Here is a 60,948-nt window from a genome sequence, read left to right on the forward strand (position 1 = left end):
GCCAAAAATCACAAACAAAATTTCCCATCAGGAGGTTCTGTGGCCGCATAATTCCATGTGCGGACAGCAGATTTCTTCAGCTGGCAGGAGAAGGAGTTCTGCGGACACACATTTATGAACCATGGCCACGAGGCAATCTATCACGACCCAAACTGATGGGTCGCGACCAGTGCCCGAGTCCTACCTGTAAAATACCCTTAAGCATGCGTCTAAGATATAAACATGAATAATATCTGCTGAATTATGAGAGTAACAATCACGATGAAAACATGTCCAAAAGACATATACATACATATACATACATATATATACATATATATATATATATATATATATATATATATATATATATATATACACACGTGTGTGTGTGTAGACAACTATACATCCAAAATTGAAAGCCGACAAGGCCACATACAACCCAATTAGACATACTATCTACAGACCTCTAATAGAAATATAACTGTATAAAGACGGGACTGAGCCACGTCATACCCATATATATATATACACACATATATATATATATATACAAGCATATCGTACCAAAATCAAAAGCAGATCCGGATTAAGTGTAGCACGCTAACTCTTGCTGATCAAGGATCCTAAGAAGGGGGACCGCCGACTTGCCTACCTACACCTGCGGGCATGAAACGTAGGCCTCGGGAAATAGGGCGTCAGTACAAATACTGTACTGAATATGTAAGGCATGAAAATCAATACATAAGAGACATAGATGAACTATGAAAAACGAAATTCATCTGTACATCTGAATAACTTTATAAATACTGAAACATTTATAATGTCATGTATGTGCATATAAATGTCGTATCATGCATAGGTATAGGTGTACGTAATATCGTCAAGCTTCTGAGAGTATCCCACCATATCATCTCGGCCACTGTGGGCAACATCATCAACATACCAACTAATTAGGTGGTGGTGCGTATATAACGCCATCACCGTTCTCATATCCCATATACATATATATATATATATATATATATATATATATATATATATATGCGTATATAACGTCATCTGGTCATGGGTGAATGTGTACGTATAAATGCATAAAATGCATATGAAATACGTTAATAAAATCTCTCTAAACGTCACAAGACCATTATATCTCTGATTAATATCGCGAAACAAACTTTATCAACTTACGTATTTTCTAAGACCCATGAACAAATGATAGAACAATAAGACATATGGGAATTCAAGAACATAGGCATCTCTAATACTTCTATGAATAGAGTCATTTATGAAAATTGTGTGTTTGCTCGTTTCATCTGTATAATTTGGATCATGCCAAAAAAGAAAGAAGGGATAGCCTTAACATACCTGGAGTAGGGAAAACTCCATATAATATTCTTGGAGGAGATTGCACCCCACCCCTTTAGAACCACAAAATTTTACGTTGCTACAATTCTAACAATTCTCGTTGGAATTGTGTTATTGCAAGAATTTTGTTGGAGCCTTTGTGAATTAAACTTAGGTTCGGTTCTTGAAGCACTTTGAACTTAGAAAGAGTGATATCTAGTTCTTACTTAAGAATTAAGGACGTTATGATTCTGATTTGTTTTCAAGATATGAGAAAGCTTTGTTGAAAGCTTTGAAATGGCTAAAGAAAGCTAACATTTTCAAGATGTGAGAAAGGGAGCTAACGTTTATTTGGATTTTCCAAACTCTAATGTCTTTGAATTGTAGAGTTTTTAAGGTTCTGATATTAAGAATTGTGTAATGATTCACAAGACATGTAGTCCCTTCCTTCTCTATTTAATTGCCATCTATCAAAATGACTAATGAGTCATTTTCCTTAGGTTGTGGCCAATTGCCACGTTTTTTGGAGGGGTGGGATGGAAATTATTAATCTTTATCTACTTATTAGGTAATTAAATAATGTCCCGTTATCCGGTAATTAATCAATTACCCGCGTAATTGAGAATTATCTGAAAATAATACTCATTTTTAATGTACTTTATACATCATAATATCACGGTCATATGGTACCTTGTATGGTACTAGTCCATAAATATTGGATATTATCGCTCGACCCGTACTCTATCCCAAATCGATAACCTTCAACGAAACTCGTTTTCTTTAATTTGTGTACCCTTTATCCTTCATAACAATTACTTATCGCTTGTTATAAATAGCATAAATATGTTAACCTCAAGATAATCTCATCCCCGAGTCTACGTCGATTAACTAAAGAGGAAACTTTAACATATAAAAATGCGAGATGTAACACAATCTTCTACGGCCGCACATTTGTGGACTGCGGCCGCAAGGCAATCTTCAGTGGCCGCACAATTCTTGTGTGGTCCGCACTTCACAAAGGCTCAAGGACTAGGTTTTTTAGCATACTCTCTGAACTTTGTATCTTTGTTAGTAAAATCTAGTTCTACGGCCGCACAATTCATGTGCGGTCCGTACATTTCTATAAGTCCTGTTGGGATTTCCTTCTTGGTTTGCAGCCACAGATGGAATTTTGTGATCCGCAATTTCTTCTGCCGAGCGCACATTTGTGTTTCTACGCCCTGTATTGCCTTGTGCTTCGGAATACTTCTTTTTGAATCAGATTTCATCTCGGGAGACCAAACTTCCAGTATTCCTGCAATTTGCACAATTTTATTAGTTTCGGAAACAAAATTCAACACTTTCAGACTGAACCAGAAGCTAAAAGTTGCTTATAAGGAATCAAAATTCCTACTTATCAACAGGATTGACCAACATGAGATAGCATACTACTTCAAGTAAAGTTTCAAAGAAAACATGGTCCAAAATTGGCATAAAGAACTTAGTCATGAAATTTAAAACATGAGAGTATAATAAAATCATGGACAGAAAGCCAACAGAGTATAGTCCTCACACATGGATGTCTAACATGAGAAACTAATGAAAATAGCATAACCAAACAAGTTGGTGGACATGGTATACAAACAAAACTTAATTTGAACATGCTAAGTACTAGTCATAGCATAAAAGGCTTAAGCAATACCAAAACATAGTAGGCAAGGATACATCAAAAACTAGACTATCAGATTACACATAAGAGAAAAGTTGGATGTTGCATTTTCATCTTGTAAATCATAGGTAGTACTAAACAACATGGGATTAACCTGGGCAGGGAACACACCTTAAAGTTCACCATTAGCAGGGCAATATGTTTGGCTAACAACGTGGCTAAGAACTAACTCTAGTAGGGTATTAATACACGTGAATGATCTAACAAGAATTAGAACACATGAGTTTATTTATCACAAAGATACAGAACAAGGCAGGGAGATAAACTCATGATGAGTGGAAGGTATATTCAAACATACAAAAAATACACTAGGATGGGCATGCTTAAGGTAGTGAGAATCATTCATGCTGAACATATAGTAGGCATACATGAGAGTCAAAAGTTGGAAAAGTCCAGATGCTAGAAAAGTTCTGAATCATAAAATGACAGGGGTAACATAGTAGCATATAGATTCACAAAGTTTAAGTGACATAGATGTACAAAACTTGAACATAATGAGAAGGAATGAAATTGACAGAGCCAAAGATACTTACCAGTTGCAAATTAACAAACGGCTAAACAAGAAGACTAATTCCAACAATACTTCAATCGTTGACAGCAGAGAGAGTAGCAGAACCCAAAACTTAGTACGTCAGATTTCCCAAAAGTTTCAGATGAACTCCTGGCAGTGCTCGCACTGAGAAAGTCAGTTAATCAAAATTCGGTGACCTTGGCTTTCAGGAAGCCAAGAGCCAAGAGTTCATAAAATATAGAAAAATCAAAGTGGTGGTAACAGTTAAGTAATGAATTGTTGAGAGTTCCAAAGGGAACGGTGAAGGGGGTTTATATAGTAGCAAATTTAAACACATAAAATAGAAAAAACAATCAAGTAAACATAAAAAGGGAAAGAATAGAATGCGAAATCGACTCACAATCAATTTAGGAGAAATCAGGCGATACCCTAGTTTAAGACGGAGAACAAATATAGTAAAAGATGTCACTGAATCGGACTCAAATGGCCTGGTAGTGAGTGTATCAGGTCAGAAACATGAGGATAGTATAGAATCGGAGTTGAACGAACACTCAATGACTCAACTTCTATAAATAATCTAGTACCAAATATTGTAACGTTGAGGAAATAATAAGAACCATCGTGTGAGCAAAAAAGGAAAGGGGATATGGAGGATTTTCCATATGATATCAGATTAGGGCTGGGAGTTTGAATGAAGGCGGGTAGAGTTTCTCAAAAAAAAGGGGGAGAGAATGAGAGGATTTAGGGGAGGTTGTCTTAGAAGAATGGATGTTAGGATTTGGGTAAGTGTAATTAAAAATGGGGGAATGGTTGTGGGTCGTTGATCTCATATGATCAACGGTCAGGATTAGAGGAGAAACGGGGCGGGTCAAATGAACAGTCGCATCGGGGTTGGGTTAATGGGGTCGTTTGGTTTGGGCCAAGGCAGATTGGTCTAAGGTTTGGGCTAACTTGTGAGTTGGTGGATTGAGTCGGAGATTAGGTCTGTTTTGTGCCAGATTTAAAATTTAAAAAATTATGGGAAAATAACTTAATAAAATAGCTAAATAAATATAAAATATACTATTAATGAAATTTAATATTTTAAAATAATAGTTGGATATTATAAAAATATAAAAAAATATTTTGATCCTGAATAAAAATGATAGATGCATAATTGTAAAGCATAGGCTATTATTGCAAAATATAAAATAAAGTAAAATGTTATAAAGCATATATGTAGGTGTAAACAATAAATTTTGATGATTAAGTCATCACAAAAATAATTTGAAGGAGTAATTAATAAATATTTGAATAATTAAAATGTAAGAAAATTAATTTTAAAGCCTTAAATATTATAAAAAAGTTACATAAAGTACTTATATGACTCTTGTAGGTGATGATGCAAAAATGATTTTATGAAAGTATATATGGTATTTAAAAAAATATGAGAGCAAAATTGGGTATCTACACATAATATAAACTCCCTCGCGTAATCAAAACACCAAAATAACATCTAGAACCATGAATCAGACATCAAAACGCATGAAATTCAGAGTGAAACTCAAGAACCTTTAGAATCACAACCAAGCGTCCGAATCCTATCAAACCAACTCTGAATTGCACCAAATTTTGCATACATATTTTAAATAACAAAGTGGACCTATACCAAGTCTCAAAACTAAAATTCTAACCCGATAGCCATAAAGTCAACCTAGAGTCAAACCTAAGAAATTTTCAAATTTTCAAGTTACAAACTTTCGGCAAAACAGTCAAATCAACCTAGGGACCTCCAATTTAAATTCCGGGCATACGCCAGAATCCAAAATCAAAGTATGAACCTACCAGAATCGTCAAAATACTGACCCGTGATCGTTTACCCAAAATGTTGACCGTGGTGAACTTTAGCCGCATTTTTAGTCAAAATTTTCAAGTAAAAGCTTTTCGAAAAGCATCACAGATTAGGCACACAAATCAAGAAACATCACATGAAGCTACGGGAGGTCTCGTATCATGAAAATAAGGGCTAGTGATAAAAAAAACTTATCAGATCGTCAAAATTTTACAGGGAAACACCAATATTATTTGTACGCCAAGCCCCTAGTCATCTAAGTTATACAACATTTATATGTATAGAAAAATATTGGATGCTAATAAATAAAAATAGATCAGATAGAAATACTAATGTTATTTGTACGTTAAAATCTCTAAATATCTAAGTAATACGTTATTTATATAGAGAAGTATAAATGTGCATTGGTTAGCTACCAGAAAAAAATAGTTCATTAAAAATTATTAATATTACTTGTACGCCAACGCCTCCAGTCATTTAATTTATACAGTATATACAAAAAATTATTACAAGTATGCATTGATTAGCTACCAGATAAAATATATTAATATAGAAAAGCTCTAATGTTACTTGTACGCTACTCTAGCCATCTAAATTAATAGAAGTCAGAAGTGAAAATAATGAGCAACGGAGATAAAGCTGAATAGCATTATTCAATTAAGAATATAAAACGTAGGTTATAATCTCGAGTATCAAACTTGAATACTTTACTGACCATTGACCTTTATAGTTATCACAAAAAAAAAATAATAATAATAATAATACATGTGGATCATTTTGGTCTTTGGATTGTTATTTCACATGGAAACAAGTCTTTTGGAGACAAAAGAACTGGATATTTATATTTCTGGATTATACTAGAAACTTTTTAGAATAACCGGAAAATTCGAAAAAACTGTAATAGATTCCTTTTTTTTAAAAAAATTAGTACTCTAGTTGGCAACAACAGATAATATGAAATATCATAATCCTTGATTACTTTATTCATCGAGATCTGTTTATCGTCAGCATCCCACGTATTGCTCAACACGTAATTTATAAGTAATCCACGGCATTAATTTATGTTTTCACTAAGTGAGTGCGTAGTGCATTTTTTGCCTATAAATACGGGCAGTTTCTGTTCTACCTCCATCCAAGTTTTGCTTTTAGTTCTTTAGCTATTCTACAATATCTATCGTAGCAATGAAGTTGCAACTGCGCTACTCCCTCACCATCTTCTTGGTGAGTAGCATTTTTATATGGTTTTGTCTTTCACAATTTATTTAAGTTTCATCCTTGCCTAGTTATCATTAAATTCTGAAAACAATACATATACATACTGATTTTAAAAGAATATCTATACTTGAGAAGGTATATAATTTTCGCATGATACTTCAATCAATACTTATATGCTCATAAAGTACTCAATGACAGATTAAATCATAAGTATTTGAAAAAAGGAAGGCTTATTGTTTACATGGAAGATGTCAGTGACGGATCCATGATTTTAGAGTTATAGGTGTTCCGATTAAAATTTCAAAAGAAGAGAGAAAATGAGTTTAGTTATGAGTGCTCACTCAATATTATTTAAATATTTTTATAATTGTCTCTGCAATTTACTAAATATGGTCAAATGTAATGGGTGCTTAAGCACCCAAAAGCCTATGTAGATCCGCCACTAGAAGATATGTTGGGTTTTTACTAAAGGGTGTAAATGGGAAATGGAAGAGGCACGTCTTGGATTGTACCTCTTCATCTTATCCTTTCATCGCCTATAAATTTAGAGGCTTGGCCTCATTTTTCATACATGGAAAATCTAAAAACTTTTCCTCTCTTTTCTACATTGTTGTATTATTTTTCCAAAATAACATAAGTGTCAAGTGTGATTTGCTCCATTCGTTGAGTTCGCTATAGTTCTGTAATTTCGATTGTCAGTATTACAGAATAGTTTCTATGTTCTATCTTGGGAGGAAGTAATCCATAATCTTGGACAACAGTAAGAGAATTAAATGCCTTAAAAAACATAAGCAACTTGTGGGCTCGAAAATTATTTCATGTCTAGTTTTATTAAACTAACATTTCTTTACTTCTCGGATTATCTGCTTTCGAACACAAATTACCAACAAGATACTGATAGAAAAAACTATTTATTGTTTTATATATGTAGCTTGCTCTTTTGGCAAGTACTCATGCAGCGATATCTCCTGAGGTTTATTGGAAAGTGAAATTGCCCAACACTCAAATCCCCAAAGTCATCAAAGATTTCCTTCCCCAATCAGGTTTGTCTTCAACTCGAGGGGTATTATTTTACATTACATAATACATATAACAACAGCAAAAATCGTGCTACAATCCCAAAATATTGGGATCGGTTATATAAATTCTCATCATGTTTTACGTTACATGTTGAGAAACTTTTTGTCAATCCCTTCTTTATTTGTCTTCACATGTCTTTATGCATATTGTGACTTAATTATATTTGTTTATTAAGAGGAAATGGGTGAACATAGCTATTTAAATTTTGAATAGAAAAAGAAAAAAATTGCTTCCTGCAAAGATCTTTTGTGTTATTTTCATATCTCTTATTTATAAAAATAAAAATATCTTGTACAAATGGACATACTACTCCAAATAATTATATAAAGATTGAGCTACAAAACCAATTGACGAATTCGGAATATTACTGTATTGCCGGAAAGGCAAACATACCACAGAGAGGAAAATTGGTGAACATACCCCTTTATAATTTGAATAAAAGAAAATGACCATGCAAAGATCGCTTGTGTTTCAATTAATTTCATGTTTTTTATGTGTAAAATAAATATCTCCCGTAAAAAAGACAAAACTAAAAGTAAATTTAGTAAGTGCTATGAATTCAATTGATGTACAGAGTTTTGAAGCAAACAATACCAGCCTAAGTATATTCTTTGTATTTTCTAACACACAATGAAACTGGAAAAGGTAGAATGAATTTTGAAAATCAGCTTAGCTTTTTGTCAAGATCGCAAGCAGTAATTAAAATAATAATGTGTTGGAAAAATGGGTATATATGGATATAGTTTGAACTTATCAATATAATTATATGTTTATCATAAATTCTTCAGTCTTTAATCTCTATGCTAATTAAAGAAGGCCAAAAGAAAAACGAATAAAGTGAATGAAATGAATTTTCCACATTCTTCCCTGACATGATCGAAGAAAACTTCTTTTCTTGAAACAGAATCATTGAAACCACTTAATTTTGCCATTATTCAACTATTTGGTGAAAGTGATTATTGCTGTCGTGATTTTACAGATGATGTTGTTCCTGAGCTAAAACAAGATAACAATAACATTCAGAAGAAAGTATACTACGGTTTAAGTGGATATATAGCCATTAGCTGGCATGATGCTGCTACAGAGGAATATCTTCGTGAAATGGAACTACACAGCAACACTGATACTAAAGAGAAAGCTGCTACAAAATATGATCGTCGCGTGCTAAAAAAGGAAAATCCTAGCATGAATTGTGATACTAACAAGAATGAGCTCCGACAAGTAACTGATGATCTTAAAGATGATCACCCTTTGAAACAGTACTTCTTATTAGAAGAGGATTTGGAGAAAGGAAAAGCGATCAGCTTTCCCTCTCTCCTAAATAAAAATGAAGCACCCTTTTTGCCTCGGCAATTTGTGGAATCAATTCCCTTCTCGATGAAGAAAATCTCAGAAATTCTCAACCATTTTTCAATAGATAGTGGATCAAAGGATGCTCAAGCAATTGTGAAAACAATCAAACTTTGTGAAGAGCCAGAAGTAAAACATAAAGAAAAGAAAATATGTGCAACTTCTTTGGAGTCTATGGTAGATTTCAGCTTATCCATGCTCGGGACAAACAATATCCTTGCAATTACATCAGAGGTAGAAGGAGAAACTCAGAAATCGCAAAGATACACCATTGAAGAAGTTGAACAGATAGCTGATGGGGATAACATGGTATGCCACAAGCTTAACTACGCATATGCACTGCATTATTGTCATGTTGGAGGAAGTACCAAAACATTTATGGTATCTATGGTTGGTGATGATGGAACAAAAGTGAAAGCACTGTCAGTGTGCCACAAAGATACATCATTTTGGAACCCAAAGGCATTTCCTTTTGTATTTCTCAAAGTTAAGCCTGGAACTACACCAATTTGCCATTTTCTTCAAGATGATCAAATCGTCTTTGTCCCTTCTAAATAGGACCACTAAGCTAATGAAATAAAAGTTTACGCTTGCTCTTTATAAAGAGTGGCTGTTTTCCTTTCTGGTGCTATGCGTTTCCTCTGTAATGTATCTTTTTAATAAATGGAAATGATCCTGGCTTTATGGGATTTTTTTTTTTTTTGGTATATATGGTCCCCAAAGATATCATTGATTCCATATCCTTGTGAAAAGTTTTCGAGGTATAAAGCTTTGAGTATGCTGCGAATTGTTAGTTTAATTCCCAATGGATCTTTATATTGTGAAAACACCAACGCAGTGAGTCCGTGGTACTCTACTTAAATTTTACACACAACATCAATTTTTGATAACATCATGCGTATTTGATTTTTTTTTTTCAAACACTAGCCCACATGCAAGTTCAAACACTTTAATCAAACAAGTCTAGACTTCATGCTCACATTCAAGTCTAATAACCTTCAATTAAATCATGTCTGTTACAACCAACTCTAAACATAACATTCAACCAAACCACATACCTAAAACACTACACCTCGTCAGATTCAGTCTATTCATCATCAGATATAGATCATTACTTCCCTTTGTTGCTTCAAATCTAGATTCCACTTATTCTTAATTTCTCAAAATAGAAGCACCAGATAACAATGCATCTGGATGGCTTGAAGGTCGCCGTACTCCAAGTCTGTAGACTCTATCTTTCTTTACTCCACATGCCGCCTCTATCCATATTGAAATCAAATCATCTGTTGATGGTTGAGTTGGGGGAGGTCGGTTTGTTGCCATTCTTTCAAATTTTTTTGATACCCCTCCTAAAATACAGATGATAACTAATATATTATATAATAAACTAATAATATTAATACAAAAAAATAATCATAAATTTAGAAATATACATGTCGCTGATGCACGCGCTTCTACTCAATATTCTCTTGTACCATTAGGATTTTTTTCTTTATATGCCTCCTCAAAGTCCTCAGCATGAGACGAATCTCGCCGTCTTCCCTTTTTCTGCAAAACAAAACAAGTATGAGTTAGATATAACGGTCAAATATTATATATGTAAGAATAAGGAAATATTGAGAGTCGATTACCAACCTCAATCTATGGGCCCCATAACTAATTGAATCTCTAGTGTGCAACAAGACACCTTTAGTGAAGTCGTTGTTTGCCTTTTCCTGTTTACTATTTGTCATAACCTGATAGGTTATTTGAGTTTTAGCCTTTATTTCTGTGTTTTGAGACCTTGACTGGGTCCATTTAGTGTTCCACAATTTGCGTGCACAGTTCGTGTCTTGTTCCACAAAGTTTTTATGTGAAAAATTGAAGAAAATATGAAATTTTGCCTTTAAAATAATTGAGTTGACTACGGCCAATACCGGATCGTATTTTGACTATCCAGGTGGGTTTGTATCGTGATTTCGGACTTTGGCGTATGCGCGGAATTGATTTCGGAAGTCTGTAGGTCGAATCGTGTTGATTTGCGGAAATTTAACAATTTGAAGTTGAAAAGGTTGACCGCAGGTTGATTTTTAGCTATCGAGATCGAAATTTGATTTCGGGACTGTAACGACCTAGCCGGTCGTTTTGAGAGTTGTAGTCTCATTCTCCTATTTACTGCTCCTTTTATGCTCTATGCCTGTTATATGACCTACCGGGTTAGTTGATTCGGGTTCGGAGAGATTTTAGAGTGAATTAAGACACTTAGTCTCATAATTGAAAGCTTAAATTGAAAAAGTTGAACGGATATTGAAGTATGTGTAAACAACCTCATATTTGAATTTTGATTGTTCCGTTAGTTTCATTGGGTGATTCTGAACTTAGAAGCGTGTCCGGATAGTGATTTGGAGGTCCGTAGTAGAATTAGGCTTGAAATGACAAAAGTTGAATTTTTAGAAAGTTTGGCCGGGAGTGAACATTTTGATATCGGGGTCGAATTGGATTTCTGAAAGTTGGAGTAAGGTCATGGGGTCATTGTGATTTGTGTGGAAAATTTGAAGTCAATCGGACGTGATTTGATAGGTTTTGACGTCATTTGTAGAATTTGGAAATTTCAAAGTTCATTAGGCTTGAATCTGTGTGCAATTCATATTTTTGATATTGTTTGACGTGATTTGAGGGTTCGATTAAGTTCGTATCATATTTTAGAACTTGTTGGTATATTTGGTTGAGGTTTTGGAAGCCTCAAATCGATTTTGGGTGGTTAACGGACTTGGAATTTGAATTGAGAAGTTGTTAAAGTCTGTGTGCTACTAGTGTAATCGCACCTACGGTGGGGGAACCGCAGATGCGAGCCGGTAGGTGCGGATGAAGGTCCGCAGATATGGAGATGGAGGAGAGAAGGCAGATGGATGCAAGTGCGAAGATTTTTCCGCACCTGCAAGACTGCAGATGCGGGATGAAGACCACATAAGCGAATAAAGGAAAGGGAGCTGAGCTCTGCAGAAGTGGAGGATTTCACGCAGGTGCGTGTCTGTGGGAGCGGATGTGGTAGCCGCAGATGCGGAGGACATCGCAGAAGCGGGCATTTTGTCGCTCATGTGAGGCTGCAGAAGCGGCTAAGTTGCCGCAGATGCGAAAAGCCTAGGCAGAACCTATATAAGCGAAGGTTTCGAGATTTTTGCCATTTCTAACATTTTGAGCTCGGATTTTGGAGGTTTTTGAGAGGGTTTTTGAAGAGATTCTTGAGGTAAGCTCTTTGTATTCAAGTGGTCATTTGGGGATTTAAGTGGTCATTTGGTGTCCGATTTTGATAAATTTGGTATGGTTAGACTCGTGAGTGAATGAGATTTCGGGTCTTTCACCTTTTGTTAGATCTCGAGATGTGGACTCGGGGGCCGGATTTTGGCCAATTTTAGATTTTGGCTTATAAATTCGTATTTTTCTTGTAGAATTGATTCCTTTAGCCCATATTGATTGTATTGTACTACTTGTGGATAGATTCGGGATGTTTGAAGACCGATTTTAGAGACAAAGGCATGTTGGAGTAAAGTTTTGCTTGGATTAAGGTAAGTAACACTTTAAAACTTGGTTCTGAGGGTTCAAAATCCCAAATTTTGGGTTATGTGATTGGTAATGAGGTGACGGGCGTACGGGCATGCACCATGAGAATTGGGACCTGGTCGATTCCATGGCATTATAAAGTGGTCCTATCTTGTTGACATCTATGTTTTCACAATGTGATAAAATAACTGAGCTGTCAATCACGCTAGAAATCATATTTAGGCTATATGACGGTACTGTTGGGATCCATAGTGGTCGTTTCTTGTTACTAACTTACTGATCTCATTGATATTTTGTACTCAGCCATATTCATTCATATTATCATATCTCAGTCTCAGTTGTTATTATTGATACATCATATCATCATGTTCGGGCTAGTTTCATGACATTTGTGGGCCCGTGTGTGAGACCGGAGAGATTGATGACTGAGTGAGAAGAGAACCTGATTATGGGTGACATTTATGGGATCGAGCTACACACCCAGCGGTTATACTAATTTATGATAGCGCTTAGGCTGAATTAGCCCCTCCGGAGTCTTCACACACCCCGAGTGAGCGCGGTTGATAATATTAAGGGATGTATCTTCCCTAGACATGGATCTTGTCTGAATCATTATACAACTAGAGATGGATCTTCTCCACGGGCTGGATTGCCCCTACTCGGTACTATGTGACTGATGGTCAGTGATGTATATATTCCGAGATGGATCTTCCTTGGGCCGTATGGGCTATATACAATACCGAGTGATTGAGCATTTGAGAGTGTGAGCACATGAAGTTGTCGGCATGGTGCATTGCATATAGCATGTGCATTGGCATGTAGAAGTAGAGGAGTTATATTCTTCATATCATTCAGATTTGATCTATTTCTGTTTTGAGTTATCTATTGAACATGAAAGCATGCCTACATTCTAGACTGTTATTTCTATATTGAACTGTGCCGGTTGAGTTCGTCACTAACTTTCAGTCCAAATGTTGAATTTTTTACTTATTGAGTTGGTTGTACTCACGCTACACCCTGCATATCGTGTGCAGATCCAGGTGCTTCCAATCACGGTGGCTGCTGATTGAGGAGTCAAGATCTCGGAGACTATCGAGGTAGCTGCATGGCATTCGCAGGCCTTGACTCTCTTTCATTATCTTTATCTGTATTTCAGTTCTTATTTCCTAGACATTGTAGTAGACTGTATTCCGGTATAGATGCTTATATGCTCGATGACACCCCTGTTTTGGGATAGATTGTATTGTGTTGCAGATTTCTTTCTGTTTCAAAAAGGTTTTTCTTAAATATTAATTAATTCCATCTATATTTTTAAAGCTTTTACTATGTTGAGATGGTTGAGTAGTGGTTTGCCTAGTTCAACGATAGGCGCCATCACGGCGGTTGATTTTGGATTGTGACAAGTTGGTATTAAAGCCTAGGTTACATAGGTCTCACAAGTCATGAGCAGGCTTAGTAGAATCTTGCAAATCGGTATGGAGATATTTGTACTTATCTTCGAGAAGCTATCGAACACTTAAGAAACTTCACGTTCTTGAATTCTTGTCGTGCGAATCTGTTGATTCTAGTAACCAAACTTTTGTTATTCTATTCTCTCGCAGATGGTGAGGACACGTACTACTTGAAGCATGGACAGCCACCAGTACCACCAGCTAGGGCTGCGAGAGGCTGAGGTCGCGGTAGAGGCCGCGGTAGGGGCAGAGGCGTAGCCCGTACACCTGGAGAACCGCCAGTCGCTCCATCTCAGGAGTAGGTACTAGATAAAATTGAGCTAGTGGGGCCAGCTCAGGCACCAGCTATGCCCATCGTGATTCCAGGCCTTCAGGAGGCCTTGGATCAGCTTCTGACAGTGTGCACCAGTCTTGCTCAAGCGGTCTCTGTTTCGGCCACAGCAGCCAGTTCTCAGGCTGGGGGAGGTACTCAGACTCCCACCGCTCGTACACCAAAGCAGGTGATCCAGGGACTCCAGACACCGAGGATATTACCAGCCCAGCCGGTGGCAGTTTCTCAAGCCCATGTGGTTCCTATTATGATTGATGATGAGCAACCAAGTCTAGAGAGGTTTGGGAGACTCCAGCCTCCAACTTTAAGTGGAATAGAGGCAGAGGATGCCCAGGGTTTCTTGGAAAATGTCAGAGGATTCTCCGTGCAGCAGGTATTCATGAGACTTGTGGGTCTCGTTCACTACTTTTTAATTCTCTGGGGCTGCCATCAGTTGGTGGGAGGCTTATGAGAGGCATAGGCCGGTTAGTGAAGCGCCTCATACATGGTAGGAGTTCTTTGTTCTCTTTTTGGAGAAGTACATGTTGCAATCTCATAGAGAAGAGCTGCGCAGACAGTTTGAGTTGTTATGTCAGGATGATATGTTTGTAACGCAGTATGAGATGAGGTTTTCTGAGTTGACCTGTCATGCAGTTTGGTTGGTACCCACTAATAGGGAGAGAATCAGGAGTTTCATTGATAGCCTCATATTTCAGCTGCAATTGCATATGACTAGAGAGAGGGTATCTTCGATGAGGTTGTTGACATTGCTCGGTAGATAGAGATGGTTCGCATCTAGGAGAGGGTTGAGAGAGAGGTTGAGAGGTCTTGTGGATCAGGTGGTTTTAGTGTTGTTCCTTCTGGAGGTCAGTTCTATCATAGTAGGGGTCGTCCCTATAGGCATGCTCAAACGGATAGTGCAATTCACTGTGGTGCATCATCTAGCCATGGTTCACACAGTTCTCAGTAGGGTCACTCATCTCTCAGTGCCCGTCCAGCTCAAAGTTCGTCTCATGCACCATCAGCTCAGGGTTCATCTATGTTGGGTCCTTCTAGCAATTATCACAGTGCTCAAGGCTCCCTTCAGTCCCCACCGACATTCATAGGGAGAGGTTAGTTTGAGTGTGGAGATTTGGGTCACATCAAGAGGCATTGTCCTCGCGTTTTAGGAGGTTCAGCTCAGCAGAGAAGTCAGCCTACGACTTCAGCAACCATTACTTCACCACCTGCCCAGCCAACTCGGGGTCGAACTTAGTTTGCTAGGGGTCTTCCTAGAGGGGAAGGTCGATCAGGTGGCGGCTAGGACCAATTCTATGCACTCCCTGTCAGACCAGATGCTATTGCTTCAGACACAGTGATCACAGGTATTGTCTCAGTATTTCACCGAGATGTCTCTATATTATTTGACCCTGGTTCCACCTATTCATATGTATCATCGTATTTTTCTCATTATCTAGATATGCCTCATGAGTCTTTAGCTTTATCTATTCAGGTATCAATGCTGGTGGGTGATACTATTATCATGGATCATATGTACCAGTCGAATGTGGTGACTATTGGGGGATTGGAGATTAGAGTTTATCTCTTGCTGCTTAGTATGGTCGATTTTGGAGTGATCTTGGGTATGGATTGGTTGTTTCCATGTCATGGTATTTTTTATTGACACGCTAAAACCGTGACCTTGGAGATACTGGTGTTGCCACGGATTGAGTGGTGATTTTCTCTTGACTATGTTCCCACTAGAGTGATTTCATACTTTAAGGCCCAGTGGATGGTTGGGAAGGATTGCTTCTCTTATTTGGCCTTTGTGAGGGATATTGGTGTCGATACCCCTAAAATTGATTATGTTTTGGTGGTGCAAGATTTTTCGGATGTGTTTCCTGCAAACCTGCTGGGCATACCACTCGACAGGGATATTGACTTTGGTATTGACTTGGTGCTGGGCACTCAGCCCATTTCTATTCCTTTGCACCGTAACAGCTAAGTTGAAGGAGTTGAAGTAACAACTTCAAGAACTCCTTGATAAGGGGTTTATTAGGCCTAGTGTGTTGCCTTAGGGTGCACCAGTTCTGTTTGGGAAGAAGAAGGATATAACTATGAGAATGTGCATTGATTATAGGTAGCTGAACAAAATCATAATCAAGAACAAGTATCCTTTGCCGCGTATTGATGATATATTTGACCAGCTTCAAAGAGCGAGGGTGTTCTCCAAGATTGATTTAAGGTCAGGGTATCACCAGTTGAAGATTCGGGACTTGGGTATTCTTAAGACAGCTTTCAGGACCCGTTATGGTCATTATGAGTTTCTTGTGATGTCTTTTGGGCTGACCAATGCCCCAGCAGCGTTCATGCATCTGATGAATAGTGTATTTCAGCCTTATCTCGACTCGTTTGTTATAGTGTTCATTGATGATAACCTGGTGTGTTACGACAGTTGAGGGGGGAGAAGCTCTATTCCAAGTTCTCCAAGTGTGAGTTTTGGCTCATTTCAGTAGCGTTCTTAGGGCACGTGGTGTCAAGTAAGGGGATTCAGCTAGATCGAAGAAGATAGATGCGGTTCAAAGTTGGCCCAGACCGTCCTCAGCTACGAAGATTCGGAGCTTTCTAAGGTTGGCTGGTTATTATCATCGCTTCATGTAGGCTTTCTCGTCTATTGCATCACCCTTGACCAAATTGACCCAAAAGGGTGCTCCTTTCAAGTGGTTGGATGAGTGTGAGGAGAGCTTTCAGAAGCACAAGACTGCCTTGACCACAACTCCAGTTCTAGTTCTATCTTCAGCTTCTGGTTCTTATACAGTATATTGTGATGCTTCTCAGATCGGTATTGGGTGTGTTTTGATGCAGGAGGGTAGAGTGATTATTTATGTTTCGCGCTAGTTGAAGCCTTATGAGAAGAACTACCCGATTCATGATTTGGAGTTGGCTGGCATTGTTCATGCATTGATGATTTGGAAGCATTGTCTCTATGGTGTGTCTTGTGAGGTGTTTATAGATCATCGGACCCTCCAGCATTTGTTCAAACAGAAGGATCAAAATTTGATGCAGCATAGATGGTTGGAGCTGCTAAAGGACTATAATATTACTATTCTGTATCATCCGAGGAAGGCCAATGTGGTGGTTGATGCCTTGAGTAGGAAGGTAATGAGTATGAGTAGCCTTGCATTCATTCCTATTAGTGAGATACCTCTTGTAGTCAATGTTTAGGCCTTGGCCAACAAGTTCAAGAGATTAGATGTTTCGGAGCCTAGTCGGGTTCTAGCCTGTGTGGTTTCTCGATCTCCTTATTTGATCGCATCAGAGAGCGCCAATATGGTGATCTTAATTTGTTTGTCCTCAAGGACAAGGTTCAACACGGTGATACCAGAGATGTTACTATTGGAGATGATGGGGTGTTAGGATATAGGGTCGGATATGTGTGCCCAATATAGATGGGCTACGTGAGTTGATTCTTGAGGAGGCCCACAGTTTGCGGTATTCCATTCATCTGGGTGCTGCGAAGATGTACCAGGTCCTGAGGCAGCACTATTGGTGGAGGAGAATGAAGAAGGATATAGTTGGGTTTGTAGCTCGGTGTCTTAACTATCAGTAGGTAAAATATAAGTATCAGAGACCGAGTGGATTGCTTCAGAGGATGGAGATTCCAGAATGGAAGTGGGAGCGGATCACTATGAATTTCGTAGTTGGGCTCTTATGGACTTCGAGGAAGTTTGATGCTATTTGGGTGATTGTGGATCGGTTGACCAAGTCTGTGCACTTCATTCCAGTAGGTATTACTTATTCTTTAGATTGGTTGGCTGAGATTTATATCCGAGAGATTGTTCGTCTTCACGATATGCTAGTTTCCATCATTTCAGATAGAGGAACACAATTTACATCTCAGTTTTGGAGAGCTATGCAGCAAGAGTTGGGCACTCATGTTGAGTTGAGCACAATATTTCACCCTCAGATGGACGGATAGTCCGAGTGCAGTACTCAGATATTGGAGGACATGTTACACGCTTGTGTCATTGATTTCAAGGGTTCATGGGACTGGTTTCTGCCGCTCGTGGAGTTTGCTTACAACAACAGTTATCAGCCGAGCATACAGATGGCTCAGTATGAGGCTTTATATGGGAGGCGGTGTAGATCCCCGGTGGGTTAGTTTGAGTCATGTGAGGCTAGGCTATTGGGTATTGACTTGGTTCAGGATGCTTTGGACTAGGTTAAATTGATTTAGGAGTGGATTATCATGGTGCAGTCTAGACAGAAGAGTTATATTGACAAGAAGGTCCGTGATGTGTCTTACATGGTTGAGGAGAAGGTTTTGATGAAGGTTTCATGCATGAAGGGTGTTATGAGGTTCGGTAAGAAGCGCAAGTTGAGCCCTCGGTTCATTGTGTTTTATGTGGTACTTCAGAGGATTGGGGAGGTGGCTTACAAGCTTGATTTGCCACCTAGTTTGTCGAGTATGCATCCACTATTTCATGTTTCTATGCTTCAAAAATACATCGGCGATTCGTCTTATATTTTGGATTTCATTACGGTTCAGTTGGATGGTGATTTGACTTATGATGTAGAGCCGGTGGCCATTTTGTATCGGCAAGTTTGAAAGTTGAGGTCAAAGGATATAGTTTTAGTGAAGGTGCGATAGAGAGGTCAGTTAATGGATCAGGCTACGTGGGAGACCGAGGGGGAGACACGAAGCAGATATCCAAAACTATTTGTGATTCCATGTATATTTCTAGACCTGTTCGAGGATGAACGTTTGTTGAAAAGGGGGAGGATGTAATGACCTGGTCGATCGTTTTGAGAGTTGTAGCCCAATTCCCCCATTTACTACTCATATTGTTCTTTACAACTATTATATGACTTACCAGGTTAGTTGGTTTGGGTCCGGAAAGATTTCAGAGTGAATTGAGATACTTAGTCTCATAATTGAAAGCTTAAGATGAAAAAGTAGACTGGATGTTAACTTATGTGTAAATGACCTTGGATTTGAATTTTGATGGTTCTGTTAGCTCCATTGGGTTATTCTGGACTTAGGAGCATGTCTGGATTTTGATTTGGAGGTCTGTAGTAGAATTAGGCTTGAAATGGCAAAAGTTGGAATTCTGGAAAGTTTGATCGGGACTGGACTTTTTGATATCAGAGTCGGATTGGATTTTAGGAAGTTAGAGTAAGTTTGTGGGGTCATTTTTGACTTTTGTGCAAAATTTGAGGTCAACCGGACGTGATTTGATAGGTTCTGACGTCATTTGTAGAATTTGGAAATTTCAAAGTTCATTAGGCTTGAATCTGTGTGCAATTCATGTTTTTGATATTGTTTGAGGTGATTTGAGGGTTCAACTAAGTTTGTATCGTGTTTTAGGACTTGATGCTATGTTCAGTTGAGATCTCGGGGGCCTCGAATTGATTTTGGGTGGTTAACGGACTTGGAATTTGATTTGAGAAGTTGTTGAAGTCTATATGTTGTTGGTGTAATCGCACATGCGGTGTGGGAACCACAGATGTGAGCCTGCAGGAGCAGATGAAGGTCTACAGATGCGGGGATGGAGTAGAGAAGGCATTGGATGCAGGTGCAAAGATTTTCCCGCACCCACGAGACCGCAGATGCGGGATGAAGACCACAGAAGTGGAGAAAGGAAAGGGAGATGGCCTCCGTAGAAGTGGAGGATTTCTCATAGGTGCGTGTCCGCGGGAGCGGATATGTGAGCTGCATATGCAGAGGACACCACAGAAGCGGGCATTTTGTCGGTCCTGTGGGGCTGCAGAAACGGCTAAGTTGCCACAGGTGCGGAAAGCCTGGGCAGAACCAATATAAGCCAAGGTATCGAGATTTTGATCATTTCTAACATTTTGAACTCGGATTTTGGAGGTTTTTGAGAGGGTTTTTTAAGAGATTCTTGAGGTAAGCTCCTTGTGTTCTTTTTTCTTCAATAATTATATTTCCCCACTAATTTTCCACCTAGTTGGTATGTTTTTGAGGTGCAATTTGCGGATTTGAGGCTTGGGATTTAGAGAGTTAATTTTTACTATTTTAATGGTCATTTGGTGTCGGATTTTGATAAATTTGGTATGGTTAGACACGTGGGTGAATGGGCTTTCGAGTTTTGCAACCTTTGTTGGATTTTGAAACGTGGGCCCAGGGGCTGGCTTTTGGTCAATTTCAGATTTTGGCTTATAAATTCTATTTTTCTTGTGGAATTGATTCTTTTAGCCCATATTGATTGTATTATACCACTTGTGGCTATATTAGGTATGTTTGGAGACCGATTTGAGAGTCAAACGAGTGTTGGAGTAGAGTTTTGCTCAGATTGAAGTAAGTAACACTTTAAAACTTGGTTTTGAGTGTTCAAAACCCCGAATTTTGTGTTATGTGATTGGTATTGAGGTGACACACATGCAAAGTGACGGGCGTGTGGGTGTGCACCGTGAGAATTGGGACTTGGTGGATTCCATGGCACTGCAAAGTGGTCCTATCTTGTTGATATCTGTGTTTTAACCCTGTGATAAAATAACTGAGCTGTCAATCATGCTAGAGATCATGTTTAGGCCATATGCTGGTATTGTTGGGACCCATAGTGGTCGTTTCTTGCTGCTGACTTACTGATCTTATTGATTTGTACTCAGTCATATTTATTCATTTCACATCATATCTCAGTCGCTATTGTTATTATTGATACATCATATCATCATGTTCGGGCTATTTTCATGGAATTTGCGAGCCCGTGAGTGAGACTGGAGAGATTGATGTATGAGTGAGGCGAGAGCCTGATTATGGGTGACATTTATGGGATCGGTCTGCACGCCGGAGCGGTTATAGAGATTTGTGATAACTCTTGAGCTTAAGGAGTCCTCCGGATTCTGCACACATCCCCTGTGAGCGTGGTTGATATTATTGAGGGATGGATTTCCCTAGATATGGATCTTGTCCAAATCATTATATACCTAGAGATGGATCTTCTCCATGGGCTGGATTGGCCCTACTCGGTACTAGGTGACTGATGGTCAGTGATGTATATATTCCGAGATGGATCTTCCCTACAGTACCAAATGATTGAACATTTGAGAGTGTGAGCACATGAGGCTGTCAGCATGGTGCACCGCATACAACATGTGCATCGAAATGTAGAAGTAGAGGAGTTATATTCTTTATATCATTCAGATTTGATCTATTTTTACTGTTTTGAGTTATCTATTGAACTTGAAAGCATGCCTACGTTCTGCACTGTTATTTCTATATTAAATTGTGTTGGTTGAGTTGTCACTACCTTTCAGCCCAAAGGTTGGATTTGTTACTTATTGAGTTAGTTGTAGTCACGCTACACCCTGCACCTCGTGTGCAAATCCAGGTGTTTTCGGTCACGGCGGCTGCTAATTGAGGAGTTTGGATCTTGGAGACTATCAAGGAAGTTGCATGGCGTTCGTAGGCCTTGACTCTCCTTCATTATCTTTATATGTTTTTCAGTTCGTATTCCCTAGGCATTGTGCTAGACTGTATTCCATTATAGATGTTCATGTACTCGGTGACATCCCAGTTTTGGGATAGATTGTATTATGTTGTGGATTTATTTCTATTTCAAAAATGTTTTTCTTAAATATTAATTGCTTCCATCTATATTTTCAAAGCTTTAACTGTGTTAAGATGGTTGAGTAGTGGCTAGCCTAGTTCCACGATATGCGCCATTACGATGGTTGGTTTTGGATCGTGACAGGGACTTGGAATAGGTCTGTTATGAAATTTAGAATTGATCTGCAAAATTTGGTATTATTCAGAGTTTATTTGATAGGATTCAGACATTTAGTTATAATTTTAGGAATTCTTGAACTATTCTTTGAAATTCATATGTTTTAGTGTTTGATTCGTAGTTTAGTTGTTATTTTTGTTTTTTGATCGTGCGAGCAAGTTCGTATGATATTTTTAGACTTGTGTTGATGTTTGGTTTAGAGCCTCAAGGGCTCGAATGAGTTTTGGATATGTTTCGGAGAGATTTGGACTGAAAATGCAGAAAATCAAGTGCTCTACTGTCGTAAATGCAAATACCAAGGTCGTATTTGCGAAAGTGACAGAAGAGGGGCAGTTATCGCAAATGCGACCTCCCTTTCGCATTTGCAAAGTTAACATGATTATAGATTAGTTTTGTGATGACCCTCCAGTTCGCAATTGCGAAACGTTTAATTGCGATATTCACTCAGGCTGTCAGAGTTCACAAATGTGAGCCATGGTCCGCAATTGCAAATCCTATATCGCAAATGCAACATCTGTAGATGGTTAAAAGGTTGGGACACGGATTTTTGAACTCATTCTCTCATTTTTGAACCCTAGACTCGGTAGGAGGAGATTTTGAAGAGGGCATTTCATCTACAAACTTTGGGTGAGTGATTCTAATCCATTTCTAATCATATTCCATCAATTTATCTTAGATTTTAATATCAAAATAAGGTGAATCAAAGTGAAAAATTGTGAAACATTTTCAAGTTTTTGAAAAATAAGAAATTGATTTTTGAGAGTCGATTTGGACTCGGATTTTGAAACTAATCATATATATGAACTCGTGGGATCATGGGTAGTCAGAAACTACCATTGGACCCGAATCTTGATTGGGTGAGCCCGGGTTGACTTTTGTTGACTTTTTGAAAAAAGTGTAAAGATTGTTGTATCTATTGTAATTGATTTTCCTAGCATTGTTTGATGATATAAAGTCAAATTTGGTTAGATTCGATTGGTTTGGAGGCGAATGTTAGAGGAAAGTCCCTGGTTGAGCTTTGATTTGATTAGGAGCGAGGTAAGTGTTGGGTCTAACCTTGACTTGAGGGAATTAAGAACCCTTGAACTATATGTTATGTGAATTACATGTGAAACAACATATATGCGAGGTGATGAGTGTACATACACTGTCAAAATAATTATTCCCATGTTTTCTCGTATTTCATGAATTATCCTATTTCATGCCTTAATTGTTTCATACTTTAATTGCTTTCTATGCTGTAATTGCTTTCTATGCTGTAATTTGTTATTTGTCATAATTATTCTTGTATCGAATTGTTCGTCCCTTTCATAATTCTGTAATTAATTGTTAGTTGCCTTAATTGTTTTACTTGCACACTTTTACGTGTTTTACTTGTCTTATTGTTTTCGTAATATTAGTTGCATTCATTTGATTATTATGTGGTTCATTTATTACCTTGTACTCATACTCTTTTATTATAGAGATTCTTGTAAATTGAATTATTGGATTGTCTATGTATATTGAAATTGTTGGTAGATCGGATTGCACGCCGCAATGAGCATTGAAGAATAATAAATTGAAATGGTGGAATAAGGGAGGATTATGATATTGATAAATAATGATATGGTGTGATCGGGATGCGCGCCACAATGGTTATGTATGTGATACTTGATATTGATAAATGATAATATGGAGTAATAAGGGAGAATTATGACATTGATTATGATGATATGGAGGGATCGGGTTGTGTACCCCAATGGATTGTATACGGGATTATTGATATTCATAAATGATGATATGGTGAAATAAGGGAGGATTGTGTGTGTACGACGGGATCGGGTTATGTGCCGTAGCGGATTGTGTGTGTTGTACTCGTTGTTATTATTATGTTGGTTTTCAGCAGTTTTATATGAACTTATGAGCTCTGTTATTCTGGCTATCTTTGTGAGGATTGAGTTCATTTTCATAAACTAATTGCCTTACTTTTATTTCCTATTTTCCTTCCTTGTAATTATTATTATTCCTACGTACAGGTTATTATAAGTGGCATGTTTTAGACTCATCACTATTTCGTTAAGGTTAGGCTCGACACTTATATAGTACATGGGGTCAGTTATACTCATACTCCACTCTACATTTCTTATGCAGATACTGGAGTTGGTCCTAGCAACGTTCAGTAGATTTGCTCGGACCCAATTATTAACAGAGACTTGAGGTATAGTTGCACAGCGTTCGCATCTCTGAAGTCCCCTTCCCTCCTATCTTTACTATTTTGCTGAGTTTCAAAACAGTGTATTTTATTCAGATCATGTTTGTATCACTCCAGATGTTTATGTACTCGTGACACCAGTTTCTAGGTTATGTTTCGACTCGCTATTCAATATTATTACACTATACTACAAACTTATATAGTTTTCATTATTAATAAATCATCATAAGTTATTAAAAATCAGTAAATTCTCTGTTCACATCGGCTTGTTTAGCAAGTAGATGTTAGGCGTCATCATGACCCCGAGGTTGGGATTTTGGGTCAAGACACTCTTTTTTTTTCATTCTTCAGTATTCCACTTCTAAAGAAGTTTATTCTAATGTCTTCTCTTAACCACTTGGGAATTGTACCACTTCTCAGAATAACGTACAAAGTATCTCTAATACGCTTAGCATCCCTCTTCTAGAAAATAGCATCTATTTCATTTTGTAATGAGGATGCCAAGTATATTTTGTCTGCAAAATATAAAATAACATTACCTGAACAAAATAAGTATTAAATAAAGGGAAAAATACATAAGTAGCCACCCAATCTATACCCCAAATCCCTGTTACACACTTTTTGATGACGAATATCATATTACACACGTAACCTTTCAAAATTATGTCTAGTATACACTACTTATGCCAGATGGCACGCGTGTATTTAACAAAAAAACCTGAGCGCGTGAAACCTATTGATTATCTGTCCAAATACTTATATAAGCACACGTGTCTAAATCTTATTTTTTTCTCCTTAATTTTCTTAAATTATTAGTTAAAAGATAAGAAAAAAATGTTGAGGCCCTTCTTCCCCATTTGGAGCCCTTACCGTCCTGGGAATCCGGCGACAACCACAACTCCTTTTTCTCTCCCACGCCTCCCATCGTCCATCTCCTCCTCCTTTCATATCCTTTAAGTAGATCTCGTCCTTAACTTGTAACGTCGGTGATGACCTCAAGCAACACAGCGACCTCCAGGTCACTACATTCACTGTTAGATCATGACCGACAAGGTCAATCTTCTCCGGCTAGGTAGAGCTCTCAGATCTTTCCGGCAAGTTGGTGGTTCTTCGTTCAGGTCTGGTCTCGTTTGGTTAAAAAATGCATACGATGGCGACCTCCATTTTTCGGCCACTATTACAGTGGCAATACCCTTCGGTAAAAATGGTGTTTCCATAGCAAACAAAACCTAAAAACCAAAAAATGGTGATAAAGTTTTAGAGTAGGGAGAAATAGTGGTAAAGAAGAATAAAAATGATGAAGAAAGTGGGTCTTCAAAGAAAGAGAAGAACGGAAGTATGGTGGTGCCTCTGGTTTTCTTGTGTAAGATAAAGACAACAGGAAAGAGAAACTGGTCAAGAGAAATTTAAGTATTTTATTTTTTAAAAAAAATTATTAACACGTATCACAATGTTATTGGTGCGTGATATTACACATTCTGAAAAATTGGTCAAGAAAAAAGTAGTGTGTACTAGACATAATTTGAAAGGTTACGTGTGTAATATGATATCCGTCCTCAAAAAGTGTGTAACAGGGATTTGGGGTATAGGCTGGGTGGCTACTTATGTATTTTGCCTTAAATAAAGTTAATATATTTTTACCCTAAATTTATTCCATATTTGCTCTCTGATGTTGTACGTATCTGTCTCCAAGAATTCCACAGCTCATGATAAAATGGTTTTATAGAATCCAACACCAAATGGGTGGACTGATTGGATGACAAAAACTTGCATAAAATCTAACATATGTAATAAACATTCCTTAAATTTAACATATATAAAACGTTTTTCAAAAACATAGAAGTAATATAAGCATTGCTTACCCATCCTTATACGGGTCAATTATTAGCCGATTATAACTTCATATTGTACATCTCCTCCAAGATTCTGTTTGCATCTACTTGAAGATGTAGAAGTACTACTAGATATAGCTTTGCTAGAGCCTCCAATATCCAGCCTAAATATGTTAGGAGTGGAAGATGATGGAGATGATGATAGAGTGGAAGATGATGGCGCCACAAAAGACGAACAATCATGTAGTCTACCATGATAGCCCAGAGATGCAGACGTCCGGAGAAGAAGATGGTATATAAGGTGTCAGAATAAAATTAAAGATAACTCTACTTTTGTTTAACCCAAAAAATAGTTTTTGTGATCAACGTGAATATTAAAATAAATCCCCCAACTTGTTTGATTATCCGAGCCGTGATTCATGCTAGAAATTATGTTTAGGCTATGTGGTTATTTGGTTGAGACCTAATGACGCTATTTCTATTATTTTTGACGATCTGATTTAATTATAATTATACACTCAGTCATAATTCTTCATTTGCATGTCATAGCTCAATCTATATTTATTATTCATTGTTACATTACACGTTATTTTTACTTCTCGTATGTGGTATTGTTGTTGATACCCAATTTTTTCCTATATATTTTCAATATACAAAATACTTTCAAAATAGCATACGTATGCATATATAAGTATGTCCAAATGTTTTATTAGTTTTTCTAATTTTCAAAGATTTTTAAAATTAATTTATTGGCCTATTTATATCCATAAAAACCCAATAATTATTTTTAGTGATTCATTTATAGGAATCTCCTATTTATTTCAAAATATAGCTAATGTGATTTTTGCATATTTTACAAATTTATTTAGTATTTTTAAAGCTAAATTGCACATAATTGCAATATTAGCCTCTTTTTAGATTTAATTATGTTTATATCTATAAAAATAAGGTCCAATATTTTTAATTTTATAATTATATGTTATTAATCATTTTAGTACCTTTAATATATTTTCAGAAATTATTTTACTATTTTTGTGAATCAAATATGGAAAAATGGCTATTTAAATGTTAGCCCATTTTTCATTTCAGGTTTAGCCGGATTTGGCACCCCAATTGGACCCAATTTTAAACCCAATTACCATGACCCAATCCCTGTATGAACCGACCCACGACCCAATTAAATAACCCGCCCGGATTCCCTTTTAATCCCAGCCGTTGATCGCCTAGATCAACGGCTCACATCTGCCCCTTCCTTTTTTAACCTAAACTAACCCCTAACCCTAATCATTTGTCACAAGTAGCCACCTTTGAATTCCCTCTTCTCCCAATTCTTGCTCAAACTCCCTCTCAAACCCTAGCCGCTGCCCTCAATTACCACCTGAAAATCTCCCAAATCTATGGCCTCCGAAGCCATTGAAGGCTTGTATCTACCTCTCTTGGCTCCTACATGCCCGATTGCTATGGTTTCATGGCCAGACCTTGAAGAAGTTTGGTCCAGACCTTGGTGATTTCAGTTCTATGGTTGTCTCCGATCACTTTCGAACTTACTCCGGCCAGCCATGGCCATTGAAGCCTGACTTTTGACTTCTTTACTTAATATCGATGATTTTCCAAGCCTTTCTCACCATTTGGGGTTCTTCCAAAACCCTAGCCTTTGAGGTTCTTCCGATTTCTTTAGATCTGTGTTTACTCTAAACTTCTAAATGCTTTTCTCAAGGTTCCTTTCAAAACTCTGCCTCCAAAACCCCTTGTCTTTTCTGATTTAGGTTTTGTTAAAGTTGTTTTGAAGCTTTCTCTGATTTTTAGTTCTATTGTGTTTCTTTATGTTGTTCTTCTACTGGAGTTTGCATGTTAAAATTCTTAGTTTCTTTTGAGGTTTCTGAATCTACTTTTGTTAGTATTTGTGTGATTTACTCGTTTTCATCTCTAGAACTCGATTGATGGTGAAAACCCTAAAATTTTGGGTTCAGTCGAGTTCTGAGGCTATTTGCTATGTGATTTACTTGGTCGTCATTCTCTGAATTCGATTGATTTCAAAACCCTAATCTCTTTGTACTTATTCGAGCTTCTGAAGTTGCCTCATCTATTGCTCGACTAGATTCGAAATCTTTTTGTTTCATACTCTATTTCTTTATGTGATTTTGACTTCCTTGAAACTAGACTATAGTTTTCAGAAAAGTATTTTTACTTGACCCCTTTGCATGATATTTGATACTCTCCCTTTTCTCTATTATTGAGTTACTAAGATTGACCTATGTGACTACCATGTTTCGATAGTCCACTACTTACTGACTTCGTGATTGCATGACGCTTCTCTTTGTCCTAAATTCAGCCTTGCATGCCTAAAACATATGTACTCTTTTATATGTTGAATTTCCCTCTAAAATGACCTTTAATTTTGGATTGATTTCAAACCTCCTTGTGTAATTATGATTGCATTCATGTGTTAAGTGATTGGCTTTTTCCTTGTTTCGCCTTACTGATTCCCTTGTTTCTTGGGTTGATTTGAAAACTCTACTTAGACTTTCAATTTTCCAATTTCTAACTTGGTTTATTTGTTTATTCATGGGAACCCATGTCACCCTCCTTAAATCAGTGATTTTGAAATCCTTGACTCCTTGATTTGCTATGTACTAATTTTCGATTGTCTCCATATGCTGCAACTTTACTTTGTTTTCTTACCTTATTTGGCTAACCAAGTATTTGAAAAATTCTTCCCTTAATTAAACCTCTATGCACTTACCCCTAATTATCTACTCTACACCTGATGCTTACTTGATTTCCTTCCGTAAATGTTTTCTGCCCATTACCGTTTGATTTCAACTCCTTCATTAAAGGAAGTCCCTATACTGATTTGATTTTAATTGGTACATAGTTCCATAATTACTGCTAAGCTATGATTCTTGCCTTATTTTCTACTTGTTTTCAAACTATAAATACTCTGCTCTTTCCTAAACACAGACACACGAACACTCTGAGTTCTAAAATCACTTACACTCAAAAAACACTCTCTTCTGCTTTACTACTTGTACTGTGGCATGTTTTCAAAGTTCAGCTACCTGCCTTTACTATATGTTACTTCTCTGAACTGGTATGGTCTGATTAAGATTTCAGCATCACAACAATATGTTTGCTTAATCCTTTTACATGTTTGTCTGCCTACTGCTTGTGTTTAATTCAGTACTTATTTTAGCAATTCTGCCTGTTCTGAATTTATGATGTATCCTAAACCCCTACCCCAATGTGTTTGGTACTGATGGCTTGTTTGAGGCATGACAGTATTGAGTATTGTTGTATATGACTCAAACCTCGATGTTACCACTATATATTATGTATTCTGGTTGATTCTGTAAGCATAATAGCACTCCCTATTGATGTGCATGCCCAGAATTAACTAGTTCCTAAGTACATAGGCTCTTTGCGAGCTCCTAATCCCTGAACCCTTTTTATGTGAAGTTATCAATTTTGTAACTATTTCCTAGCACCTCTTTCCTCTCCGTTACTTCCTTAGTTCTTAAAATTGTGTTTCTGCACTTCCACTCTCTCTTAGACTTAAGTTCTGCCCCCCCCCCCCCCCGCCCCTCTTGTGAGCCTTGACTTAGGCCCCATGAGCTCCTTCTGAACTTGGACACTTGAGGGCTGGCACTTCCACACTGCACTTGTCCCTATTCTGGTAATACAATTTGGGTATGAGCAATGCCCGGAGTCCTATTGAGTCTCTTAGGGAACTCTGGCACACTCAAATTGGAGAAAGGCTTTGGATTAATGGTCTTTGAGTTGGTTTATGTCGTAACTCAGAGAGAAAGTCAAGAATCAGGCCTCCTCTGGTTGTACTTTCTTTGTATTTTTCTGTTCTGATATAGTTTGTTATTCTGGTTTGTAATAAGTTGTAATAAACACTTGGGGCTGACTAGTGAAAAGGGTGGGTAACTATGCATGCAAGGGTAGAAAACATGCCTATATGGTTTTTTAACTCCTGTATATTCGAACTTTACCTAGAGACCATGCCTATAGGATACTTTTTCAACTTCACGTAGAAAACATGCCTATAGGGTACTTTTAATTTTGCATATTCAACTTCATATAGAAAACTTGCCTATAGGATACTTTTAATTCTACATATTCAAACTTCATTTAGATGCTATGTCTATAAGATTTAAAACGAGTAATGCATAGAAATCATGCCTATAGGAGTTTCTTAAATCAATCTGATTCGCTTTCATTCGTAGTAAATGTTAGATAACATGCTCCTAGGAATTAAAGTCGGTAATAGTAGATACTACCACCTACAGAACCTGTAACCAGTTCAGTTTTTTTTGTTCATTCTGCTTCTATTAATAACCTAATTCCCTCGCTTAACAAGGTTTAACAAGAATGCTTATAGGATTTCGAATAATTTATTTCAAGCTTCTACTATCTCATCACCTTTTAAATTCGGTAGATATCATGCCTATAGGACCCTGTCTAAACACTTAGGCAAGCCTTAGAATAATAACTGTAAAACTGAATCTGTTAATCACTACAACCAACAGGCAGGCCTGATTCAGACTTCTTAGCTGAGTTATGCAATAAACTAAAACTGCCTCAACAATCTCATCTCCCTCATCTTTAATGGTTTTCAATTAAACCTAAGCAGTATGTGTAAGACATGTTACTTTATGTGTTTGTTCGAGAAGGTATACTTGAGCCTATATGCCTATGCGTTTCCCCTTTTATATGCAATATGTATTTTTGTATGTCGCCTTAGAATTTTTACCTTTGAAACTCCAAATAAGCCCAGCATCCCTCCCTTTTAGGATTAGTAGTCCTAAGTGCCTCCGGGATTGATAGGAATGGGACGGGTAATAGCATGCAATAAGTAATCGAGACCAATCCGCGCTTTAATACCTTAACAGGGTGGGAAGGGTAGATATGGATATGATGACCACGCGATAATGTCACGTGTAGCCCCTCATTGAGGAGTGATTACCGGACATTGTGTGGGGTGATCCATATTTTCAATAAACCTAGGACCCCCTTTCCTTTATTCTTTAATCATTTAGCAATTTAACTCTTTATTCTAAAAAAATCATCTTTTTTAATTGTTCTTTCAAAACTTGTTTACTTTCAAAACATTATGTGTTGAAATCCCCTATTATTTGAGCCTTATTTTCTTACACGTTAATTGCACCTCAATTCACAATAATTGTCTGGCCGGGAACCACACTAATGAATTCTGAGAGGTACCTAACGCCTTCCCTTTAATTTAAAGCCCTTACCCTATCTCTAGTTATTCAAATCGAACTCTTTTGGTGTCCTAATGCACCCTAATCACTAGGTGGCGACTCTCCAAATTCAAACCCAGTTCCCAAAAGGAATGAGTTGTCTCTACAAATGTCATAAATCTTATTTCCGCATAGGAAAAAAAGGGGGCGCGATAGCATGGCGACTCTGCTGGGGATCTTTAGGCCTTTACCATTTCAGACTATTATTGTGGATTTATACCTCTTTATGTGCCACTACTTGTTTATTTCTTTTAAGCATTTAACTTCCTTTTCAACTGCAAAACTGACTTGTCTTCTTTGTTTCTTTCCTTACTACTGCTTTAAATTATGAAACTGTTGTATTTACCGCTTTCTTAACGTGAAAATACGTGCCAAAATGCTTTTAATTATTGCATAATCATGCTCAACATAATATTCCACTTGTGCCAAACAAATACCATAGCAACGCTTATAATGAGTGGTTGCGCTCTTCCGATATTATCACCCCCAAATCTGGAAAAGGCATATTTGCGGTAAAACCAATCGATCAATGGTGTAGTCGACGGTTCCATGCCTTTCCCCCTTAAGTTGTCCGCTCAAGGGGACCAGTCTAAAATCCCATAGAAACCTTACTCTGTTTAAATTGTGCATGCGTCATGGTCAAACCTAGCCGAGTCAGTTATGTTGTCCGCATAATGACTCTGTAAGATAGCCTTATACTTTGTCCACTGGGTTTCCCCAAAACCCAAACGGACACTACCACGTTCTGTGCATTAATTTGGACAACTAAATGTTTTTATGCTATTTGTTGATATTAAATAGTCGAGTTCGGTGGGGGTAAGGGCCTAACCTTATTTGTGTTGCAGGAATATGAGGCACGAAGTCCCCATTTTTGGGATGATTAGTATGCCCCCACTCTTGCTAGACTGGTGGAGGAGTCTTCCATCAAATTACAAAATCAATGAGTGGAAAGAGAGGGTCACCAAAGCTAGCGAAAAGTTGGAATATCTGGAATACAGTCTGCTGGAATCGGAAGGAAAAGTGAGGAAGAAAGTCACCGGCTGCCAGAACGCTGAGGGAAACGAAGGAAAACACCTGGCAAAGGCATTTTTACTTGTGAACCTACGCGAGCTAGAGGATATAAACGAGAGCATTCAACCTGAGGAAGGTCCTTCAAGAACCAAATAGATAGGAGTTTTCTTTTGCTTTATGAAATGTAATAAGGCCAATGGCCATTAATGACATTTTATTTCTTATTATTTAGTGTCGATTTGGGACCGCCTACTTTTATCAATAAAATGAGGCATTTAGCATTTTAAGTTCTCCAAATCAATTTGTCGCTAGGCCTACCTCAGGCACAAAGAGGTCCTCCAAATTAGGACACGATTTACATTTTTGCGCTATGTGTTTAAATATCGCAACATTTTCTTATAATCCTCACTAACTTGGTTACCTTTTGTTTTATTTTTTGTTTTTATTTTTATTATTCCCCTCCCCAAATGTTAGTTCGTGCACTCTGGCAACATCATCCTACTCCACGAGATCCAGGGGCCCTCCACCCACTCCTCCTCTTAGTCCTGTCAAAAACAAGAACAAAGAGAAAATGGAAGATTTGAACAACGCCAGAAAGGAAAACTCAACTGAAAGGGTAGAAGTCACTCATGCATCCCAACTCGAACAAAAGCTGTTGAAATTCCAAGAAGAACTTGTTCAGGTTCGGAATTTGGTAAATCTATTATTTTCCCTCACCACTCCAGATGTCAATTTCCCAAATGCTCAGAACCCCACACCTCCACAAAATATCCCAAAGCAACAAAACCATCTCATTCCTCACCACCACTACAACACCTGCCATACTTCAAACAATACTCCGGTACTCATCCCAGAACCTCAAAACTCCACAAATGACCATTTCCACACACCAGGCCACTAACACTCCTATCTACGTGGGATATGAGTAAACCTGGGAAGAATTCAACAACTGGTCATACTATCCACTGGAGCAGCCAATACCACATCTAGAGCAGACCTTCCAACCGGCCGATGTTATCTATGGGTCAGAAGAAGAGGAAGCACTGGCAGCTATGAAAAACTTGTTCTTAGAGGACAATGACATGGATTGTTGTGTTTTCCTCGAGGAGGAGGGGGAGGAAGGCCCTTCCATACAGGCTGTAAGCAGAGGAGCACGCCTCAATAACTGGACCATCAGAACAACTAGGTCCCGTCGAGCCTCGGGGTAGCAAGGCTAAAATAAGCACTGTTTGATTTACTAAAAGATTTTTATTTTTCGCATGTTTTCGATTCCTACAATAAGATCTCCAATGTTCAAAATAATTATTATGCAATTTATCAAAGCATTTTGACTTTTCTTATGAATCAACACTTATTACTATAGTTTTCTTTCATTACTTTACTTATACAACATTACTATTACTTATCTTGATGAACCGATGACTGTGACATGCAACGAGACAACACAACAAACGGCCATATATTCAGAAGAAGATGACATACCAGAAGAGATTGTTAAATAAGTAGAGGATTTTGAGAACATACCTAAGTCCAACCTGGACGAAACAGAAGTTGTTAACCTGGGAGATGCAGAAAACGTCAAAGAAACACGAATCAATATCCACTTATCACCGCCAGAAAAGAAGGAATACACGGAATTTCTAAGGGAATATGAGGACATATTCACCTGGTCGTATGATGACATGACTAGTCTAAGTATGTCTATTATGGCTCACAAACTGCCAACCGATCCGACATGTCCTCCGGTAAAGCAAAAGCTCAGGAAATTCAAGCCTGATATGAGTCTGAAAATCAAGGAAGAGGTCACTAAGCAGGTCAAATCTAAGGTTTTCAGGGTAGTATAATACCCGACATGGTTAGCCAACATCGTGTCAGTACCAAAGAAAGATGGGAAGGTTAGAATCAGTGTCGACTACCGGGATCTCAACCGGGTCAGTCCGAAACACGACTTCCCCTTGCCAAACATACACATCCTAATTGACAATTGCGCCAAGCATGAGTTGCAATCATTTATAGATTGTTTCGCTGGGTATCATCAAATCTGGATGGATGAAGAAGATGCTGAGAAAACAGCTTTCATTATGTTGTGGGGAATGTACTGTTACAAGATGATGTTGTTTGGGTTAAAGAATGCAGGGGTCACCTACATGAGGGCCATGACTACCATTTTCCATGATATGATACACAAGGAGATAGAGGTGTACGTAGATGATGTTATTATCAAGTCCAAGAAAGCCACTGATCACATAGAAGATTTGAGGAAGTTTTTCAATAGATTGCGAAGGTACAATCTGAAACTGAATCCCGCAAAATGTGTATTTAGGGTTCCTGCCAGAAAGCTACTTGGGTTTATTGTGAGTCGCCGAGGAATAGAACTAGATCCATCAAAGGTCAAAGCTATTCAAGAATTGCCACCGCCAAAAAACAAGAAGGACGTGATGAGTTTCTTGGGGAGACTCAATTACATCAGCCGGTTCATAGTACAGTCTACAGTTATCTGTGAGCCAATCTTTAAGATGTTAAAGAAAGACGCCGCTACCAAATGGACTGATGACTACTAAAAAGCTTTCGACAGAATCAAGGAATACCTGTCAGCACTACCAGTTTTGGTCTCACCCGAGCCAGGTAGACCTCTATTACTCTACCTTGCAGTATTGGATAGAGCTTTCGGTTGCGTTATGGGGTAGCATGATGATACGGGGAGGAAGGAGTAGGCCATCTATTATCTCAGTAAGAAGTTCACCTCGTACGAGGCCCGGTATTCTCTATTATAATGCACCTGTTGTGCTTTGACTTGGGTAGCTCAGAAGCTGAGGCACCACTTCTGTGCTTACACTACATATCTTATATCAAGGATGGATCCTTTGAGGTACATCTTTCAGAAGCCCATGCCCACTGTCAAGCTAGCCAAGTGGCAAATCCTATTGAGTGAATTTGACATTGTCTACGTGACTTAGAAGGCAATCAAGGGACAGGCACTAGCAGATCACCTTGTTGAAAATCCCGTGGAAGGAGAATACGAACCCCTAAAAATGTATTTTCCCGACGAGGAGGTATCGTTCATAGGAGAAGACATTGTAGAATCCTATGATGGTTAGAGAATGTTTTTTGATGGAGCAGAAAATTTCAAAAGAGTTGGCATAGGAGCAGTCCTAGTATCGGAAACCAGTCAACATTACCCGGTGTCTACCAAACTTAGATTCCCGTGCACCAACAACATGGCCGAATACGAAACTTGCATCTTAGGGCTCAAGATGGCCATCAACATGAACATTCAAGAATTGCTAGTGATTGGAGATTCATACTTGCTTATACATAAGGTACGAGAAGAATGGGCAACCAAGAACTCCAAGATACTTCTGTATCTACATCATGTACAGGAATTGAGAAAGAGGTTTATAAAGACAGAATTCTAGCATGTTCATAGAATCCAGAATGAGTTCGTCAATGCATTGGCTACCTTGTCATCCATGATACAACATCCAGACAAGAACTTCATTGATCCCATTCCAGTAAAGATCAATGATCAGCCAGCTTATTGTGCCCATGTTGAAGAAGAAGCAGACGAAAAGCCTTGGTTTCATGACAATAAGAAATATTTGGCAAGGGGCAAATACCCAGAACTTGCGAATCCTACTCAGAAACACACCCTTCGGAGGTTGTCCAACAATTTCTTCCACAGCGGAGGAATCCTGTATAGGAGGACTCCTGATTTGGGATTTCTAAGGTGTGTGGACGCAAAAGAAGCATCCAGGCTACTAGAGGAAATTCACACTAGGACCTATGGTCCACATATGAATGGCTTTGTCTTAGAAAAGAAGATACTCTGAGCCGATTACTTTTGGATGACTATGGAAACAGACTACATCTAGTATGTCCGAAAATGCCACCACTGCCATATACATGTAGACATGATAAAGGTACCTCCAAACAAGCTTAATGCAACAAGCTCACCACGGTCGTTCGCCGCTTGGGGAATGGATGTTATTGGACCAATCAAGCCTGCTGCCTCCAACGAGCACAGGTTTATCCTAGTAGCAATCAAATATTTCACCAAATGGGTCGAAGTGGCATCTTACAGAGTAGTGACTAAGAAAGTCATGGCAGACTTTGTCCGCGACCGCATTGTTTGTCGATTCAGGATTCCAGAATCAATCATTACCGATAATGGCTCAAACCTCAACAGTGACTTGATGAAAGCCATGTGTGAAATTTTCAAGATCAGATATAAGAATTCTACAGCCTACAAACCTTAATGAACGGAGCCGTAGAGGCTGCCAACAAGAATATCAAGAAGATATTGAAGAAAACGATAGATAAGTATAATCAATGGCACGAGAAGTTGTCATTTGCTCTATTAGGGTATCGCACCATAGTCCGCACATCAACTGGGGCAACCCCCTATATGATGTTTATGGTACAAAAGCCGTCATTCTCGCCGAAGTGGAAATTCCTTCTCTAAGGATCATACAGGAAGTTGAGCTCGACGATGTAGAGTGGGTGAAAAGTCGTTATGAGCAACTAGCTCTTATAGATGGGAAAATAATAAATGCAGTTTGTCATGGTCAACTTTATCAGAACAAAATGTCCAGATCCTTCAACAAAAGTGTCAAGCCGAGACAGTTCACACCGGAGCAACTGGCGTTAAAGAAGATTTTCCCACATCAAGATGAAGCAAAAGGGAAGTTCTCTCCCAACTGGCAGGGTCCATACATGGTTCACCGGGTCCTGACAGGAGGAGCCCTCATACTTGCAAAAATGGACGGAGAAGTCTGGACGAAGCCGATCAACTCAGATGCAGTCAAGCATTACTATGTGTAATCTTATTCTTTCCTATATGATGTAAATTGAACTATGCCTGACCTGATTCCCGTTTAAGAGGGGATACGTAGGAAACCCTATGGGTTCGATCACAATTCAATAAAATTTCCATTTTCCCCCGCAATTGGAAAATGGGGCAGAATTTTGAGGAGGACCCTCAAAATTCCGAAGTTGATTTCAGCCAATCATCGCAAGCAACAGTCAAAAACATCAACCCATTAAACTGGGGCAGAATTTTGAGGAGGACCCTCAAAATTCCATAGCAAGAGAGGTTGCAATGTTCTGAACCACGTCACAGTTATCGGTTCATCTAAAAAATTATTATTATTATTATGTCATATTTTTACTAAATCATGCATGTCTATTACTGAAACTACCTTGTTTAGCAATGCTACCCCAAGGATACATATAGTATCACCAGTTCAAAGCCGAGCAGTTCAAGCAGAGCCAGTGGGGGATACGAACTAATTGTCCTTTTTTTTTACAAAACTCACGATTTTTTAGATGTAGGCACTTGAATTGCAAAATCATCGAATATACTATACACTCACGAGACAAACATTATTCAGGCATACAACTCTCAGAACCATTGCACTTACTCACAGTTGTTATCCGCACACAACAGTGTCCCCAGAAGGCACAATATCCCCAGCAATTACAATATCGCAATATGCTATCAGCTAAGAAAGTTCTATTACCATTAGCTATCTTATCTTTGCATAAGGCTACTATTCTGCCTTTCGAGGTTAAGCTCTACCTCCATTTGCATTCTTACATTGCATAAGGCTGCCATTCTGCCTTCCGAGACTAAGTTCTGTCCCCATCTGCATTCTTGCATTGCATAAGGCTACCATTCTGCCTTCCGAGACTAAGCGTTGTCTCCATCTGTATTTCTGCATTGCATAAGGCTACCATTCTGCTTTCTGAGACTAAGCTCTGTCTCCATCTGCATTCTTGCATTGCATAAGGCTACCATTCTACCTTCCGAGACTAAGTGTTGTCTCTATCTGCGTTTCTGCATCGCATAAGGCTACCATTCTGCCTTCTGAGGTTAAGCTCTACCTCCATCTGCATTCTTACATTGCATAAGGCTACCATTCTACCTTCCGAGACTAAGCGCTGTCTCCATCTGCATTTCTGCATTGCATAAGGCTACCATTCTGCCTTCTGAGGTTAAGTTCTACCTCCTCCTACATTGCATAGGCTGAAAGATCACCACCTCTATATTTGCATGGTTGAAAGATCGCCGCCTTTACATTTGCATGGCTGAAAGATAGCCACCTCTACATTTTGCAGGGCTGAAAGATTGCCACCTATCACATTTCATGGAATGAAAGATCGCCAAATTGTCCAAAGGCATCATTGTTCGGAGGCATCATTCTCATATCCCGAGAATGTCATGCCATGGCGTGAGGACCCCTTTTAATCTTTTGCATATCATTATTAGAAGGCATCATGGTTCGGAGGTATCATTCTCATAGCCCGAGAGCGTCATTTCACGGCCTGCGAATCCTTTATTATACGCCTCATGGCCCAGGACATCATGATCTAAGGATGTTATCCTAACCGCTCAAAGACAACATTCATGGTTCGACGGGAATTTGCATCATGTTTAAATTACGCACCATATATGCTTGTATTACTTATTTGCAGGAAATCCGGTGAGCAACGGCCGTCTCGGCAGGAGCAATCCTGCTCTGGTTCCCGCAGCCCTATCAGACTCCAACCATTCACCCCGTCATTAATATTGCATCCGTTCTTGAAAAGTCTCCATCGGCATACTCCACCGACGGATCCTGAACTACATATGGCCTGATTCCAGTAAGATCAGAGATATGTAGGCAGCTCAGAATCTAGAGCACGACCTAAGTTTCCTTGAACCATTTCGTTCAGTCAAAATTGGTCATCATGTCTTTACCCGACAACACTTTCATCCTTCCCGTGTAAAGAGGGGCAGCTGTTGATACCCAATTTTTCCCTATATATTTTTAATATGCAAAATACTTTCAAAATAGCATATGTATACATATATAAGTATGTCCAAATGTTTTATTATTTTTTCTAATTTTCAAAGATTTTTTAAATTAATTTATTGCCCTATTTTTATCCATAAAAACCTAATAATTATTCCCCAAATTATCTTTTTTTGTGATTAATTTATGGGACTCTGACATTTATGCCAAAATATAGCTAATGTGATTTTTTCATATTTGTACAAATTTATTTAGTATTTTTAAAACTAAATTGCATATAATTGCAATATTAGCGTCTTTTTAGATTTAATTACGTTTATGTCTATAAAAACTAGGTCCAATATTTTTAATTTGATAATTTTATGCTATTAATCATTTTAGTACCTTTAATATATTTTCAGAAATTATTTTACTATTTTTGTGAATCAAATATGGAAAAATGGCTATTTTAATGTTAGCCCATTTTTCATTTCAGGTTTAGCCGGATTTGGCACCCCAATTGGACCCAATTTTAAACCCAATTACCATGACCCAATCCCTGTCTGAACCGACCTACGACCCAACTAAATAACCCGCCCGGATTCCCTTTTAATCCTAGCCGTTGATTGCCTAGATCAACGGCTCACATCTGCCCCTTCCTTTTTTAACCTGAACTAACCCCTAACCCTAATCATTTGTCACAAGTATCCACCTTTAAATTCCCCCTTCTCCCAATTCTCTCTCAAACCCTAGCCGCCGCCCTCAATTAACACCTGAAAATCTCTCAAATCTATGGCCTCCGAAGCCATTGAAGGCCTGTATCTACCTCCTTTGGCTCCTACATGCCCGATTGTTATGGTTTCATGGCCAGATCTCGAAGAAGTTTGGTCCAGACCTTGGTGATTTCAGTTCTATGGCTGTCTCCGATCACTTTCGAACTTACTCCGGCCAGCCATGGCCATTGAAGCCTGACTTTTGACTTCTTTACTTAAGATTGATGATTTTCCAAGCCTTTCTCACCATTTGGGGTTCTTCCGAAACCCTAGCCTTTGAGGTTCTTCCGATTTCTTTAGATCTGTGTTTACTCTAAACTTCTAAACGCTTTTCTCAAGGTTCCTTTCAAAACTCTGCCTCCAAAATCCGTTGTCTTTTCCGATTTAGGTTTTGTTAAAGTTGTTTTGAAGCTTTCTCTGATTTTTAACATGTTCTACTGTGTTCTTTATGTTGTTCTTCTACTGGAGTTTGCATGTTAAAAGTCTTAGTTTCTTTTGAGGTTTTTGAATCTACTTTTGTTAGTATTTGTGTAATTTACTCGTTTTCATCTGTAGAACTCGATTGATGGTGAAAACCCTAAAATTTGGGGTTCAATCGAGTTCTGAGGCTATTTTCTATGTCATTTACTTGGTTGTCATGCTCTGAATTCGATTGATTTCAAAGCTCTAACCTCTTTGGACCTATTCGAGCTTCTGAAGCTGCCTCATCTATTGCTCGACTAGATTCAAAATCTTTTTGTTTCATTCTTTGTTTCTTTATGTGATTTTGACTTCCTTGAAACTAGACTACAGTTTTCATAAAAGTCTTTTTACTTGACCCCTTTGCATGCTATTTGATACTCTCTCTTTTCTCTATTACTGAGTTACTAAGATTGACCTATATGACTACCATGTTTCGATAGTCCACTACTTACTGACTTCGTGATTGCATGACACTTCTCTTTGTCCTAAATTCAGCCTTGCATGCCTAATACTTATGCACTCTTTTATATGTTGAATTTACCTCTGAAATGACATTTAATTTTGGACTGATTTCAAACCTCCTTGTGTAATTTTGATTGCATTCATGTGTTAAGTGATTGGCTCTTACTTTGTTTCGCCTTACTGAATCCCCTATTTTTTGGGTTGATTTGAAAACTTTCCCTAGACTTTCAATTCTCCAATTTCTGACTTGGTTTATTTGTTTATTTATGGGAACCCATGTCACTCTCCATAAATCAGTGATTTTGAAATCCTTGACTCCCTGATTTGCTATGTACTGATTTTCGATTGTCTCCATATGCTGCAACTTTACTTTATTTTCTTACCTTATTTGGCTAATCGAGTATTTCAAAGATTCTTTCCTTAATTAAACCTCTATGCAATTACCCCTAATTGTCTACTCTGCACCTGATGCTTACTTGATTTCCTTCCTTAAATGTTTTATGCCCATTACCATTTGATTTCAACTCCTTAATTAAAGGAAGTCCTTATACTGATTTGATTTTAATTGGTACATAGTTCCATAATTACTGCTAAGCTATGATTCTTGCCTTATTTTCTACTTGTTTTCAAACTATAAATACCCTGCTCTTTCATTAACACAGACACACGAACACTCTGAGTTCTAAAATCACTTTCACTCAAAAAATACTCTTTTCTGCTTTACTACTTGTACTGTGGCATGTTTTCAAAGTTCTGCTACCTGTCTTTACTATATTTTGCTTCTCTGAACTGGTATGTTCTGATTAAGATTTCAGCATCACAACAATATGTCTACTTAATCATTTTACTTGTTTGTCTGCCTACTACTTGTGTTTAATTCAGTACTTAATTTAGCAATTCTGCATGTTTTGAATTTATGATGTATCCTAAACCCTACCCCAATGTGTTTGGTACTGATGGCTTATTTTAGGCATGATAGTGTTGAGTATTGCTGTCTATGACTCAAACCTCTATGTTACCACTATATGTTGTGTATTCTGGTTGATTCTGTAAGCATAGCAACACTCCCTATTGTTGTGCATGCCTAGAATTAACTAGTGCCTAAGTACATAGGCTCTTTGCAAGCTCCCAATCCTTGAACCCCTTTTATGTGAAGTTATCAATTTTGTAACTGTTTCCCAGCACCTCTTTCCTCTCCTTTACTTCTTTAGTTCTTAAAATTCTGTTTCTGCACTTCCACTCTCTCTTAGACTTAAGTTCTGCCCCCCTATTGTGAGTCTTGCCTTGGGACCCATGAGCTCCCTCTAAACTTGGACACTTAAGGGCTGGCACTTCTACACTGCACATGTCCCTATTCTGGTAATATAATTTGGGTGTTAGCACTGCCCGGAGTCCCATTGAGTCTCTTAGGGAACTCTGACACACTCAAATTGGAGAAAGGCTTTGGATCAATAGTCTTTGAGTTGGTTTATCTTTTAACTCGGAGAGGAAGTCAAAAATCAGGCCTCCTCTGGTTGTACTCTCTTTGTATTTTTCTGTTCTGATGTAGTTTGTTATTCAGGTTTGTAATAAGTTGTAATAAACACTTGGGGCTGGCTAGTGAAAAGGGTGGGTAACTATGCATGCAAGGGTAGAAAACATGCCTATAGGGTGTTTTAACTCCTCCATATTCGAACTTCACCTAGAGACCATGCCTAAAGGATACTTTTTCAACTTCACATAGAAAACTTGCCTATAGGGTACTTTTAATTCTACATATTCAACTTCATATAGAAAACCTCCCTATAAGGTACTTTTAATTCTGCATATTCAAATTTCATTTAGATGTCATGTCTATAAGGTTTAAAATGAGTAATGCATAGAAATCATGCCTATATGGGTTTCTTAAATCAATTTGATTCGCTTTCATTCGCAGTCAATGTTAGATAACATGCTCCTAGGAATTAAAGTCGGTAATAGTAGATATTACCACCTGCAGAACCTGTAACTAGTTCAGTTTTTTTGTTCATTCTGCTTCTCTTAATAACCTAATTCCCTCGCTTAACAAGGTTTAACAAGCATGCTTATAGGATTTCGAATAATTTATTTCAAGCTTCTACTATCTCATCACCTTTTAAATTCAGTAGATATCATGCCTATAGGACCCCGTCTAAACACTTAGACAAGCCTTAGAATAATAACTGTAAAACTGAATCTGTTAATCACTACAACCAGCAGGCAGGCCTGATTCGGACTTCTTGTCTGAGTTATGCAATAAACTAAAACTGCCTTAACAATCTCATCTCCCTCGTCTTTAATGCTTTTCAATTAGACCTAAGCAGTATGTGTAAGACATGTTACTTTATGTGTTTGTTCGAGAAGGTATACTTGAGCCTATATGCTTATGTGTTTCCCCTTTTATATGCAAATATGTGTTTTTGTATGCCGCCTTAGAATTTTTACCTTTGAAACTCTAAATAAGCCCAGCATCCCTCCCTTTTAGGATTAGTAGTCCTAAGTGCCTCCGTGATTGATAGGAATGGGACGGGTAATAGCATGCAATAAGTAATCGAGACCAATCTGCGCTTTAATACCTTAACGGGGTGGGAAGGGTAGATATGGATATGATGGCCACGCGATAATGTCACGTGTAGCCCCTCATTGAGGAGTGATTACCGGACCTTGTGTGGGGTGATCTATATTTTCAATAAACCTAGGACCCCCTTTCCTTTATTCTTTATTATTTTAGCAATTTAACTCCCTATTCTAAAAAATTAGCTTTTCTAATTATTCTTTCAAAACTTGTTTACTTTCTAACCATTATGTGTTGAAATACCTTATCATTTGAGCCTTATTTGCTTATACGTTAATTGCACCTCAATTCACAATAATTGTCTGGTCGGGAACCATACTACTGGATTCTGGGGGGTGCCTAACACATTCCCCTTAGAATAATTTCAAGCCTTTACCCTATCTCTGGTTATTCAAATAGAACTCGTTTGGTGTCCTAATGCACCCTAATCATTAGGTGGCGACTCTGCAAATTCAAACCCAGTTCCAAAAAGGAATGAGTTGTTTCTCCAAATGTCATAAACCCGATTTTTGCTTAGGAAAAAAAGGGGCGCAACAATTGTTTGGGCTGAGTGATATGTTCATGTGAGCCCTTGCGACTTGAGAGTTTGATGACTGAGGTGAACCTCAGAGCCATGTTGAGGGAGTATTATTTTGATCAGAGCCTTATTGGCTTATTATTATCATTATTTGGATTGGATTGCACGCTGCAACAGATCTTATTGGCTTATTATTATCTTTTTTTGTCAAGTGGAAAAATTTGTTGAACTAAGTATAATTATTTACAAGTACACATGCTCATTGGACTGTAGAGGCAGAATCATACAAAAATAACTATGAAACTCTCGCTAGACTAACTAATACCAGTTTCAAGATCTATAACGGCTCACCTTCTAGGAAGGGTATCAGTTGTACAGGCAAGAATAAACTGGTAGCTCCTAGCCTGGATAACCTCTTAATCTATCTAGTTCATTCTGCCATTTGGAGTATCTTTGCCCAATAATATACAACTGTACAGCTATTTATTTCAGTTTGTCTATATATGTTCTCTTCAGTTGTTGAAATGTTCTACTATTTCTTTCCATCCAAACATGATAGACTATGGCTCCAAATATGAAGGCAAGAATGGCTGCTTTTGGATGCTTGCTTCTTCTTATGTTTTTCAGCCAAACTAGTTCCTCATTCCATGATCTCACTTGTCTTTGCATTCCTGTCCATTGAAGCAGTTTCTGCTATATAGTCTTGGAGTAACTATATTCAAATAATAGGTGAGTGAGTGTTTCTTCTGTATCAGTTAGGCGTAGCACACACTCACTTTGCACTTGTATTCCCTATTTTTGTACTCTATCCATTATTACCAATCTGTGTTGAAGAGCCATCCACAGAATGAACTGATGTTTTGGTATCATGCCTTTACTAAGAATCACGCTTTTCCAATAGACTTTAGGGTATTGAGGAAGACTGTCCTTATAGGCTTTCTTAATGTTGAATTTGGCATTTGTTGCATAAGTCTGTATTCTATCCATGTCTGGTGCTAGCCATTGTCTAGCTTCAAATATCTTTCTAACCACCGAACTTGTTTGTCTTGGTATTCTCATTTCCTTTAAGTCTTGTCCTTTAATGTATTGATGTTGAATCCATAAGACCCAAAGTGTATCTTTTTCTGAGAGATTTCCCATAATAGCTTCAGTATTGCAGCTCTATTCTACAGGGTGAAGTTGAGTATATTCAGTCCACTAGTAGAACTTGGATGACATATTGTCTCCCAGGAAATGGGTGCCTTGTTATCGTTCTTCTTTGTACCATGCCAGAGGAAGTTTCTGCAAATGGTTGTAACTAGTTTAACTACTTTTTGGGAGTAGAAAAATCTGAGCCCAATAGGTTTGAATCTCAAACAAAACACTTTTTATCAATTAAAGTCTTCATGTATAAGATAGAAACTTAAAAGACCAACGCCTGACCCTTGCCACAATCTTTTCCACCAAAGGCATACACTAGTTAATAGTTAGTTTTGTAGTAGAAGTGGTACTCCTAGGTATTTGAAGGGAAGGCTGCCAAGAGAGAAATGAAGTTCAGTCAGGAGTTGTTGTCTGAATTCAGCCTTGACACCAGCAATGTATAGGGAGATCTTCTCCATATTAGCTTTAAGTCCTGATACAGATGAGAAGTGCTCAAAATAATTCATCATGAGTTACACTAAATTTTTGTTTGCTCTACAACATAGGAGTAGATCATCAGCAAAACAAATATGAGTGATGTAATGCTTGGAGCATTTAGGATGATAGTTGAAGTTTGGAATTCTTTGTAGCTGCTTTAGTGCTCTATTTAGGTATTCCATCATAAGCACAAAGAGATATGGTGACAACGGATCCCCTTGTTGTAGACCTTTCTTTGCTGGGAATCTAGTTGTTATACCACCATTTATCAACAATGTATAACGTATTGTGGTTACACACTCCATGATCAGGTTCACCAGCTTGTGAGGAATCTCATATTCAATCTGTCGTTGCCTAAGAATGCTTCTTTCAACTGAGTCATAGGCTTTTCTAATGTCTACCTTTATAATGCATCTTGGAGACACTGATTTTTGAGTAGCTTACTTGTTTTAAAGAACTGGTGGATAGCTTCTATCACTTCATCCCCTATTGTTGACCAGAATGTCCTATATAATTCAGTCGGGTATCCATCTAATCTTAGTGCTTTATCATCTGGAAGATTCATCACTGATTGACAGACTTCTTCTTTTGTCACAGGGTTCAACATTGATTGTTGTTGTGCTAGGGTCAAAGTGGGGCCATCTCTAGCTATGGTGATGTCAAAACTAGGCAATATAGGAGCTGCCTCTCCCAGCAACTTCTTGAAAAAGTTGATAAACTCATGTTGAATCTGGTCTGGCTCAGTTAGTCTAGCATTTTGCTCATTTAGATGTGTGATACTTTGTTCCTTGCTTGTCTAGGTTTTAGATAGACATGGAAGTACTTGGAGTTTGAATCCCTTTGTGTTATCCATATATCTCTTGATTTTTGTCTTAGTACTCTTTCCTGTATTGCATCCCATTTCCCAATCAGTGTAAGTGTCACTTTTTTCCTCCTCTATGAGTACTGGATTGAAATGATCATGATGTAAGGCCCTTTGAACTACCTCCAACTTCTTCTTCAGATCTCCAGTTTACTGTAAATGGAAGAAAATTCTTTGTGGATGTCCGTAGTTTGGATTTCCAGCATCTTCAGCTTTCTGCAGATCTTAAACATAGTGTGGCCCTGAATTTTGTTATGTCCAATCTCTTCTAACTGCTTCCCTATAATTCTCCTATTGAAGGAGTATTGTCAAGAGTCTGAAAGGTCTCTTGACTTTAAAACTGTTCACTACTTTATTCAACATGATTGAAGAGTGGTCTGAAACTCCTGTAAGCAAGTACATGGCTTCAATACTTGCATATGTATGGAACCAATTAGGGTTGCCAAAGGTCCAGACAATGTGGTTGTATATTCTCTCATCTACATCTCTTTTATTTCTCCAAGAGAATTGAAAATCTCATTTGGTGATTTGCCCTACACCAATATCCTCAATACATTGTTGGAAGTCTATAATTTCCTGTTGGTGTACTAGGGCTCCATTTATCCTATCCCCACAGATAGAACATTATTGAAGCCTCCTGAAATGATCCATGGGCCACTTAGATTTGCATGTATGGCCCTAAGTTGATCCCACAGAGGTTTCTTATCAGCAGTGGTATGCAATCCATAAACAAAGGTTCCAAAGTATCAGAAACTTGTATTTCTATCTTGGATGTAACAGTGGACAAGCTTGTTAGAGGATTGAAGTACTGTAGTTGTAACATTCAATTTCTTCCAACCTATCCAACCATTTGGTGATGATGAATAGTTATCTCCAAATTCGCATCCTGCTCCAAGCTTCTTTTGTATCAATGCAGCCTTTGACTCTTTCACTCTGGTTTCAAAGTATCCTACCATATCTATTTTATTATTAAACAAAATTAATTTAAACTATTTTTTTTGTAGGGCTTATTCATCCCCCTTATGTTCCAAGTGTATAAGATCATGGTAGGGGTGTCTCGTTTGCAATGAATCCTTTATCAATCAATTGATCATCCCTTATACTATATTGGTCTTTCTCAGGTTGTGTTCTCTCAAGTATCCTTAATGGATTAAATTGGTTCCTCTTGGCAATATCCCGTATGTCAATGTGATGGCCACCCTTTTTTTTGAACCATGGTTAACCACAACTTGTTTCCCTTTGTTTGACAGTTGCATTTGTATCTGAACATCTTGTGTTTCTTCTGTTGGTTTCTCAGCTGAAGGTGTCTTATGGGGTTTAGTTTTTTTGGAGATAACTGTGTCAATTGGCTCTACAGCCTTTGTCCTCCATTCCTATTTCTCCTTTTTCTTTTTTTTCTTTTCTTGCATTGCTTCTTTTTTGGCTGCACATGTTATAGTTGCCTTCGTTGACAGTTTTCAGTCGTGTGACCAAATTGGTTGAATTCTTGACAGAATATAGGATTTCACTGATATTCTACATCTTGATTCCAAATACTACAATCCGCCTTAATGATAGGGAGAACATCAGGTAGAGGTTGAGTAATATCGACCTCTATGAGCACTCTAGCATAGGAGACTCTATCATATTGAGCTGTGAGTTTATTAGTGCACAAAGGTTTTCCAATGTAGCTCGCTAGCCTTCCTAGATTTTTCTCAGCCCGGAATTGTATTGGTAAACCTTGGAACATCACCCATATAGGGACAATATGCATAGATTCATTTCTTATGTTGAAATCTAGAGTCCAATCTTTCAATACGATGGGTCTGTTATTGAATGTATAGGGGACATTTTGGATAATCATGTTCTTATCCTCTATAGATTCAAATCTAAAGATAAAATAACCATCGTCATGTAATAGTACCTTTGGTGTAGCCACTGGATTTCATACTCCATAGAAAAATTTGAGCATCTCTTTGAATGGTGGATTACCCTCCCCCCAATTACATAGCCAATTAGGGTATTTTTCCATTTTTGACATTGGAGCTCACTTCATTATGGTTCAATTCAACCAGCTTTACTCCATTCTTGATCACCGGTGGGTAGAACTTCAATTCCATTCCTTGTTTTTTCATTTGATTGACCTTGACCACCTCAGTAGGTCAATTTACGCGTTGCAGTTGACGTTCCTAGCTCCGGTAGGAATGAGGCTTCTAGGGGAATTATTGTGATTCCCGTCACCGGTAGGTGAGATTCATTCATCGATGCCATTTGCATGACTGTAGGTGCATTTCCTATCCCCGACAACCAACTGATAAGTTGTCTTGGACCTAATTGTTGTTCAATTCCAGATTCTGGTGTTACCAATCGACTAGTCGTTCCCTCAATTTGTTTTGTAGAGCTTTGTGTTATCGGAGCTTGTTGTTGATGGTTGTTCATGGCTGATGGAGTGCGTTAGCAATCCCGCTTAACGTGTGCCTCTAGAGAGAACCATCAATTTACAATACCCCGACATTCATTTATTATTGTTACTATTGTACATAGTTTTTGTTGTTGTTATTATTATTGTTATTGTTACCGTTATTGTTGTTATTATTATTATTATTATTATTATTATTATTATTATTATTATTATTATTATTATTTGGATCGGACTGTACGCCGTAACAAGCCATATTGACTTTTGATTAGCACTTGGGCAAGATCCGCCCCTCCGGAGTCTGACATACCAGTAGTGAGCGCAAGTACAGTGATATATACATGTGCTTTGGTGAGTGGCTTTTGAGCTAGGCAACCGTACAGTATTGAGTAATTTTTTGTGTGTGTGTGTGATGGAGTGGGGGCATTTGAGTCAGGTATCTTAAGTGTGTTGAGGGTGAGTGTACTTGATGATATCAATATGAGATTAGTTACTTGACATGTATATTTGACATGCAAACCTAGAGATGCATTTTGATCGTGCTAGACGTAATATGATATTTGATAATTTGACATATAGGCACGGAGATGCATATTCCTTATGCTAGACTGTATATGATTATTGATGGCTTAATATGTATATGGTCATGTAGGCATAGAGATGTATTTTCCTTCTGATAATTTATAAACAAAATTCTTATTTGGTGTTGTGAATTGGTGAATACAATTCTTCTTATAAACTCATGTTTATTTAATCTTTTGGGGTAAGATTTGTACTGGACTGTTATACTTGAAGCATGCCTATTTTTCCGTAACTGTCAACGAGCTGAGCCTATATATCTTGAGTTATTTAGCTTTACTATTTCCATTATATTACTACGAGTTGTTATTGGCCATTGGTATTGGACTTTGGCCTCCTTCCGAGCTCGTCGCTACTTTCAACCTGATTTTAGGTTTGTTACTTACTAAGTATATGGAGTCGGTTGTACTCATACTATACTTCTACACCTTGCATGTAGATCTTGGAGTTGATGTGTTGTGTATGGCGGGAGCTGGCATTGAAGATGTACCTGTTTTTTGAAATAGTTGCCACTTGTACTTGGGAGCTTTAGACATGAAAATCTGTTTATATATATTTCGAAAAAATATTGTATTTATTTCGTACCAGCTTTGTAAATTCTAAGTCTTAGAAGCTCATGATTTGTATTACAATCCTTGGGATTTGGTATAGAAATTCAGTTAATCTTACTCATTGATTCCTATTATTCTCATTTGAGTTATGTTAAATGTTATTTGGCTTACCTAGCAGGTTAGGTTAGATACCATCACGACTAGTTGGATTTTAGGTGTGTGTGTAAATATATATATATATTGACTAGTTGTACTTGTATTATTGAATAAATTTAAGGTCTCTTATGAAAATTTGGCTTTAGGTCACCTACACCATTGGAATGTTACGATTTTCAGTTTTAAAATTCCCACTTGATTTGTTAAATTGTGGAAACATCACCAACACTTGGGTTCCGTGGCGCTATAGTTAAATTTTACCACATCAATATTTGATATCATACATGGTTGATTTTTTTAGTTTATACTAAGTGAGCTAATAATGCATATATGAAAGTTGTGTAATAATTATTTTTACTTCACAAGCATAAAATTGATTGCAAACCAATTATTATTAGAGATAAACTATGTACTAGTATTTTAGTCCAAGCTCTACTATTTCAAAATTTATCTGAAAATTTATTTTACAAAAGCATTTCTCAAAATAAGTAGACTTTACAAATATAGCCAAATCAATTGTTTTACTTGCTCGCAAAGGTGAACTGGGTGGTTTTGGCTAGGGTTGTAGTTGTCACCCTTCATTAAATATGCATTTTCTCACATGAAGTAAAAACATTTCTAATATCTCGTACTTGAGATGTTGGAAAGCACTAAGGTATTGGGTGCAGAAAAAAAGAAGAAAAGAAATGGGAGAAAAAAGACTTGATATATTCTTGTGAAAGAATAGGGGCAATCATAACTACAAATTAGTAACTAAACGAGCTATAAATTTTTTATGATAAATACAAAATTCATAAGCTTTAAATTCTTGGAAGACACTAAATGTTGGTGGAAACCAATCATAAAAGAGAGAATGAGGGTTGCAATTTTAATTAATGTCGTGTCAGTATGTACTGATTTGTTAAAGGGTACATAAATGGGAAAATTTCTAAAAGCGGGGGGTGGGCGTAGGGGGGGTGGGGAATAGGAGTTCGAAACTTTTTTGATGCTTTTTTGGACAAAAAGTACGTTTCTAATACTAAAAAAAGAAAGTTACATAACTACGTAAAACGCAGTACTACTTTAACGGAAAGTTTGTCGTTAAAGTAAAACGCAGTATAGTACTGCGTGTTACTTAAAAATTAATTTTTTTTAACTAATTCGCAGTACTATATTGCGTTTTACTTAAAATTTGGGCCCAACTATATTTTATTAAAGCAATTCGCAGTACTATACTGCGTTTTAACTAAAACGCAGTATAATACTGCGAATTGCTTTAATAAAATAAAGCCCCTTCTTCTTCCTTGGACCACAGAACCGACGAACCCCATTAAAAAATTTCGGATTCTGCTGGTCCCCCCCCCCACCCTCCGCGTCAAAATTTAAAAAAAAAATGGGCCCCACCCGTCACCTAAAGAGTAAGGAGTGTAGGTCTCACACACAAGACAAGCTTTGGATTCCTTCTTTCGGGTGCAAAAATTCAATTTCAATCAAATTCAAAAAAAACTTAAATCGAGGTATTTCGATTTTGTTTATGTCGAAACTCGTATAGTACATGCATGTTTGTATTGTTTAATGTGATTCCATGTTAATTTGTGTTATGTTTGTGTTTAAATTTGTATCTTATTTATACCCCGATTGATTTATTAGCTTTGGTAGAAAATATTGTTAAAATTTGATAAATTATTTGTATTGTTAAAAAATTAATATTATTTATTTTGTTTGTTGTTCATATTTGTATTTTATGTTAGTTGTTTTTATATGTAACAGTGACCTTTTAGCGTAGTAAAATAATTAGCCTTTTAGGGTAGTAAAATATAGAGTCTTTTATGTAGTAAAATATAGAGCATTTTAGTGTAGTAAAATATAGAGTCTTTTAGCATAGTAAAATATAGAGCCTTTTAGCGTAGTAACATATAGAACCTTTTAGCGTAGAGTCTATGTAGTTTAAGTATGTAGTAACTGCAAACTCTATCCAATTACACTTTACAAAATTAATTATTTAATTTATAACAATAAACTTACAAAAGTAACAAATTAATATATGTTGTAAAATTAACTCCAATATCGAGCCTGGAACCCATACATAATTATTCAGTCCAATTTTAAACATAATTAATTATTTAATTTATTAAGCTAACAAAATTCTAAAAATGTTGAAATTGACACACATAATAATTAAGGATAACTTGGTGCTACCGGGCCTCAAATATCGAGCCTGGAACCCAATACATAATTATTCAGTCCAATTCAATAATTTTTAATTTAATTCCTTAAACTAACAAAATTCTAAAAATGTTGAAATTGACACGCATAATAATTAAAGATAACTTGGTGCTACCGGGCCTCAAATATCGAGCCTGGAACCCATACATAATTATTCGGTCTAATTCAGTAATTTTTAATTTAATTCCTTAAACTAACAAAATTCTAAAAATATTGAAATTGATACGCATAATAATTAAAGATAACTTGGTACTACCAGACTTCAAATATCGAGCCTGGAACTCATACATAATTATTCAGTCCAATTCAATAATTCTTAATTTAATTCCTTTAACTAACAAAATTCTAAAAATGTTGAAATTGACACGCATAATAATTAAAAATAATTTGGTGCTACCGCGCCTCAAATATCGAGCCTGAAACTCATACATAATTATTCAGTCCAATATTAAACATAATTAATTATTTAATTTATTAAGCTAACAAATTCTAAAAATATTGAAATTGACACACATAATAATTAAGGATAACTTGGTACTACCGGGCCTCAAATATCGAGCCTGGAACCCATACATAATTATTCAGTCCAATTCAATAATTTTTAATTTAATTCCTTAAATTAAATAAATTCTAAAAATGTTGAAATTGACACGCATAATAATTAAAGATAACTTGGTGCTATCGGGCCTCAAATATCGAACCTGGAACCCATATATAATTATGCAGTCCAATATTAAACATAATTAATTATTTAATTTATTAAGCTAACAAAATTCTAAAAATGTTGAAATTGAAACACATAATAATTAATGATAACTTGGTGCTACCGTGCCTCAAATATTGAGCCTAGAACCTATACATAATTATTCACTCCAATTCAATAATTTTTAATTTAATTCCTTAAACTAACAAAATTCTGAAAATGTTGAAATTGACAAGCATAATAATTAAAGATAACTCGGTGCTGCCGGGCCTCAAAAATCAAGCCTGGAACCTATGCATAATTATTCAGTCCAATTTTAAACATAATTAATTATTTAAATTATTAAGCTAACAAAATTCCAAAAATGTTGAAATTGACACGCATAATAATTAAGGATAACTTGGTGCTACCGGGCCTCAAATATCGATCCTGGAACCCGTACATAATTATTCAGTCCAATATTAAACATAATTAATTATTTAATTCCTTAAACTAACACACACAATTAATTTTGTTTAAATTATAGTAGACGACATGGACTTTCCTCCGCCTGCGCATCCTGGACCTGCCGAGGATCAGCTACTAGTGTTGCAGGGCGACCATAGGTCCTCCTTTGTATGGGAGGTACAACTATCGATGCAGGCTCTCCGCCCCAGGAGACCTGACGATTTGTGGGAGTTCATCGTGGAGCATCCTTTCCATGCCCGCGTAGTCGCGCGCCTACAGGCTACGGGCTTCTATACGATTTTTGAGCTTGGACAGATGCAGCTTGATTGGTCTCTCATCACGGCCTTGGAAGAGCGGTGGCGACCGGAGACGCACACTTTTCACTTGCCCACTGGAGAAGCCACCATCACGCTGGAGGATGTTCAGGTTTTGTACGGGCTGCGCGTAGATGGATGGGCCGTGGCACTGCCCCAGTACATTAGATCCATGACGCGTGCACAGTTTTTGGATATGATGGGGCATTTTACTGGTTATAGACCTCAGGGTGACGCTGGGGGCAGTCGCGTTGCTTTGTCAGCCATCAGAGATCATATGGCTGTTTTGCACCCAGTCATTACCGGTGAGACGGAGGATCTCCATATTGAGAGGTAAAAATACACGCGGTTGGTGCTGCTCCTGTTTTTCGGGTGTGTCTTGTTCTCGAACACTTCGGGGAGTCTCGTGAGTATGCGCTTTCTCCATCATCTTCAGCAACTGGATGATTTACCCTAGTACAGCTGAGGTGTTGTTGTTCTCGCATACCTGTCTAGGAGCATGTGCCAGTCAAGCATGGGCCCAGCGGTGGACATATGTGGTTTTCTGCCCCTCCTACAGGTGACAACATTTTCGAATACTCTGTTCATTACTCCGAATTCTATATGGTCGAAATGACTCATAAATTTTACATCAACCTTTTATCTTAGGTTTGGGCCTGGCAGCGGATCATGCCATTGCAGCCACCTCTACCACCACTTGTGCCCGGTGAGGCTTATCCGTTTCTCCCTCTAGCTTCTAGGTGGATTCTCCGGCGTGGGAACTACCGAAGGACCGATGATCATCATAATCTTCTCCTTATCAGGGATGTGCTAGATATGCTGGTGGACGGACATGTAAATATGTACCTACACTTACTTGTTTTAAATTGAGTTGTGTTGCGCATACTCACTTTTATGTTATTATTTGGTAGTTTATCTGGACGCCATACAACGACGAGTTGCTAGATCAGCTGCCTGTTTATTGCTAAATCGATCGACTGCTTTGGAGTACCTTCATCTCGATGATCTTCTTTGATATCGTTGAGTATCATGCCATAGAGTGTGTGCTTCGCCAGTTTGACCGTCCCTAGCCTATACCGGGGGGAGCCTGGATGGGTAGCTACACACTATCAGCGGGATGACCGTTCCAGGTTGAACGATATATATATGGGAAGGCTAGAGCAGCAGGTCCATATTTGGGAGGAGCGAGCTGACCGTATTCCTCCAGTACCTACATTTACCCAGGAGGCCACTATTCATCTGTATGTGTCATGGTACCGCCGGCACACCCGACTGATTATCGGGAACCCCATTCATGTACTTGGCGAGCGCTACAGACCATACGCCGGGAGGCACGAGTCACTGGTATATTTTTTGGCTTATTAATATCTTATAATTGTGATATAGCGTTATTTAATTAATATTTCAAATGTTTCACAGGATATTGGGCATCATCACCTCTACTAGTTGGGACAGGAGATGCAGCAGCATACCGACATCCCTGCGGTAGTTGACTATGGCAGCGGGTGGCACAGTTGTCTCGTCGGACCCTATTTTAGGCGAGAGATGCTGCGAGGTTGGACCACAAGGCTCAGTATGAGGTGCCAGAGGACTATCCTCGGGGTAGGGGTGTCCCACGAGGCAGGGGTAGGGCACGAAGGAGGGGTTCCCCACGGGGTCGCGGGGGACGGCGAGGAAGTGGTCCCTAGCAAGGGGGATGTTGAGGCACCTGTCGACCCACCTGTTGAGGGACATGATGAGGACTTTGGAGTTGAGGTTCTTGGAGATGATCAGTCGGGTTATATACCTCGGGTAGATGATCATTCCAGCAGCATGCCTTCGTACAGCCTTCAGCTATCTCTGACAGCATCGCATGTCACCCTGTCAGGAGCATTGTCGAACACGGGTACATTCGACGGGGATGTAGACCAGTACTTTGTATGCCCATCTACTGCAACTGAGGATCGGCCCTCCCGGGACGTGGATGGCGGGCGCAGGTTGAGTTATGCCTTATCCTCGGCGATTGATACGGATCTACCACAAGCGCATGTATGTTTGTATTACTTTAAAATTTCAATTTGTTTTCTTTTCCATAATGAGCTGACATTAATTAATTTTTAACTTTCTTATGTAGCTTTTGTCCCAACCCATCTTTGAGGCCACTACATGCTTTGATGAGGACACCACGGATGCATAAACTCAGGCGGCCGACGAGACCACGGTGAGAAAATATTTTTTGACTCAACACGTACAATACAAATATACTTTTTCACATGCTAAGATTACTACTTGTTTTGTAGGTTGCTGACGACCCGACGGTATATTCTTCTGATTCTGCCAGCTGTGATGTCGATGCTGCTGCACATCCTCACATAAAGAGGCGGCTTGATGACGATGATCCAGATAGTGTACCCGGGCGGCAGGGGATGTGACTTAGGTCGGCAGCAACACTGAAGCACACAGGCTGCGGGACTCACTGATTTACTTATGTTTTTACTTTGTGTAAATAGTGCATTATGTAAATAATGATAAAAATTATCTTTTAACTACATTTTTATTTTAATTGCGTTTTAACAGCAATTTTACTTAAACAGTATACAAGAAACACAAACATTGCAAATGTAGCACAAAAACAAACAGTAGAACTAAAACCATCATTGCATAAAGGATAACTAAAACCATAAAACGCAGTACTATACCACGCTTTATATATTAAAATTTTCTGCAATAAAGCAGCTTTTTTCACATGGTTTTTATCTTTTTCAGAACGACAAGACAACTCCATAAAACGCAGTACTATACCTCGCTTAATATATTAAATTTTTCTGTAATAAAGCAGCTTTTTTCATATAGTTTTCATCTTTTTCAGAATGACAAGACAACTCCATAGAACGCAGTACTATACCACGCTTTATGTATTTTGTCTCGCCTATAAATAACAGCATCATTGTAGTTATTTTGTGTGCTAAAAAATTAGTAAAAGCAAATATTTCATTAAAAGTAAGGTTTTTTTTTACTAAAAGCAAATATTTCATTAAATGGCTCAATCTCTTCGTCCACCAAAGTGCAACTGTGGAAAAGAATGCTCGATGCAAAATTGTTGGGACGGTGGTGAAGTTGGACGCTGCTACTGGTGTTGTATGAACCAGTTATACAAGGTTCCCGGCGAACCTATTTGTGATTTTGAGGAATGGGTTGATGAACCATGTTATCAGGAATGATACACAGAACAACTGCAGTTTCTTCATAATTTGTGTTTATGCCAACGGGAAACATAAAGAGAAAGCGATAGAATTATTGTAGAAATGAGGGCGAAACTGAAGGAGGTGGGAGAAGAAAAATGGAAAGCACAATGGAATTGTGAAGCACAAAAAGAATGTAAAAAAAATATAAACGGGAACTTGCGGAGGTGAAGGCGAAACTAAAAGAGGTAGAAGAAGAAAAAGAACAAATGGAAGAACGATTTAAGTGGTTGGAGCGGAGAATAAATGGCAACCGGGACTAAACATTGGCATGTATGTGTTTAGTGTATTTTTCATATTTCATGTATTTTTATTATGTTGGCCTGTTATGTTTGTATTTGTGTTGTAGTAATGTTTTATTTTAATTGAAGTGGCATGTATGACATGTATTGGCATGTATGGCATGTATGTGTACTAAATTTTATTTTAATTGAAGTGGAAGTTAAGTTTAAGTGCTTGTGTTGTTATATGAAACTATCAAACCACACTTTACATATTATATTTTTCTACAATTAAACAGCTTTTTCTTCACTCATTCCAGATTGTGGAACATAATTTTATTTGATATATATTGCAACATACACAAGTACAAACACGTATTACAAAAAACAATACCAAAACAAAAGACTAGGGGTATCCTTGATAGTTGGGTACATTCGACGAACTTGCACCAGGAGCCGGATTACCACCGCCACGTACACCACCTGAAGGACATTTACGACGGTCGTATCTTGTTTGCGAGCATATGCCACATTATGCGCATAAATGCTGTGACCAACATCCATTTGGTTCCGTATATGCGTTCTCTTTTGCACTTGCAGCTTACACAAATAGTCCTTGTTATATACCATCTTAAAAGTTTCCGCGGCCAATAATGATCAGCACCTAATGGCTGCAACTTCCCACTATACGTGTCTACGTATGCAGTAACACTGTATTGCCTATCAATATAGTGTGTTGCCCCATATCCAACTTGTTGAAAGCACTTCAACGCATGTGCGCACGGAATGTGGTAGATGGTCCATTCCCCACATAAACATAACCTTCTATTTTCATTCACCGTCTGTAGATTATTCCCACGGTGTCTACGGATAGCGGTCTTAACTTCTAAAACACCTCGTTCATGATCGTACTGAAGAAATGAATGCCATTGTGCTCGCCTCCTAGACCTTTCAAATCTTCTCATGGGTTTTGGCATAAATTGAACACCCCTGTCCATCAATGCTGATGTAGCTGCATGCCTTCCAACAAACCTCTCCGCACTCTGTTTGAATGTCATGCAGACCATGGCAGTGACAGGTAGTCCACGGGCAGACTTCAACAAGCCGTTGAATGACTCTGACACGTTTGTAGTGAGGGCTCCCCATCGTCTGCCGCCATCAGCATGCAATGTCCACATGTGAAGCTCATGCCCCATCAACCAAGTATAGGCTCGTGGTTCTAACTGCCGGATCGCTTCCATGCGCCTCGTGAATTTGTACTGCTGGTGCTCAGTTGCAGCCATCCACATTAAGTCATGCAAGGCCTTGTCAGGATATTTCTTCTAGAAATTGGCCTTCAGGTGACGCACACAGTAACGGTGGTATGCATATGGTTCCTGCCATTCAGGCAAGTGACGTACAGAACTTAAAATACCACCATGCCGATAAGATATTAGACAAATACTTGAACGTTGTTTGACAACGTACTACTTCAAGTGGTTCAAAAAAAGCGTCCACGTCTCTTAGCTTTCGTTGGCACATATGGCAAAAGCTAGTGGAAATATTTACTCATTGGCATCTACTGCAACTGCAATCAAAAGCTTAATATCATACTTTCTATAGACATGAGTACCATCTATGGAAATAACAGGACGACAATGCACAAAACCATCTATAGCTAGTTTAAATGACCAGAACACATAGTTGAAAATATATCCGGGTCTGTCCGGACTTCGCTCACGCCTCCATTCAATAATAGTCCCGGGGTTAAAGTGTTGCAGTGCAGCCATGTACCTGGGCAGATTTGAAAAAGACTTCTTAGTCGCCATAAATAAGTTCAAAGGCACGTTTGCGACCGAGATATGCCTTTCTTTTGGTTATAGTACAACCATACTCCTGGTGGACGGTTGTAATACACTCTTTAATCTTGAACCTAATAAACACTTCCAAATATGGAATCAAGACAAGAGAAATCAAGTCCACATCCAAGTTGAAGTGATTCTCATTGTATGTGTCAATTTCATATCTGTGCTCGCTAATAAATTTACCCACTTTCCACAAACCTGATTTCTTCTTGGTGGCATGCAACATCCAGTGACAACCCATAAAGTCTCTACGGCATACAGCCTTATATTTCTCCGTAGTTAACTCACTTATCGTCATCTCACGGCACTCTCTTATACTGTAGGCTTTTACAGCCCTAATTAGGTGAGCTTTATCGGGGAAATACATGCCCTTTGTCAGAACAGCTGGTCTAGACTCATCCCACATCGCTGACCGATATTCATCATCATCCCTTGTGAGGGCATCCACGTTCGGTATGCTTGGCAAATTATCAAGGCAGGGAATATTCCGCTCATGAAATGGCACGTGGGACTCGTATACTTTTGGTCTAGCGAGAGGGGGAGGAACATGCTCCCTCGTCAGCTCAGGTTCAACATTCACTTCCCCCTCATCATCACCCTCATCATGGAAGGGTGTGTCATCCCCATACTCATCCGTATTGTTGTCATAATCACTATCATCTTCCTGACTCTACGCATCTGCCAAATCACGAGTAAATACGTCGTCTATGGGCAACTGTGTAAGGTCAGGAGCTTCAAGAAGCTCGTTTTCACTGCACAAAAAGAACAAAATGATAAGTTACCCAACTAGATAAATACTTTAGATATAGCTATATCACTTTACTTACAAGTCGTACTGTCTTGACATTTCATGATGGATATTTTCTTGTTTGTGATAACTCCCGGATGGACCACCGTGGTCCAATACTCCAGAACTCCGCATATTCCAACTAGGGGTGGAGTCATAACTTGTAAAATTCATATTCGGACGGTACCCCCTATGAATAATATGAGTGTTAATACAAATCCAATTAAAACATAAAATAAACATCGCTAAAGCGTAATAAAATTGAAGTTTACCAGTCATCTTGTTGATTATATAAAGTTCGAAAAATTATTTTGTGGCTGCTCATTCGTCGGTGGTGACAAGTCTAAATCAAGGCAAGCTCTTTCATCAGCAATCTGTCCGGCAAAAACTGCTCCAGAATAACCACCCGACGACTGAAGGTTATCCCTATTATGCACGCCCTCATTATTGGGAACGTCTTCCACCTTGACGTACATTTTCAATAATTTTATTACAATAAATTCCATGTATTCATCCGGAATCCGTAAAAAATCTCTAAGAGTTTCATCATCCTCGATGTTAAACTTAGAATAATAAGCAAACCCCTGCGGAGTCATTGAATACGGAAATCTACCAGTTACTTTAAGGTTAACCGAACGCCTCCTATCACTCATTTTTTTACGTAACAACGATACCAATTTATCGTACTCCATAGTAAGCAGCAATTTAACATGACACTGTGGAGGTGAGCTATACCTCACAGAGTTATTCACCAGCACAACCTCACCCCTCCCCCCCAATATAGTGAAACCCTTATTTTTGGCACTTCAGACATTTGTAAAAAAATAATTGATAAGAAGAAGAGAGAAGTATGAATGTAAGTTTGAGGTAAAATATTGAATGGATTTTCATAAAATTGAAACGCCTTTAAATAAGGCAAGTCCAAGCTTGGGGTGTAGAATTTTTCTATGTAAAACGCATTACAATACTACATTTTATGTATTTAAATTATTGTTATGACAGTTAATTGGTGGGGCCAGAAATCAGAGTAAAACGCAGTATAATAGTACGTTTCAGTGTAAAACGCAATATTATTCTGCGTTTTACAAAAAAACAAATGTTGTGTACTGCGTTAAAGTAAAACGTAGTATAGTACTG

The 60,948-nt window shown here is 38.1% G+C and overlaps 3 protein-coding genes across 3 annotated transcripts; all 3 read left to right on the top strand.

Annotated features, from left to right (window-relative positions):
• The first annotated feature begins 6,491 nt into the window (after positions 1 to 6,491).
• LOC104240478 (BURP domain-containing protein 6-like) lies at positions 6,492 to 9,720 on the top strand. The gene is made up of 3 exons (XM_009795323.2): positions 6,492 to 6,597; positions 7,523 to 7,634; positions 8,651 to 9,720. The coding sequence occupies exons 1-3, from the start codon at positions 6,559 to 6,561 to the stop codon at positions 9,577 to 9,579; spliced, it is 1,080 nt and encodes a 359-aa protein (XP_009793625.1). The 5' UTR covers positions 6,492 to 6,558; the 3' UTR covers positions 9,580 to 9,720.
• Positions 9,721 to 35,678: 25,958 nt separating this feature from the next.
• Positions 35,679 to 36,177, top strand: LOC138885808 (uncharacterized). Its single transcript, XM_070166790.1, has 2 exons — positions 35,679 to 35,741; positions 35,878 to 36,177. The coding sequence occupies exons 1-2, from the start codon at positions 35,679 to 35,681 to the stop codon at positions 36,175 to 36,177; spliced, it is 363 nt and encodes a 120-aa protein (XP_070022891.1).
• Positions 36,178 to 53,511: 17,334 nt separating this feature from the next.
• LOC138885809 (serine/threonine-protein phosphatase 7 long form homolog) lies at positions 53,512 to 54,075 on the top strand. Its single transcript, XM_070166791.1, has one exon. The coding sequence runs from the start codon at positions 53,512 to 53,514 to the stop codon at positions 54,073 to 54,075; it is 564 nt and encodes a 187-aa protein (XP_070022892.1).
• The last annotated feature ends 6,873 nt before the right edge of the window (positions 54,076 to 60,948 follow it).

This window comes from Nicotiana sylvestris, chromosome 2 (genome assembly GCF_000393655.2).
Source record: "Nicotiana sylvestris chromosome 2, ASM39365v2, whole genome shotgun sequence".
NCBI lineage: Eukaryota > Viridiplantae > Streptophyta > Magnoliopsida > Solanales > Solanaceae > Nicotiana > Nicotiana sylvestris.

Excerpts from the sequence above, each read along its gene's own strand:
- LOC104240478 (XM_009795323.2), top strand. The coding sequence starts at position 6,559 with ATGAAGTTGCAACTGCGCTACTCCCTCACCATCTTCTTG. Across the intron at positions 6,598-7,522 it reads ACTCCCTCACCATCTTCTTG|CTTGCTCTTTTGGCAAGTAC; the intron begins GTGAGTAGCATT and ends TTATATATGTAG. Across the intron at positions 7,635-8,650 it reads AGATTTCCTTCCCCAATCAG|ATGATGTTGTTCCTGAGCTA; the intron begins GTTTGTCTTCAA and ends GTGATTTTACAG.
- LOC138885808 (XM_070166790.1), top strand. The coding sequence starts at position 35,679 with ATGGGCAACCAAGAACTCCAAGATACTTCTGTATCTACATCATGTACA. Across the intron at positions 35,742-35,877 it reads GTACAGGAATTGAGAAAGAG|CCAGCTTATTGTGCCCATGT; the intron begins GTTTATAAAGAC and ends ATCAATGATCAG.
- LOC138885809 (XM_070166791.1), top strand. The coding sequence starts at position 53,512 with ATGGACTTTCCTCCGCCTGCGCATCCTGGACCTGCCGAGGATCAGCTA.